General features: G+C 39.7%; 2 protein-coding genes across 2 annotated transcripts in view; both read left to right on the top strand.

The window, feature by feature from the left end:
• arl4d (ADP-ribosylation factor-like 4D) overlaps positions 1 to 2108 on the top strand; it is a 2425-nt gene extending 317 nt beyond the window's left edge. The window contains exon 1 of the mRNA XM_084740512.1: positions 1 to 2108. This exon is cut by the window's left edge and continues 317 nt beyond it. Coding sequence (XP_084596638.1) covers positions 859 to 1467 — 609 coding nt within the window. The 5' untranslated portion in view covers positions 1 to 858 and the 3' untranslated portion in view covers positions 1468 to 2108.
• A 36670-nt stretch (positions 2109 to 38778) lies between these two features.
• Positions 38779 to 58391, top strand: dusp3a (dual specificity phosphatase 3a). Its single transcript, XM_084740332.1, has 3 exons — positions 38779 to 39185; positions 49322 to 49554; positions 55526 to 58391. Exons 1-3 carry the CDS (start codon positions 38989 to 38991, stop codon positions 55753 to 55755), a joined length of 660 nt encoding a protein of 219 aa, XP_084596458.1. The 5' UTR covers positions 38779 to 38988; the 3' UTR covers positions 55756 to 58391.
• The last annotated feature ends 13698 nt before the right edge of the window (positions 58392 to 72089 follow it).

The raw sequence follows: 72089 nt of genomic DNA, 5'->3' as shown, positions 1-72089 counted from the left end.
ATAAAAACACAAACAAACTAACAGATTGAGGCACTGATACACCAGCAGCTCTGTGTGTTCTGTGAGGAAAAATTAGTGATTTTGCCAGTGGAGTTTGGTTGAGCCAGAACAAGCAATATTTGACTTATACATCTTAGGATTTAGGAAACAATCATCAACATTTTTCAGTATTTTCTGACAGTTTATAGGAAAACAGCTATTGATCGAGAAAATAATCAACTATGAAAACAGTCTTTATTGCAGCCCACTATAGAGGAGCAAAGAAACCAGAAAATATTCACATTTAGGAAGCTGAAATCAGTAAAATAGTAGGTGATTCATTTAATAATCGATTGTTGCAGCTCTACTGTAACGGTTAATTTTTGGGACAAACAGGACAAAATTCTGCTTGAAATGCGGGACTGTCCTGAATTTTTCAGGACATCTGGTCACCCTAAATCATGTTTATAAGTACAATCTGAAAATAATAAGTAGAAATTTTAAATTGACAGAGTACTAAAACGTATATATTTATGTTAAGTTAAAGTGAAAAGATTAGGTGACACCACTAAAAGTTGTCTTACAGTAAACTGAGGTGTGAACTCAGGAGGCTCCATGTTGATTAAATTCAAGCACTTCCACTGATAATCATCACTATCTGTTCCTCTGTTTTCTTGTGAAATAGTCCTTTAAACACACACACACTCCTTTGGCAGCCATTGTTCTCTCGGTAACGTTCTCTCTGTGTGTGTTTTGATAAGGTCTGCAGCTCCATCTGATCCCATCTGCCTCTGAGGACAAATGCCAATCAGCTGAGAGAGGATTAGATCAGGAATCTGTCACCTCGTCTGAAGTAGGTGTGAATCTGTGGCTGCAGTCATGGGGAACCAGCTGACCGACATGGCGCCCAACACGCCGTCCTTCCTGCCAAACTTCCAGTCGCTGCATGTGGTCGTCATCGGGCTGGACTCGGCCGGGAAGACGTCTCTGCTGTACCGCCTCAAGCTGAAGGAGTTTGTGAAGACGATCCCCACCAAGGGCTTCAACACGGAGAAGATCAAGGTTCCCGTGGGCGCGTCGCGGACCATCAGCTTCCAGGTGTGGGACGTGGGCGGGCAGGAGAAGCTGCGCCCGCTGTGGAAGTCGTACACGCGGCGTACGGACGGGATGGTGTTCGTGGTGGACTCCACCGAACTGGAGCGGATGGAGGAGGCCAAAGTGGAGCTGCACAAGATCACCCGCACGTCGGAGAACCAGGGCGTCCCCGTGCTCGTCCTCGCCAACAAGCAGGACCTGGACTCGGCGCTGTCCGTCACCGAGGTGGAGAAGCTGCTCGCCGTGCATGAACTGAGCACGTACACGCTGCATCACGTGCAGAGCTGCAGCGCCGTGGACGGTCAGGGCCTCCAGCCGGGTCTGGAGAAACTGTACGAGATGATCCTGAAGAGGAAGAAGATGGTGAAGCACAACAGGAACAGGAAGAGATGAAGGCAGAGAACAACAGGAAGAGTAAAAGATGAAGGCAGAGAACAACAGGAACAGGAAGAGATGAAGGCGGAGAACATTTATCCTCTGCAGCTGTTGAGACACTTAACGTTCCTGTTAATGGGAGAACAGTTTGTGCCAACAGAACTTGAGTTCCACGTGGCCTCAGGGTCAGAACAAATGGATTTACTCATAACAACTGAACCTGTATTGGCACGTTCTCTGTTCTGCTGCCCTCTGACAGATTATTATAGATTTAAAGGGAACCGTTCTAGCAGTTAGTCCTCACTAAGTGCTTTTCTACACTTCAAGTTTCAAAGAAGAGTTCTAACAAAACTGTAGAACTAACATAAGAACACATTTAGATCCATGTGGCAAATACACTCTTAGAAATCAAGGTTCTAAACATTCCACTTGGAACCCTATCCCAGAGTTCTACTTGGAACCTATTATAAAGCATTAAAGGTAGAACCATCTGTGAAAGGTTTCACCCAGAATCCTCTATGATAAGTTCTGATGAGAACCCTTCTATCTCTCTTCTATCTAGAACCTTTTCAGCCTTGTAGGGTACTAACAAGAACCCACCCAGGTGGTTCCAACAAGAACCCTTATTATATTACAGTGGTTTTATTTAGAACTCACTCGGGGGATTCTACAGAGAACTGCTGTATATCTTAAGAGTTTTATCTGGAACCCACTTGGAGGGTTCTACCGAGAACTGTTTTAAAATTTAAAACATTTGGCTAGAACCCATTTGGTAGGTTCTTCCAATAACCCCTTTTTCATCTAGAACCCACCAAAAGGGTTCTACCTATAACCACTGTTTACTTTAAGAGATTCATCTAGAACCCACTCAGGAGGTTCTATCAAGAACCCCTTTATATTCCAAGGGTTTTATCTGGATCCCATCCACAGGGTTCTTTCAGTAACCCTTTCATATTTTAAGAGTTTAACCTAGAACACACACGTTAAAAAGATCTAAAATGTTCTTAAAATCCTTCACAAGCTCTGATCCACTAAATGTTTCTGTTCTTCCACTGATGCTTCCTCCAAAATATTTATTCCACGTTTTTGTGTCTGTGTTGGACAGAAGGACAATTTTTTGTACGTTATTTTATTTTTTTTGTGGTGACGGAAAACACCAAAACGATGATGAAGTTTTATTGCCATGAAACCAGTAAATCCTAAGTGCATTCCCTTCATGGCCATAGAGGTTAAGTTTCAGTTTCTATAACAATAGTTGTTTATACAAATTGTACATTTTTGTAACACTGAAGACTTAATAAATCTAAGCACTGTACAGAACACGCATTGCTTTCTTTGGAGTTAATGGAAGTGACTGAAGGAACATGTTCATTTTGCCAAGTTTAATTTTGGCGTGATTGTTCAAAAGTTTCATAATATCCAGTAGAGTTTAGAATTTGGATTATTTGAAGTTTGAGTGTATGAGGTAATACTTAGAATCAAAGATGAGTACCAGCATGGAAGCTAAGTAACGTACTGCAGTGGGCGGAGTCAGCAGCAAAGTGTCTTTAATCCACCTAAAAAAAAAAAAAAAATCAGTATCAGTTTGCATGTGCGCTACATTTAGAATATTTTCATTGCTTTATCTTGGTGTCAGACAACCTTTTCCAGCAGGAAACCACCGTTATGTAAGCCAAATCTGGCTCTCTACAAACCAACCAAACTCCATAGGAAAAATCAGTAATTTTACCTCACAGACTACGAGTGTTGTTGGTCTACCGCTGCTCGATTGGTTAGTTTGTTTGTGTTATTGTGTGACTTTGGTGTTTCAAACGGTTACTTTGGATTCACCAAAATCACACAACAACACAAACAAACTTACTGACTGGGACAGCGGTAAATCAGTGACTCCTGTTTTCTATGAGGTAAAATGACTGATTTTACCAATGGAGTTTGGTTCAGCCTACCAGGTGACAATATATTAGTTGTTTTTTTTTTAAGCTTGTTTCCACTGCTCCCAAGTGGCCTAAATATCAATAAATGAATAAATAAAGTTATTGCATTTTTAAATTTCCACATGATCTAAAACAGACAGTTATTGGATTATAGTCTTCCATCCAAAATTTGAAGTCCTGAGCTGTGACCCTCCTCCCTGTTAATGGCTGAATCAGCAAATGAGGCAGTCAGAGGGGGGTGGGGAGGGGTCCTCTCCTCCTCCTCCTTCTCCTCCTCCCCCACTAAAGATTCCCACCTTCCAGTCTGCAGCTGCTGACGCTGTAATTGCATCAATTAGTGATGAGGTGGTTCAGAGGTGAGGCGGTTTAGTCCTTTTGTGTGATCATGTGGGACTGATGGGAGACCATTAGCAGAGAGAAGAGAGAGAAAAGCAGGTTTGGACTGAGACAACTTTATTTAAGTCAGTAGTTTCTACATATGTTTAATGACTCAAAATCACCAGGTCAAGGCTGTTTTCTAAATAATTAATATCACTGTGTGTCTGGTGTTTTAAATGCAAACACATATAACACAATCTGCACTGATGTGTCATATTTTCACCACCTTACCTTGCTGTCAGGAAGCCTTTTCTCACAGGGAACCACCATTAACATAAGCCAAATAATGCTCACCCCAAACCAACCAAACTCCATAGGAAAAATCAGTAATTTTACAACACAGACTACGACAGCTGCTGGTCCACTGCTGTCTCAACCAGTTTCTTTGTTTGTGTTTTCATGTGACTTTGGTGTTTTAAAAGATTAGTTTGGATTCTCCAAAGTCACACAATAACAAAAACAAACTAATAGGTCGAGGTAACGGTAGACCAACGACTCTGTGTTCTGTGAAGTAAAATTACTGATTTTTCAAGTGGAATTTGGTAGAGCAAATATTGGCTCATATGAAGGCAGTTTCCCATCAGAAAAAGCTGTCTGATGGCAAGGAAAAGTGGTAAAAATATATATAACATACACTGAAACTAATATTAAGTTTATGTAGATGGCTAAAATACAGTTTGCTGCAGACCAAGGTTATTATAGTTAACTAAAACTAAACTGAAAACTAAAATTTGGTGTGAAAAAACTTAAAAGAAAACTATTGTGTGCTTATGAAAAGAACAAAAATAAGATAAAGAAATATACAGGAAATATCTTAAGTTTTAGTCGCTGTCAATACCCCTCCTAAAAAAATAAAAATAAAAACTAAACTAATAAAAACTAAACTAAAACTAAACTTTTTTGAAAAATTAAAACTAAACGGAGTTAGAACTGAACTGAAAACGAAAATTATAAAAGAAAAAAGTGGGGGGGGGGGAGTACAAAACCATAATAACTCTGCTGCTGACCTCTTGCTTAGCTTCTGTCCTGGTTCTTTGGCTGTTCTCCAAAGTAAAGACGTGTCAGCTGGCATCTACCGTAGGTAATACAACCCCACCAAACCCCCCTTTAAATAATCCGAACTATCCCTTTAAGGTTATCAGGGCTTCCAATTTTTTGATGCATGATATAACAAATCATTATTGCTGCATCATTTCATGACCTGTACAAACCAATAATTAAACCTATTCCTGGTAATCCTGCTCTCAGTGAAGGGTTTAATCCACTCGCTTTTCCACAAATCCCTTAAGTTGCCACTCAAATGTGATATTATGCAACAAATATAAGATCCAGTCTAGAGGTCACACACTGCTGACCTGCATGCCGTCAGTGTGTGTTTGCTCCTGCTGCATATTTGTCTCACTCAACACGATGAGATAATGACTTGTTACCAACCTGACGCCTCCTGCTGAGTGTTCTGAAACGCTAAATGTCAAAACAGACATGAATGCATGTGCATATGATAAGAAAACACACACGCACACACTCACACCTCGACTCGTGTGACCTCGCCGTCCCCTTTATCAACAACGGTGGGCTCATTAAAAGTTTCAAGGATGTCTTGTGCAGAATCATCTCGACACAGCAGCTGGTCCCTGAATAAATTAGCATTGTGATGTGGCGTTTTCAGCAGCTGAGTCGCACTGTGGGCATGTGGAGGCATCGATCAGCCGCAGAAAAACATCCTGCGACCGAGCGAAGAGGTGTGAAAGACACTGCGCTGTGGCCGAGGAAAAGGTTGACGTTATGCTGCAAACATGTGATTGACTTGCTGATTTGGAGTCGTGATCCATCCAGCGGGGGGAAAAACCTGAGGGAGCTGCATGTGCATTGTCTTTTCTCTGTTTTTCTTTTGCTTGTTTCTGTCACAGAGTCTCAGTGTTACTCTGTTTCTCTGTCTTGACTCTTCTGTTTTAGATCTAATGGCGGCTGACAGGAAACACACAAAACAGGAAGCCTTGGGGATTGTGTGTCAGGGATCTCACATAGCTCAGGTGAGTCCCTGGAATCATGTGACATAAATCAAAGACAGATTTACCATTGAGCTTTTTTTTAATCAGTCAACCCATGGACATAAACAGCCTGAATGTTTCTTCATGTTTTTTGGTTAAAAAAAAACATGCTGCCACGACTGCACCGGCTGAAAAAAGTTATAAACTAGACCAGGATTCTGTGACCTGCAGCTCCGGAGCCATGTGCAGCTCTGTAGTCCCTGTCCAGTGGGTCCCTCTGACTTTGGCATAAGAAAATTATATGGAAATTAATTCTTAATTCTCGTTTTATCACTGTTGTTGGTCTATGAAAAAGTTGAGACAACTTTTTTGTTTCAACTCAAACTCTTAAGTTTCGAAAAAGTTTTATCTTTTGTTAAGATTATTTACTTTTCTTCTTTAGATAAACTTAAAAAATGAGGTTTAGAAAACAACAAACTTGACAAATTAAACATGTTGACGGTTTCAATCCCACAACAGTTTAGTTTTTGTCTTGTCATGTCCTTTTTGTCTTTTAATGTCTTTTTTGTTTTTTTTACGTCATTTTTATTTTGCCAAGTCTTTTTGTCTCATGTTTCTTCGTCTTACTACATCTTTTTTGTCATTTTTTTTGTTAAAATGTCTTTTTTTCTCGCTATGTTTTCGTGTCGCTACGTGTTTTTCGTCATGTCTTTTTTGTTTTGCTAAGTCTTTTTGTGCCTCGTTAAGTCTTTTTGTCTTGTGATGTCTTCTACATCTGTCTCATCTTGTTACGTCTGTTGTGTGATATCCATGAAATCGGCCCACAGCGGTGCAAAATAAAAATAATCAATAATCAATAATTCCCATCAGATAGATCAAAACTAAATGAACACGCCTGTTTAGAAAATGTCAGGAGCAGGAAGTAGAATATAAAGTTTTCATGAAAATCCATCCAGTAGTTATTGAAACAAAGCAGTGGACTGACTGACGAATCCTCCAGACTTGTGTTTTTAGAGTCTGGCAGGCAGTGTAGCTAAAAACAGGAACACAAAATCATAAATTTCAACCAGTCGGCTGAACAGCCGTTTCTTTCTCCTCTCAAAAACACAAAACAGTGAGTGCGAAGAGGACAGAAAAAAAAAAAAAAAAAGGAAATACATACAAAAACATCCAGATAAATAACAACAGAGCAGTAATGTGTGCTGCAGTCTCTTTATAGCCCCTTTGATGAAAACCAACAGGACGCTGGGCACAAATCCAAGCCGCTTACAACACGTCCGACCGCGGCCTAGACATAATTTTCCGTCACCATGGCAACCTGAAGTCAGCAGTCACTAAAGGGTGACCTGTGAGGGCGGCGGTGGGGGTCAAATTGCTTTTTGTGGCTGGGTGTCCAATCCAGCTGAGGTTACCGAGCGGGCAGGGAGATTAGAAGAAGAAGCTCCGATCAATACTGGAATCCTGAGATCACCACCTCTCACTGTCCGTCCCTCTGTCTTTTTTTTTTTTTTTTCACTTCTTTATCTCCTTCTGTCCGTCTGTGTTTAATCTTCTTTGGTTTTAAAGTTGTTGACAACTTCTGTTTTGTTTCCTTTGTCGCTCTCTTTGTGCTGCATTTGTTGCTGTTGATGTCAATCTGTCTGGAAATATCTCAAATTTCACACCAACTGGGTCTTTCTAGGAAATCGACCCTGTTGACACTGCTGTGGATGGACCGGGGGGGGGTTGGTCCTGCAGGAGGAGAGTTGGTTGTTAGCTGCAGAGTGAAGGTCTTTCTGACGGTTCAGAGGGGACAATGTTTGTGGGAGGGCTGGATTAGTTGCTTCGGCTTTTATTCCCGAAAGGTCATAAAGCTGCCACTTGGCCTTCGGTTAGAGGCGAGCCCGTGGGATTGAACGGATGGGAAGGGATTGAGAGAGGAAAAAAACAAAAAAACAAAAACCGAAGCTTGACTTCACCACATAGTGCAGTCTTTCACCCTCGGGGCTGTAAGTCAAGAAAGAACAAACAGCGAGGCTGTATTTCTCAGTCATAGAAAAAGACAATGTCTCAGTGGGCGGGGCTCCTGTTGTTGACTGTTTGTATCAAATCGTCTTTACCTCGGATGTGACCCTGCAACAAAACATACGGATATAATCCTCTGTTTTATTCATCCTCCATCCGCCTGCAGCTAAAACACACACAGTCATCATTTTGATTTTATTTGTGAATAAAGAGGATCACATCAGGGCAGACGTGGTACAAATACACATATTCTGTACTCAAGAAGTATTACAGATTCTTGTTTTTAAAAAGTAGAAGTACTGATTCAACTTCTTTACTGCAGTAAAAGTGAAAAAGTTCAGGCTCTGAAAGGTTCTCAAGGTATAAAAGTAAAAAGTCGTCCTCTGAAGGACATTTCTACTGACTGCTTCTTGTTATGTCTTTTAATGTCTTTTTTGTCTCATTCTGTCCTCTCTGTTTTTTTTGTCTTGTTTCGTGTTTTTCATCTCATTGTCTTTTTTTTATCTTGTTGTGCATTTTATGTTGTTTTCATGTTGTTATATCTTTTTTGTCTTGTAATGTCTTTTTGTCTGTTTATGTCTTCTATGTTGTCTTTGTCTTTGTTTCGTATTTTTCGTCTTGTTTTGTCTTTTTTATCATTTTAAGTCTTCTGTTCTGTATGTGTTATTGTTATGTCTTCTTTTGTCTTACATCTTTTTCATCTTGTTACGTTTGTTTTATCCATCACTTTTCTCTTGTTACGTGTTTTTCGTCTTATGTCTTTCTGTCTTGTTCCATCTTACACATCTGTTTCGTTTTGTCCGTCTTTTATGTTGTTTTCATCTTGTTATGTCTGTCCATGCACGTGTGATATGCATGAAATTAAAATGCATTAAATCTAAAGACACAAGCCTGTTTTGAAAATATAGAACGTAGAAAAATATAAATATAATATTCAAATATAGACACCTGAAAAATTAAAGTATTTGTACTTCATTACATCTCATCTCAGCATCAGGGTCAGGGAGCATTTATTATTTTTCATAAATACACTTTTTTTCCCAGCAGACTCAGAGTCGAGGATGATTCATCGCTTTCAGGAGCACTGAGGAAATTATGGGCCACATATTTACTGTGATTTAAATTTTATGGCTAAACTTTTCCATGACTTGCTCAGCTGCAGGGGGGATATAAGAGTGACTTCATGGATGATTTCATGCTTCCATGTAGAGCCTCAAAGGGTCGAGATGAAATCACTTTTCACGAAGAACCTCATCTCGTGCTCTGATAATGCACAGTTCTCAGGAAGTGATGCATAGTGGTGTCATTTTAAAACATCTGGCAAGTTCTCTCATCTGCTCTGTTTTGGATTATTATACAGAAACAGCTATTACACACAAGTTTGGAATCTGTGCAAGGTTTTATGATGTATTACTTTTGTCTAACAGCACAACTTTGTTCTTTTAAAAAAACTGGACTCTTTTTCCCATGTTTTGTATCTAAGGTGACTGATGGGGACAACAATTTCTGAAACTGGTTCAACATTAAGTGAGACTGCTGCACCAGTCAGCTGGAAAAACAGGTTACACTGTATAATCCTTATGGGCAATTGTGAACTCTCAAAGTTTGTCCACTAAAAGTTTTTGTTTTTGCTCCTGACGGGCTCAGATTGTTTTTCTAAGTGGCTGACAACTCCCTACAGAGACAGACCTTTTTATAAAGAGTGAGATCCTTTTTGCTTAACCACAAACAGCTGATTTATTGCTCTCGTTAAAGCCACCAAACTCCATTCACAGAAACCGTAATTTTATTATTGGAACAAACTCTTAATTCAAACAGAAACAAAATAAAACTCAACAAAAACATCTTGGTTTGTCTTTCCAGTGTTCCAGCTCTGGCTGTCTGGTTCAAATAAACCTTTCATTCACAGTGTTAGATGTGAAAATATTCTGGCTTTGGAGTCTGGGTGAGTTTTCCGTCAAGTTTAAATGAAGAGTTTATTATGGCAGTTAAAGTCTGATGTTGTGTTCACACCAAAAGTGAAGCGGATATTACTGTAAACAGCTGAGTGAGGTCGGCTTCTCCATGGGTCACTGCTGCAGACACATTGAGAAGTGAGAGTGAGGATAAATATGCTTTTTCAACCCAAAAGTTTGAACCGTAAACTCTGTGTGACTGCGGTGTTTCTTCCTTCAGAAGCTCCAGTTTGTCCCCGGCTCTCTCCCCCAGAGCTCCCCGGCTTTCACCAGTCATCTGTCGGCTCTGTGCCTCAGCTCTGCCCCGGTCTTCTCCATGAACACTCGGCAAAAGTCCCATGATAGATGCAAAAGGTAAAAAAATTTTAACTCATGCGAATGACGCAAATTCCACATGTTGGTGTTGCATCATCTGCCAGGACAAACAACACAAATTTCACGTTTATTAGCATCTTTACATTATCTTTATCTATTATGTAATCTACTCTATACTCACTGCCTATTTGAACATTAGTTTGGCAAAAGAGAGAAACCTGAATTCAGAAGGTGATTGGTTGTGTATGTTTGTGGTTGTTATTTTGTTTATTTTGCCGCTGCTTGCACACATCTCCCAGCTTTCGTCTTATCACATTTAACCACAGCTGCCTTCATTTTCTTCACTCCCAGTGGCTCCTGGTATGTGACAAAGCTGAAATTTTGAGACATTTACTACTTTGATTCTGGCACCAACAGCATAGCAAGATGACATTTTAGCTTGATTATGTGGTCTGCTCTGTGTTTGGCTCCAGTTTTTCCTTTGTTTTGCCTGCAGCTAACACCCGGAGTTATGACAAAACAGTCTATGAATCATCTATTTCTGGTTATATGAAAAGGGATCTTACTCTTTAAGAAAAAAGTTTAGCTTTGTATAATTTAATGTTGAGATTTTGACAAAAAATGTTGATACAAAACATTAGAAAATAGGATCCAGGTTGAAAAATGCTGCAATTACCCTTTAATTTTGCAGCTTAATCCGGTGTGGATTCTGTCCTCCGACACCGCCACCCCGGGTCTTCCCCTGATCCCACACTGGGATTACCCACAAACCCATCTGGCTCATGACAGCAGCGTGTACACGATCAGTGCCCAGTGGAAACTAAACGCCGTTAATCCGACTGTTACTGCTGTTAAAGAGCAGACAGGCCTCTGAGCTGCTGCGAGGTGCTACATCAAGATCAGAGCTGTTTATTTGCGTCGCCCCGGCTGTGGGTGGATCAGGGAATGTGCTGACTTGGGAATTGCGTGGCGTGATTAAATGTAACATGCTGATTTATTGTGATGGAGTGAGACATAAATAATCAGCACTGTTAAAGATGAACTCAGAGGCAACAGCAGACACTGAGCAGTCACGACTGTTCACAACAACACATTTAGTCCATGAAAATATAATATATTCATTTAAAGTGGCCATAATCCAATATTTTTATAATAATAACATGTCAAATTATGTAAAAAGGAGTTGTTGTAGTAAAGAATGAACAAAGAATTTTCACAGAAATCTACTTTATGGAGCTGCACAGTGAGTTTTAGCTCATTTTTCAGCTGAAGCTTCACTGTCTCGGTTCACTCTCGCTGCTCTCATAGCGTTGATTTCAGCCACAGCAGTCAGAGAAACAGCTCTTAACCTGTGGAGCATTCAGCAGCTTTTCCTTCCTTCCTTTTATATCTGTTACTTTAATTTTGAGTTAAACAACTGATTATTTCGTTCACTGCCTCTTTTTAACAAACATGATTCAACTTTTGCACAGTAATCTAACATCTTAGGCCACACAACATGCTGCACGGGCATGTGAAAAGAAAAAAAAAAACATCAAGGAGTGTCTATTTATACCCGGGAACAAGTAGGTGCACAGCAACTATTCAGTTTAGATATAAAGAGCAGCATATTCACTGGTGATAAGACGCTGCAGTGGATGATGGGATACGTGCCAGGTTCTCCTGCAGGAGAGCAGAGTTTGAGTCCTCGCCTGGGAGATTTAACAAAAGAATTTATTATTATTTTCAGTTGCAGTGTGGCTAGCTTAAGGCAACTAAATTACATTGTTAGGTTTAGTTGTTGTGGAAAATAACCACATGTCTATCTGCAACCTGGGTGCAAATAGCTCTGTTGGCTGGGTGCTTGTCTCTGCCATGCTAAGCTACACCCGGGTGTGTAAGTAGCTACACTGGGAATTGCAACCTGGGTGCAAATAAAGTCTGCCGAAAATCACTCTTTGTTTCCTGCTGCACCACAGTATATTTACTCCTCTGCATTTTATTTGAGTGTCTAAAAATGTAAAATACATGCACCCACAATGAGATGCTTCACTCCTGCTGTTTATTTCAGTGAACCTTGGCTGCACCTCCAAGACTCCTACATCTCAATTTACTCACCACAGAGTTTCACATCTTTTACTTAAGTAAAACCAGAAATAGTACAATGGAAAAATACTCTATTACAAAACGTCCTGCATTCAAAATCTTGCAGAAGTATTATCAGAGTCCAAAAGTACAGAAGAGTGTTATATTACTTTATTATATTATTTGATTATTAATACAGATCCATTCAAATGTAAGCATCTCTTTTGTTGTTGTTGTCGGACAAACTAATGCAGATTTTTTTAGTACAGTGTACAATATTTCCATCTTGAGCGCAGCAGAAAATGCAAATACTGCAAGTACCTACAAACTGTACTTGAAGAAAGTACTTGAGTAAATGTATAAGTTACCTTCCACCACAGAGTAAACCTCTGAATGTTTATGATAGTGAATGAGGGAGTGATTTCAGACGTCTCAACTCACTCTTGAGGACAACTTGTACCTTGTAAAGTGCACTGAACTCCAGCTGTGTGTGAAGAAAAGATGACTCACTTTAACAACAAACACTCGCCCTGTCTTTGAGGTCGGACCATCTCTCCCCACGTGTCTTTTGTTGACGCTGCGTCCTGCCCGGCAGATCAAGATCACAGCTCCGTTAAGCGTCGGACCCCCGTGCTGCGCTGCAGCTGGAAAGGGCCGGCGTCTGAGTTTCGCTCACCCTCGTACAGATAGGAGGAACACGTGGGAGTGAGGCTGCACGTGAGCTGTGGAGCTCATGGCAAAACAATCACCCGCAATCCCAGTCTGACCGAGCGGTCCTGTTGGGAAGGTTTTTCTCTCTGGGCTGCAGTGACCACTGTCAAAGAGTCCTTCTGTCTGAGTTTTCTTTTCTAAATGATTTTCCTACTTTTTCATGGAACAACTCTGCCCTTCAGAGACGAAATGCAGTCGGCCTGACTAGACATTTCATCAAAATTTAGTTAAAACCAGCAGACTTGTTGACATTTTGTTGTGATGTATAAATTCTCTAAAGCACATACCTGTGAATTTAAAAGAAAACAGATAAAGAACAGTTAAACTAATGTTAGTTAGCTTAGCATACTAGCAGAAACTGCCATCTCAGCTTGTGATTGTAGAGGAAGTTGATGCAGTTAAGCTACTTTTAAGTCACATATTTTATTGATTTTTCAAGATAATTATTAACAAATTGCAGAGGGAAAGCTGAAATAACATATATTATTTCCTGGTACTGTTTTAAGCATTTCTCAAAAGGCAGAGTGCAGTTTTTAGGGTGTAAAATAGTTGGTATAATAAGACATAAAATGAAGGTATTACATCGATCCATCTGTTACAGTGGGGGAAATCAGGGGCCGTTTTAACAAACAAAACAGACTTCTGCCTTCAATGCATAAAGTGTCTGACATCTTAGAGAATATACAAAAAAATCTTATTAACATTATTAGAAAGACTTTGAGCTTTTATTTGAGATACAGTTGGTTAATATGATTTATTTTTTCAGCATTACAATTGCCCCAGACCACTGTTACAACTGCCTCCACCAAGGGGGCATTTTTAACATTCTGACTTCTTGCATTAAATTTAATCAAACATCAGTTGTATAATTAATTGGAGCTCATGTATATGTTTCTTATATCAAAGCATGACTTTTCAAGTAGTCTGTGAGTTATGAAGGAAAGTGTGAAAACTGTTACACTTGCCCCTGGTCTCCCCTACTCTGTATCTGAAAATGTCACCTTTTCTGGTGTTACTGCTCTCTTTCTTTGTAGCCAGACTTGTTTAAAATTTAAGACCGCAAATAATCTCCCAGCAAAATAAGAGAATGAAACTATAAAAACAAACAGTTGAGGGGGAGTTTTCAATAAAATTTATATTTTTCAATCAGGAAATACCAAGTAAATTGCATTAAAGTTTCTAGAACCATGACGCTAAAGTGCCACAAAGGCTAAATAATGCTTATTATTAAATATTTGTTTCTGGTAAAACGACCAAAACCCACTCAGTTGAAGAATATCTCAGTTATGAACGCTCGTAACTCTCATTATGTTTGCACAATGGAGTGAAACCCGTGTTGTGGAGAAGAACCCAGGAATCTTGACCAAGGTTGTGAAGGGGAACCCATGCGGATCAGATCTGGTATTTGGGGCTTGATCTCTCAAATGAGGCACCCATAGTGGTCTTTTTGTTTACCCCAGCCCGTGCTCTGGTCTTTCACAAGCCATCTCAGCATTCCTTTTGTTGATTTTTTTTTTTCATGTTATTCCATCAAAGATTTCACTGTTTGAGGGTCTGTAGTTGGCAGAGTGTCGGGTCAGCGCTTCAAACACGGTACTGCAGACCAGGCATCATGACTGCATGTGTTACAGAGCTTTTTTTTTTTTTTTTTTTTTAATTGAGGATCAGCCGTAAAATCCTCCTTTCACTATGACAACACATGACAACACAACCAAAAGTGCTGATTTAACAGCAGTGAGTTCATTCCCACAAGGAGATGTGGTCATTCGCTCACATCAACCTGGATTCAAATGAGTTTCTAATGCACAGAGAGCAGCAGCTGGCTGTAAAACCATTCGGCACAGTTTCCATTTGCTCATATTTTGGCGTGTTGTGCACTTTGTCAGCTCGTTTCAGAAGCTGGTGCCCCAGTTTGAAGAACTCTTTATTCCTGAAGTACATGGTTAACTAAAGAGGACCGAGTCAATGCTACAAGGACAAAAGTCTCTACTAATACAGAACGCTGTAAAAGATCTAAAGGGAAACGTAGAGGGATAGTTCACTCAGAAATGAAAATTCTGTCATTATTCACTTAATTTCAGGCTGATTGTGGATCAGGTTTATTTTGTTAGTCTGCAAAACGCTGCTGGAGTTTTGCAGGAAAACAGTGTTGCAGAATCTCACAAACAAAAGTGAATGGTGACCAGTTTTCAAATGTAAAAAATAACTGTAAGAAAAAACATAAAATGCCTCCATACTGCTTGTCTGGTGTAATCCAAGCCTCCTAAAGCCCCGATGCCGTTTGCACACTGTCACACCACACACACCCAGTTCAGACAGTGTGCACGTGAACGTGGCTCCAAGCTAAGCTAAGCTAACCGTCTCTTGTCTCTAGCTTCATATTTACCTTACAGACACGAACCCATTTGCGTTGGACTAGTTTTACAAGGGGACCTCATGAAATTTAGAAAAGCAAAGATTTACCCAAACATCAAACTTTTCCTTTAATTTCTGTCTCAGCTTGTTTTTTTTTATTGTGTATCAGAATATCAGTTATCCACAAAATAAGAGTGAAAAGGAAACACAGCCTCTCCTGTGTGTTGAGAATAGAATTTAAAATGAATTAAAGAAACCAATAATAGAGACCTAATTGGAGCCTCCTACCTCAGCCCATATCAAGCACCAAGGACAGTGTAGCTGTTTAACCACATGTCCACTGACCCCCTGTGTGTATAGGTGACACACACGCCGAGTCCTCCAGCGCCGCTTTAATCCTGTTAGACAGACCTAAAGCTGGGCCTGTTGCCAGGAATCAGCAGTGGAATGAGACCAGCAGGTCACAAATAACCTTAAGTCCCGTCTAGACAGGAGAGCTAATGGATGCTAACACCCTGCATGTGCTGACACATGGCCTGCCTGATGATTAAGAAATTATGTGTCAAAAAGTCAAACCAGAGAAACACATTCATGCAATAAGAACATTTCATGCTCTTTTAGTCTAAGGTAGGTAAAGGTGACATTTCAACATTTTCAGTGGCTGTGCACATGTGAAAACATATGAATATTTTTAATCGCTTAGTAAAAATGGGGATTGAAATGGAGATGAAATGGGGATCATTCACAAGATTACAATTTGAAAATACATTTTAAAATAAAGAACAATATGGGTTACTACCATGTGCAGAGTCTCACATCACTCTGGTCTTCAATGAAACCAGCAGTTTCCAAAAATGGACCAACTATTAATGTTAGCTGCACAGACCTACTGCTAAGATTAGCAGCACAGACCAACAGTTAAGATTAGCTATGCATGCCGCTCAAATTTTTTGAAATCCTTCCTGTTTTACAGGGTCGCAACTACCGATTATTTTCATTATCAATTAATCTGCTGATTATTTTCTCATTAATCAGTTAGCTGGTTGGTCTATAAAATGTAAAAAAAAAAAAGTTTCCCAAAGCACAAGATGTCGTCCTCTAATGTCTTCTTTTGTCTACATTCAAAGAAAAATTGAGAATTTTAACTTTTTTTTCTTAAAACATGTCGCAAAACAATTTTAAAAATAGTTGCCGATTAATTTATTGGTAGATTAATAGTTGTTGCAGCTCTACTATTTTTGAGGTTTCAGTGTTGGAAAATCTGACTGCAGGATCCTCGGTAAACTCCACCAACCTTACTTTACATGACTCTTAGTGGTGAACATCTGCACTGTGAACTCCATCATATAAATAATTTAAATTTCACCTTTTTACATCTTAGCCTACTTTTTTCTTCCTTTTACAGTGTTTTGCTTCTATTTGACAGCAGAAAATATGGAGAGCAAAGAGGATGACATGCAACAGAGGCCTCTCTCTGCTGAAAGTGAACCAGGACGCCCCATCTTAGTCGACATAACGACTACATTTTTCTCCTTGCTCCTTTCCTTATGAGTTTCAGCTGTACAGTGTTGAAGAAAGAACAGAAAACACTCCCGATGTCCTTCATATCCCTCGTTATTTTCTCACATGGCGCAATGTGGTGAAATGTTGGCACCAGTAGTATTTGTCTTACTCGATTGAGCGTGCAGCTTTATTTATTTATTTTACAATGACACCCGGGTGCACACTTGAAACCATCCTGCCAGGAGGGGGGGGGGCACCACTATTGTGCTTTCCTTTGTCTGCTGCTTGAGACACCCCCGCTGCCATTACTATAATAGCAGCGGAGAAGGAGGAAAGTAAATGGAAAGCCATTGTGTGAATGCTTTTTGGAATACGTCCCGTGGCACACATTTAAATCACCCTAAATGGAGCATCCAATGATCTGTAACTGTGCAGAGGAGATTGACTCAAACTGCTTCCGCCTGCCCTCTTTCATTAGGAACTTATTAAACCTGAATGGAAACTCGGAGAGTGCGACAGTAAGAAAAAAAAAAACGCCTCAGGCGTCAGTTGAATGCGACTAAATAGCCTGTCATTCTGTCAAGGGTGCACAGCAATTTTAGGGAGATGCAGAGGATTTGAGAGTACAGCGTGAGACACTGGCTTTTTACTTGGATATAGTTTTTATTAAGGCGGTGAAAGCCACGGTTTGCCATTCCATTCATTATTCACCAGCTGTGTTAAAGCACACATACTGGGATTTAAGAACAGCTGGGTGGAAAACAGCAGGAGGTTAGCAGGGAAATACACTGAAGATCTAAATATTTGTGAAGAAGAAGGAGGATAAACGTGATTTTTCCTCTCAGATCTATTCTTTTTACTGCTTATTTAAACAAGGACTGTCACATGAACATTTTCAGCAGCACTTTATTTTTCAGTACACTACTAAGACGTAACAAGCTGTAGTTGTATGAAATTAGAAGAAATAAAAAATTAATATGATATTAGACTGTATATTGGACCCTTATTAGACTTTTTAGAGGGTAATTAGAGACACTTTACCACAAAACTGTACTGTAAACTAAAATACATTATTTCCTACTATTAAACTTTACTAGAGTGTAATTACAGATGCATCACAAAAGAGGATAAAGGGACGTAGCATCACTGTTCCTCCACACCCCACTTCCTCGGTCAAATTCAAAGCACTCTTCATATGAAACAGAGCAGCAGATCATGTTACTGCAAGAGTGCTTTTTAAAACAGGGCTGAGTTCATACCAAACTGTCAGCTATTTAAACAGTTCTAAGATGTATAATGTCGATCATGTATCGAGACACGTATTGAATTGCTAACATTAGCTGCACAGATCAACTGCTGACATTAGCTGCACAGACTAATGGCTAACAATAGTTGTGCATACCACTCAAATTTTTGTTTAAATCCTCCCTATTTTTTAGGGTTGCAACTAATGATTATTTTCATTATAGATTAATTGTTAGCTAATTAAAAATTTCTCAGATGTATCGTATCGTTGAACATGTATCAAGATCGGTCGAATCGGTCTCAGTCATTGAGATACACACACCTAAAAACTACCCATTCCACAATCCACTTCTTCTTAAATGTAACTTTTGTCATTATTACAGTGTATAGTGACATTATTAGTATAATTCACATTAGCTACCTAACTAGCCAGAACTTGCTGTTACACTAGTATTGTGGGTAGTGTAGTACATCTCCATTACGTTGTCAGTAAAACTTATTTTTATTAAAGTAAGGTTGATCATACCGACTTGTGTCGTCTACAGGAACATAAACCAACATTTGACACACAGCTCACATATTCAGTCCACATTGGATGGTTATGACATTAATAATCTAAATCCTCTCTGCAGAACATGAACAGGATTTTCACTTCCAGACTCTGAGTTTGTAAGAGGAAGAAAGTCTTTGTCTTCTTTCAAAAGCTCAGTTATGATGTGTCCCTAATTACCACCTAATAAAGTCTGATAAGGGTCTAATAAAGAACATATTATTTCTAGTTTTTGTCTAATTCAATACAAACTACAGCTGGTTACATCTTATTAGTGTCCAGTAAAATAAAGTGTTGCAACATTTTTTATTCCGAGCAGCAGAACAGGGCACTTTCTCCTCACTGTCAGCTGCGGTGTGAAGCTCACAGCTCAGCGTGTGTCACGGGACAACAGCTCAGAAGGTGAAGCAGGAGGACAGAGGAAGTGTGTATCGTGTTACTCGCTGTGTTGCCTGGTGGTCTGTACACACATGAAAACACACGCACACACACAGGGGGGCAGGGATGACAGGCAGAGGCCAGCGATGACACTCGGTGCATATGCTCTCATGACAGCTTCAGACACTGCAGTGCAGAAACAGAGAAGAAGAGGAGGAGGAGGAGGAGGAGGAGGAGGAGGAGGAGGACACAATTACAGGTGCACACTGACACCAATAGCTCTCATTCTGTGGTATAAAATGACTATTATTAGACAATCTCACACTGACATGATTGAATGGATATTAAGAATGCATGAATAGAAAGCAGGTAATTTTCCTGTGCAGGGAGCAGAGATGTTCTTGTTCAGCTGATGACAAGTAGATATACAGTATGATGAGTAACACAGAGAGGTCTGAATATTACAATAACTGCCTTTAGTTTATTCAAGGTTACTTGTAAAGGGTCATTTTGATATTTCTCAACCTGGAAAAAACTGGTCCAGTATTAAGCCAGATTGCTTCAGCCGGAGAAAAAGACTGCAATGTAATCCTTATGGAAAATTGTGCACCATCAAATTATACACACTAAAAGTTCTTATTCTTGCCACTGAGAGGTTCAGGTTGTTATTCTAAGTGTATGATAACATTATGGAAATAAATAAAATTAGAATATATTAAATAGAAATTATACAAACGTAATTAACCCTCAGAGTGCTAACATATATTAGGATATCTGTGCCTGCTGCATTTGTGTCTGTTTCCTTCAAAATGACTGACAGAAGGGCCTCTACCCCGCTGATACCGTGTGATACTTTAAATTAGGACCCATGGCAACAGTGAACTTAATCAATAGTTCCGTCAATTAAAACTGCAGAGGGCTGCATTGGTTGTATTTGTCTGGGGTCCCCCAGGACCACAATACATTAGTATTTTTGAAAAGCTCTAATTTCAAACCTCAGATCCAAAATAAAGTTGGGTCACTCATTCTGAATTCGATCCCTGCAACATGTTGCAGGACAGGATCAGGTTTTTCAAGTTTTGAAAGTGAAATTCTTTCTCATTCTTGCTTGATATTATATTATATTTTGTGGTTCATAATGCACCACACATTTTCAGTGGGAGACAGATCTGGACTGCAGGCGGGTCAGTCTAGTGCCTGAACTCTTTTACTACGAGGCCACGCTGCAGGAACACGTCCACAATGTGTCTTGGCATCGTCTCGCTGAAATAAGCAGGGACGTTGTCTTGATGGCAGGATATGTCGCTCTTTAGCCCGGAGGACACAACGTCCATGATTTGTGAAAACGATCTGAAATGTGGACTCGTCAGACCACAGCACACTTTTCCTCTTTGCGTCAGTCCATCTCAGATGAGCTTGGGTCCAGAGAAGTCTGCAGTGTTTCTGGATGTTGTTGATATATGTCTTTCTCTTTGCATGGTGGAGTCTTAACTTGCATTTGTAGATGCAGAGACGAGCTGTGTTTACTGACAACGGTTTTCCAAAGTGTTCCTGAACCCATGTAGTTTAAACTCAAGCTCAAATTACAGTCAATAGCAGAGGACGATATAGTCAGTGTTAACAGTGTAGACCAGAATATAATGACATTATTATGTAATATTATGTAAAAGAATCATAGGCCTGAATGAGCAGCTTGTTATATATTGTAAAACTATTTTTTGTTCATCTTCTGTACCTGGGCTTGAAAGAAACTTCATGCCAAAAAAACAGGCTGTTTTTGGTCTGTTACATGCAAGAACTTTCAGACTCACAGAGATCTGAAGTTATAGTTTAATACTCGTATTCCTGTGATCTCTTCAGAGTCTGATGTTTGGCTGCCCTCACTTTAGCCTCAGTATGGCAGCATTTAACATGATTAACACTGATTAACCAAGCTGATTGACCAAACTATTCTGGGATTGTTTGATGAGGAAAATTAGGTTGTATTGTTGTAATTAATCCCCTACAAAGAGCTGCTTTTGTTTTCGCCACATTCACTGTAAAATCAGAGGTGTTTTGTCTTGGAAAATAGTCAAAACAATGTGCACTAATGTTAGAACATTAACAATTTCTGCACCAACGTGTGAATGTGCTAATTAAAAGCTGAAACAGGAATGCATTTCACACCAGCACTTACAATAGTCCTTGTGCATAATATGCAATATTTATGCACAAATGATAACGGGTGTAAGCACAGTTTGGTTTGCAGCAGATCCATTTATTAATAGTGAGTGTACCGCTGACTGAATTTAATACATTTTCAGCCAATAGGAATGGAGGTGTGTATCCTGTGAGGCCCATGGCTCATAACTTGCCTTGAGGCAGGAATCAGGGCCGCTCAGGGAGCACGAGTCAGTCTTTCACTCTGCACCAAGAAACAAACATCGGGCTCGTGTTTTTATCCCAGAAGTAGGTTGCTTCCTCTAATCTGCCCAGTAACAGTTCTGCAGTGTGCATATGTATGTTATAGTAGTGTGTGTGTGTGTATATGTGTGTGTGTGTGTGTGTGTGTGGGGTTCGGTTGTGTGAAAGCATGCATGAGTGTGCGGCACGTTTGCATGTGCAGCCAACAGTGAGTGGGCTGAGGGGAGAGGAGGAGGAGGAAGAGGAGGAAGAGTGGGAAGAGTAGGAGGAGGCCAGTGGTAAAAGCTTCAACTAAAGCTAAAGATAGCTCAACGCTCGCAGGCACTCAGTGAAGCTTAGCTTTCCCTGTCAAGGTTACACACACACACACACACACACACTCACAGAGGCTGTGGCCCTGAGAGTGCATGAGAATCCCTTTTTCAACAGAAAAACAGCTTCACACTGAGTGTTTATGGGATAATTTACAATATTTTCCTTGATTTATGACAGTAATGTTCAGATCAGTGCTGGTCTGATGGAAAATGTGCAAAACGAATATTGAGACGTAGTTTAATATTCTGCAGTGTGCAAAATCGATTCACACTTTTGAATGTAGTGCAGTAACACACTGTAACTCATTGTAAAGATCCTATAAAACAGCTACTGCAGTGCTTATTGGTCACATGCTTCCTGTAAAACAGACAGAGAGGGGAGGACTTGTGGGAAACATTGATCTGCAGCTATGGGTAGGAGGGAGAACAGTCCTGGGTGACTCTTCCTGGGCTGAGGTTTAAGGGACCTTCACATGATAACAAACTTGTCCCGGACTCATGTGCATATGTAAGCACAGCCCTATAACCACTACATCCTGTCTGACTGGTATACAGATGGCTAAGCTAACTTTAGCAACTTTAGCATTTCGCTATGCATCACATTTACTAGCGTGATCGCAGTCTGTTTTCAGTGTAGTGTTCTAGAGTTCTAAGAACACCACCTTAGTACAACCTCAGCACTGGGAGGCTGTAGAGCCTGTTACCTGCTAATGACAGCTAATAGCTAACATTTACAGTTAGCTACTTTAGCAACAAGTAAGCTAAAGCTATCTGTCCATCAGGGAACTCTGTGATTAAATAACCAGGAGCTGAAGTTGCACAGCTGGAGACATCAGAGGGGAAATCAGAAAATGTTTTCTCCGTAAAATATGATCCAGTTTCACCCAAATTAATGAAGAAACCTATAAAAATGTGCCTTTGCACAGTGAGACCTGATTATTCTCCTTCCACGCTCCGCTGCATCAAAAGCCAGAAAGCGTTTCATTGCAAATTTAGTGCCACCCCCAAGTGCAGGATGAGTCATCAACAGTTTTTAAATCATTTTCCAGGAAAATAAAAACTTAAAAAAAAAAAACCATTGAAATACTTTTATCTTTCTATTTTAATCTAGTTTTAGTCTTTTGACTAAAATGGCATTTAGTTTTATTCTGACTTGTTTTAGTTTTAGTCTAGTTTCAGTCAACTAAATATCATAGAATTTTAGTAATATTTTAGTTGATGCAATCCACACCAGATTTATAACAATTGTTGTAAATACAGCAGATGTATATATTCATGCCCTGTATGGAAGCATCTGAATTTGTTCTATTCTCCTCTAATTTAACCAGGTTTTCCTTCAATTTGTCACCTCTCTATACTAAGATTTACATAAACTTGAAAAAGTGTTTGTGTAAAACTATTTTCCTGTGTAAAAGCGGGTAACATATGTTTGGCAGCGTTTATCCATCACACCATCCCTGTAGATCATCTGATTTATGATGCTGCAGAGTACAACAATATGGCAGACCTGTAGAAGCAATAAATTGAATAAAGTCCACACTAATCTTGACACAAGATCTTCAGTCAACCATGTTTGTAATCTGACATTTCTGAGGATTTGGAGCTCCTCGGTGGCTGCAGGTCACCAATCGACCGCTCCGGTGGCCTGAGGGTGAAGATCTGTGAACAGCGATCAGCGCTAAAGTTCCCGTGAGCAGAGAGTCTGTGAGTAGATGCTAATTGATCACATTTGGCTCGCCAAACCTGCTAAACATGAACATTAAGTGCTAATTAAGCAGAAATTACATCAGCAGCAGCAGTGACACGTTGATCTACTTCCCTTCAGCCACATGTCAATACGTCTCGCCAACTCCATCCAGCTCGCTAATCGCTGGAGTCTAAAGATAGAACTGAGCTAATGGACATTGTCCAAAAAGCTGCATGAGCTCAGTCACACAGGCCAGTTAGTTAAATCCTCTGAGGAACCCAACTTCGCAGATTTTCTGTGATCCTGGCGGCCAAAACAACCAGAAATCAGATAAAATCCTCCTGGACGTGTGGATGAAGCTGATCAACTCTGACACACTTGTGACTCAGTTCTGTCACAGTTATAACAAACTGATTGTGATGATTTGGACTGACTGAAATCATTTTGTATAATCATTAGATTACAGCTCATGTCATGATAGCTTTATGTCACACTTGCTCATAACACCCAATATCATGTCTGCCCCATGTCATGAACACCCTATGTCATGTCTGCTCTATGTCTTTAACACCCTTTTTCATGTCTGACTTACTTCTGAATGTCCATGTCATGTCTGCCCTGTCTTGAATGTCCTGTGTCATGTCCAGTGTTGTGCTAGTTACTGAAAACCAGTAACTAGTTACCATTACTAGTTACTTTATTTCAAAAGTAACTCAGTTATTTTACTGATTACTTACACCAAAAGGTAACGCAGTACTGTGAAAAGTAACTTTTTAGTTACAATGGAAAAAAAAGGTCTCCCATTAAGTTTTGAGTTAAGTTTTCTTTAGCTCAGTTTCCATTTTTGCATATTCACTCTCCAGGTACTTAGAAAAAGTGTTTCGTCCCATTTGCCGTGTGACACCTGGTATCATGCTAACTAGCTTCCTGAAAGCGAGCGACTCCACAGTAGAAATTGGCTGCATGTCTTTAACAACATACCTTGCAATGACTTTATCAACTTTTTCCTGGTTAGCAGGAGCAGTCAGTCCCTCGGTTCAAATCCAGCCGCTGTTGCTGAGGTGGTGGAGGTGAAGCGGCATCAGAGTCTGTGTCTGTACTCTTAGCTACTAGCTTCGTCGCAGCATGTTGTTTCTGTAGGTGTTTCAACAGGTTTGAATTGCTATTTTGGGCAGTAGATAAGATCTTTGATCCACGACACAACTTACATTTAACTAAAACGTTCTTGTCTTTGTGATCGACAAAGGTCAAGTAGTGAGAACATCTCCATGTAAAGAAACTTGACTTGGGCTCCGCCGCCGACGCCATGATGATACCAGTCTTGTAAACAGACACGCCCACACAGCGTGTCTTCTCCCGTCTCCCCGCTGACACACACACACACACACACACACACAGAGGAAGATTCAGGACTACACGGCTCTGGCTGCAGCTCAGTCTCTAGCCGAGACTATACAAAAAATTACGTAAAATAACGGAGTAACGCATCATGTAGTAACGTTAACTGCATAACTGAATTTAAAAAATAATGCGTTAGATTACTAGTTACTGCAAAAAATAACGGCGTTACAGTAACACGTTACAAAGTAACCTGTAACGCCTGTGTCATGTCTGCCCAATGTCCCGAATGCCCTATTGCATGTCTGTACTTTGTCATGAATGCCCTATTTCATGTCTGCCCTATGCATGTGTGTATCATTCATACCCAATGTCTTGAAAGCCCTATGTCATGTCTTTTCTATGTCATTTATACCCTATGTCATGAACACCTTACATCATGTCTGCCCAATGTCATGAATGCCTTAGACCTATGTCTTGAACACGCTGTGTCATGACTGTTATATATCATAAACGCACTATTTAATGTCTGCCCTATGTTATACACACCCTATATCTCGAATGCTCAGAGTCATTTATGCCCTATGTCATGAACGCCCCATGTTTTGAACACCCTATATCATGTCTCCCTAATCATTTAGTCAATCGATGTCGAACATTTTTCACAGAGTTTATGAATATTCAAGCTCTGTGGTTTTTTTTAAAAGCAGGTCATATAATTGTGGACTTGCATGTTCAGATGTAACCAGATTATCAGAGGAGCGGCTGTGGCAACAATTCAGTCATTGTGCTATAACATAATCTGGCAGGTTTACATAAGAGCTACTCAAGGGATCATAATTTTTGTTCAGCAAGTCACTGACATAACAAAATCAGATGGGAACACATTATATATGAGAGTTATATTGGGGTCAGGAGTTGTGGATTCACACGACTCTGCTCGGTTTTCCTCCGTCCAGTGATTCCTGACAGCTCAGACGAACAGCTCTTCTTGTCTTTACACCCTCACACTCTTTTCCTTCGGGTCATTATTCGATCCCGTCCAAACATCGATTACCTAACACAACACGGAGCGGCCGTGGTTATCACATCATCACTCTGTTGTTGAACTAATGTTGAGCCTAATCACGGTTTGACAAAGAGGCCATTGTGAGTCAAACACGCCAGCCGTAAATCGTATTTCAATCCTTCCTTCAAACATGCCACTCTGCTCATAAGACTGAGGTTTATTTGTGGTGCAAAGTGTTTGTTGTAGAAGGTGAATGTTATCGTTTTTTCCCACATGTTAATGGGTCAGAGAGGTGAAATCACTTTAAGCTGTACGGGTCAGTGTTTAATCGCTATTTTAGTGAGTTATGGAGCAAAGTAGGTTATGAAACTGTAAGTTAGAGGGAGGAGAATCCAGTTAGGGTTAGATCTACTCTGTTTTATAGAGTATCTGCATAATATGAAGGGCTCTTACTAAATAATGCATCCATGTGCCTTAATTTATAATGTTAATAATTCAGATGATTGGAGGGGAATGAGGCAAGAGGGGTGATGTGGTTGCTCAGTCATCTTAGCAATGAGTAAAAATAGAGAATCATAGATGAAAAGAGAATGAGAGATATCTTTCACACAGACAAACAGTGCTTCTTTTAAAATCTAAAATCTTTAATTTGAAGGGCCATTAGATAGAAAGTACAGCACAGTTAGTTAAATGTAACTTCCAGTGTCTTGAGGGTCTCAGTAAAAGACATGACTGCATATTATATGGGGAATTAAAGCAGGGACAGGCTGCTCATTTTTGGTATAATTGGACAAAAGTTCTATAATAACCTTTCAGTATATTGTAATTTAAGTGGTCTGAGACAAAACTAGGCTTCTGTTCCTTCTCTTGGCTCACGCTTTTGAAAATCAAGTGAGATTTTGGCCCAAAAATACAACCTGGGACTCAACAATCAGCTATCTTTCACCATGAATAATTTAGTGCACCTTTAAATGGCTGCTTTAAATCTTATTTACAAGACAGGGATTACTTTATGTCAATTATGAATCTGTGTGAACAAAAATCATATGTGGAGTTCCTCAAAGCTCTGTTTTCGGGCCCCTTTTCTTCAGCATTTACAGGCTCCCCCTTCCTCAGATTATAGAATATCATTAACATCTCTTACCATACTTATACAGATGATACACAACTCTGCATACCAGTGTCACCACATGACTTCAGTCCACGACATCTGCTAAATAGAACAAGGGTTAAAAGTCAGTGCGCATCTTGAATCCATGACACTAAAACCTACAAATCAAGCCAGAAATGTTGGTGTAGTTCTACTAGTACTACCACCTTTAAACATAACAAGAATTAATGGATTTCTGCCTAAACAAGATACAGAAAAACTTATTACAGCAGTGTTTGAATCACTGCTTCCTGTGTGTCAAATGATAGATTTAAACAAATTGAAGACGTCCGTTTGGGGTTTAAGAAATCATCATAATTTGGACATTTGATATAGTAAATGATTAATCAAGAAAAATGTAATGAATAATAATAATATCTTTTGACTCTTTAGAGGAAAGAAAAAGTTCAAAATAAGATCTTTGTTTAGCCTTTTCTCCCAGACTCAATTTAAGACCAATACGATACCATTTTCTCATGCTTCTTAAATTTGGCTTCTGAGAAACAGCCTTTGTCTCGTCTCAGCCTGAGACTAATTTGAGCCCAACTGAAGATCTTAAAATGTTCTTTCTTTGTTTCACTGATTGATTTCAAATTTGCCTTAAATAATCAGCTCTTCAGACGACAGCGAGATCTAAAAGAAAATTCGGCTGTCTAAATGGAATCTTAAATTTGTCTCAGTGGTCAAATTGCAGTCTTGTTAACGGTCATAAGGACAAACGCCTGAGACGCCTATGAGCTCGTTAAGGTTGCTCCTTTTTTCTCTAAGGGGGTGTTTAGGAGAAACAGAGGAGACTTCAGAAAGCTCAAAATAAGAATCTTATTTATTTTTAATAAGACAAAGAAACGACGATTGTGAGAAAGAAAATTTTCTCTGTGCATCATCCTATAGCAACTCTACATGTAGTCTAAATATGCGTATGAACAGCATCCCAGATCTTTATTTTTCCTCTTTTTGTTTATTTGCCAGGCTTTTGACTCTTGCTTTCATTTTAAACCAACTATATTTATTCTGTCAGTGAACTGCAAGCCTTGATTTTAATTAACCACTGAGGAAATACACAGACACACAGACGGTTACTCGCCCTGAATTTACAAGTCACATCAGAACCGAGCAGGCTGCCCAGACCGAGAACGACCTCCCCTCAAAGAAAAACACTCGAGGTCAGGACCTCGTCTCTCAACTGTGAGATTAATGTGGGCACAGAGTGACCACCCAGAAGAGGCGTGGAGCGGTCAGCGAGGCTGCTTCAACGCCAGACACACACGTTAGAAATGCTGATTAAATACACAAACAAATACCTGCAGGTCAACACAGACAATAGACAAACAACACCGAAGCTTTCACACTGTGGTTTTATCGTCCTCACACACTCTTACTTCACATTCTTTTGTCTTCTTTTCACTACACTCTTAGAATTAAAGGTGCTAACTAGAACCATAAAGGGTTCTTTGGCTCATCCCCATGAGAGAAACTCTTTTAGGTCCTGGTAGAACCTATAAAGGTTCCATTTGGCACCCTTCCAGAGAGTTCTACCAAGAACCCAACATAAATGGTGTTAAAGGTTTCAACAAGAACTTCCCGTGAGATTTTCTACAGAGAACCCTTCTACAGTGCAATGATCCCATTCTGGGGGTTCTATCCACAACCATTCACCCTCTAAGGGTGCAAACAAGAACCCACTCAGGGGATTCCACCGATAACCTTTTTTAAATTATCTAGAACACACTTAGGGGGGTCTACCAGTACATTCTTAGAAATACAGGTGCTAACAAGACCCATAAAGGGTTCTTTGGCTTGTCCCCATTGGAGAACGTTTTTTGGGTCCTGGTGGAACCTTTTCAGAGAGTTTTACCTGGAACCCAACATGAAGGGTTAAGACCCATCTGCCAAAGGTGTCACCCAGAACATGTTATGAGATGGAGAACTCTATGTGGAATAGTTCTGCTCAGAACCCTCTATGGGGGTTCTGTCCAGAATCTCTTCACCTTCTAAGGGTGCAAACAAGAACCTACCCAGAACTTTTTTATATTTCATGGGTTTTGTCTAGAACCCATCCATGACATTCTACCAAAAACTTTTTTATATCCTAAGGGTTTTATGTAGAACACACCCAAGGGGTTCTACTGAGAACCCTTTTATATTTTAAGGGTCTTTTTCTGGAACACACCCAAAGGGTTTTATGAAGATATCTTTTTATTATTTTTCATCTAGAGGGTTCTACCGAGAACTCTATTATATTATGGTACAAAGAACCCTTGATGAAGCTCTCTCTTCTAAAAAGTGCTTTTTGAATAAAGGGTTCTTAAGGAAACTTTTAGTCTTACAAAGAACCCCTTCTTCAACAGAGGGTTCTTCAGAGGCAAGGGGTTATGGGTAGAACCTCAGCTCTGCAGGAGGAACCCTTTAAGAACCCTTATTTCTAAGAGTGTATGCTGAGACATCAGCATTCATTGGACTCATCTCCTCCTGAAGTTTTGATCAAGGTGTCCGGTGACTCAGGCAGATGGTTGTATCAATCACACGTCACTATTGTTGTATCGCCGCTCTTATAGAAACTTCTATTGTTATAACCCCACTGACATAAGACAAATAACCTTCCTCTGACTGCCTACAAAAGCTGCTGGCTAAAGCTGGACCGAGCAAGTGGTCACTGTGAATAAAAGGAACTCAGATTGATTGAGACGCACTGATTCTGCTGTGAAAAGAGCTGCAGGGCTAAAAGGCACCACGTGCAGATATGCATTACAATAGAGAGAGCGTGCAGAGAGGCAGCTTTAAATGATAGAGTACAGCACACGCAGAGACCATCTGGATAATTCAGCAAAAGGCTGCTGCTGGGAAGAAATCCTGCAAAAAGAATCAAGAAAAAGGACTGTTTTGTATATTTTAATGACTATTCTTTCTTGAAGTGGATCTGAGTCTATAAAAGGTTGAATATTTTCATGACCCAGGGGTTATAAAAATTCTTGGAAAACCTGACAATCACCAGAAAACTGGAGTTGCCATGTTTTAGTCACTGACCTGAGGCAAATGTAGACCTCTGCTGGTGTTTCTTAGAAAGTGATGACTGTAATTTTAAAGGACAGAATACTGTCTTGATCATAGTATTTTGAGAAAAGATAAACCATTGAAGGGATCATATGAGGTACTCATCCATAGTCTGTGTATTACCTACAGTAGATGGCTGTCTGCACAACATGAGTTTGTAGAAGCTAAGTAATGTATTTTAAATACCTAAAAGAAGGCCGACATGAAAAAAATCAACATCAGTTTGCTATATTTAGAATATTTTCACTGTTTTACTTTACAGACAGCCTTTTCTGATGGGAAACCACTAAGTCAAATATCATTCTCTCCAAATCAACCAAACTCCATGAGCAAAATCAGTCATTTTATCTTGCAGGACACAAGAGTTTCTCATCTTTTGCTACCTTGACCGGTTAGTTTGTTCGTGTTATTGTGTGACTTTTGTAAATCTGAACTAAAACCTTAACACACCAAAGTCATACAATAACACAAACAAACTAAACAACTGAGGCAGCAGTAGACCAGCATCTCCCATACTGTGCAGTGTAAAATGACTCATTTCGCCAATGGAGTTTGGTAGCTTTGGAGAGAGTAATATTTGGCTTATTTGGTGACAGTTTCACTAAAGAAAAGGCTGTTCAACAGCAAGATAAAGCACTGAAAATATTCTAAATATAGCATACACTTAGACTGATATTAATTGTTTTAAGTGGACCTTTTAAAAGGACGAGTGTGTAGGATTTAGTGACATCTGGTGGTGAATTTGTAGATCACAAATGACATAATACCACTCATCTAATATATTACTGCTGCCATGTCAAAATAAAGTTCACGATCAGACACAGTATTTCTTACACAGTAAGAAAAATGTCCTGTTGTAAATGATAAATGTTATTTCAGTGTTGTGAAGATGAATGTTAGACAGTGGATTATTACAGCAACACTGTTTCTGATAAAATGTCAGTGAAGTTTATCAAACAATTGACAATTTACCACTTAATTTTTTTAATTCACATACATTTTCATCACTTCTTTTGCTTCCCCCACCCTTGAGGCCACTTTCCTTAAATGATAAATGTCAATTTTGTCTTATAAATGGTGAAACATGGTCCAGTTTTTATCATATCAATGGTTTTAATCAAATCAGGTTTGATATCCTGCCAATAAATCCTTATAAATCATACACACTGTACATCGCTTTGCTTCCTTCACCAGTACTCCTGCTGCTTCTCAAACTGGGGGCACGTCGACTGTCTATTACCCCACTTCAAATAATCTGAACTATCCCTTTAATGCATGTTTCACCCACGCAAGTTTTGAAATAGATTGCAATCTGGATTGAAAATGACATGAAATGCAAATGTATCTGCCTACTGGATGTGCACGAGGAGAGAAATATCCCACATTAAAATTTATACGCATACTATTAAAAAAATCTCTTCACATGTTGATAGTTGGCCCAGATTCAATCTGCCTGCTAGTGTGTGAGGCTGACGGAGATGCAAACAAAACAGAGCTGCTCTGAACCCCTGGGGGGAAATCTGACAATGATTACCAGGCAATAGATTTCTGCATAGATTTTTTGGGAGTAATAAATGTAGAGAAGGAAAACCAAATTAAGCCCAAACACTTTCCCTCTACAGATATGGAAAAACGTCAATCAGGACCCTCAAATTCAAATTCTAAATGCGCATGAACAAACATTACCAAGGGTTTAATGTGTCTCATGTTCTGTAAGCTGTTGTTTAAAAATAAGAATACTGAGGATTTACAGGTGGACTCAGATGCTGCTACTCTAATCAGCCGCTCACAGACTCCGTGCAGGTTTTTATTTGAAGATAAGAAAGCTAATATCAGATATTACTCGGAACAGGGTCACTTCTAATCAGATCTGAGCGAATGGTTTGACTGTCACTGAGAGCTGATTTGCAGAAGGACTCAGGTGGTGGTCGTCCAATTAGCTCGTCGTGCAGCATCATGATGCAGAATGAGGAAGGAGAACCTGTCAATAAAAATGCTACTAAATCAATGTTTAGTCTTGACTTCTCTCGGCCAGATGGGGCCCGTGGCGGCTCCTGTCGCAGAACCCCCCACCCCAATTTATCTATTCTGCATTTTTATGTTACATTATCTCTGCAGTCCTCCTGCAGTCCTTTCTTCTCTTTGAATAGGCTATAAAAAAGACTCATTTGGTGGATTGTAAAGCAATATGTCACAGTTAGTAAAAATAAAATCGAATGGCAAATTTACAAAAACTGCAAGACATGGTAATACATATATACATACTGGCTATGCTCAGGGATGGGTCAGATTACTTTCAAAGGCAGTCAGATACTGATTACACATTAAATGGCAGTTTCTGGAATTAGTAAGTTAGTAAGTTATAAGTAAGTTTAGCCTAAACTCTGATAGCATCCAGGACTGGCTTTGATGCGGCAGGAAGATGCTAAATAACCTGCAATGATAATGAAATAACTTAATAGTGACTTAAACTCTGCGTTAATTAGCGAGCTAGTTAGCTGGACATGCTAACGATAGCAGCTTTTGAGAATGTTGCAAATTGCAAATTATCACATACTTACCATGAAATATGGAGGTAATTTCTAAGATATTTAAAATATGTTACTTGTTAATTACCACAGATGTACCATGAAATTATGGGACGTGGAAAATGAAGCGTCACCAAATTCTACTAAATATAAGTCCAATTTTTGTGATCTGTGTAGATTTTACTTCCCCCCTCCCTTGTCTCTGAGTTGGTATACCACCTTCAGCACTACTTTCACCCACACACATATTCAAACACACACTCCTCACACATGTATCTTCATCTCTACCCTCATCCGCTGCCCTCCGCCTCCTCATCAGCCCATCACTTCTTTCTATGAGACAGTACCATCCAGAAACAGTCTGTTTATGAGACCATAAGTTACGTGATGAAAATAAAAAACAACAAACATTCACAACAAACAAAAAATAAGTGGGCTAACATACAGAACAAAGACAATATAGAAACCGTAACATGTCTATCTGCATGCCTCCTGCATCACTTCTGATCAAGGTGACCTTCGGCCTGTGAATTGTGCATTTTGCAGTTTCAGCATTTAAGTGATTTTTTCCACGATGTAAATTCCTTTAACCTTTAACAGCAAGTCATATACATATACATGACATTGTCATATACATTGCAGGCTCTTTTAAAAGCCTTTTTAAAGCTTGTTATTGCTTTCCAGGCTGCTGCAAGAAATAAATGCAGTAAGTATCTCTGTTTCCTGCCCATCATTGCTTCTGGGATGGTCCCAAGAATGGCCACCAATCGGTTCCTGGGTGGCTGCACATCTTTTATTTTATCTGCATGCAGAAGAGAAATTCAACAAATGCTCAACTGATGTATTAAAATATAAATATAAGTCTGAAATATGAGCTTCAGGTTCTCTTTTCCCTCTAATGGACATGCAGCTCTTTACAGGAGCTCATTACATGACATTGAAACATGTTTTGTGCAGAACTGAATCAGTGTCATGTTCCAGTCATTTACCATCAGAAGTGTTGAGTGCAGGCCTGTATCTCTCTCTCTCACACACACACACACACACACACACACACACACGCACACGCACGCACACACAAATACACAGGTGTGTGCACAACAGGGAGCTCAAATTTCGTTCCACAAGATCTGTTGTTGCCATGGTATTGCACTGCATCTCCTTACATCGCCATGGAAACACAAAAATGATGACTGGCATGGGGCTTTAAGTGAAGTGGGTCAAGAGCATCTGAGTCAAGTCAAGTCAGACCAGATTTATTAGTACAACCATAAAATCTCTCAGTGGGCTTTGAAGACCGACACCAGCAAACAGTTCAACCGACCCGGACCAGGAGCTGCAAGAAGAGACTGAAAAACTCCTCAAAAATACACCAGCACACAAAACAACATGATCAGACTGCACATATTCTATAACATGTCTTCTGTTTGTCTAGTTTATACACTTTAAAACACCACATTCACTTGAAATGCAGCTGTGTAAAGTGAAGACACAACATTTGAAAAAAGTTAACACTTATTCTCCAAAATAGCTGAAATGAAACTGAGTTTGTGGAGAAATATATGAACCTAACAGTGAGATGAGATGTTTGTCTTTTTTTTATGGCAGGTAGGGGACAGGAGATCTTTAGCGGGAGACAGTCATACCTGGCAAATCTGAGACCTCAAAAATAGGATTTAATAGACCAATAGAGTTTTATAGACTTCCAGAATTTTGGTGACTTTTTAAAGAAACAACAAACTTTTCAAACAGCTGCCTTCAGATGCAGAAATGATCATTATCAGCTAGAAAACAAAAAAGAATTTGATTAATTTGATAACAATAACACAGAACAGAAGATAGTTTCCAAGTGGTTTTTCAAAGGTTATATTATTTTGGCTGCTCTTAGAAAAATTACGTACGTTTCCTTTAGAACTTTACGTTCAAGAAAAGTGTTCCTGTGTTTACATTTTTATGTAAAGGATAAACACAACAGGGTGGCATCAGAAAAATACGATGCTTCTGTACTTAACAAAAAGAATATTAAAGTAAATAAACCTTGTACAAAACTAAAAAAACAAAAGTAGAAATCATGTTTAATATTACTCATCAAACAGTTGATTCAAACTAAGGTCCCATCTCTGATTGGATAAGTAACCAATCATATTCGAGGATAATGGGGTGGCCGATCAAATGTCAGGGGTGGTCAGTGCCCCCTCATGCCCTCTCCGTAGAGACGCCCCTGTTTTTGACCACTCAGGAATCCATACAGATGGTCAGAAAAGGTCAGAAAAGCTTTTGATATTTTGGAAAGTTCTGCAAGAACTGCATTTTTCAGTGACTGGACGGCGAGCACTTCTGCTGCTCCATGTGCTCCACGTCTGTAGTTTGTGGTCGTGAAGTTTCTTGAGGTCTGTGATTATCCTCGAGGTCACTCTCGCTAAAATGAAACGTCTTCTATGTGGACAAACATCATCACACAACTTGTCTCACTGAATCCACAAGAGTCTCAAGTTTCCAGCTAGACAAATTCATGCAGCTCCAGTATTGTTTAAAGACCCTGGTATGCAGGAATATTTAAACAGAATAGGTGCAAATAACACATTTATACTGCATGCAAAAAACTACATGTGTTTTTTCTTGGGATTAATCAGCAGCAGTCAGCAAACCTTCACTCTCAAATAATTTTTAATGCATGAGATCTTTTTTTTTTTTCAGGCCACTGGCTGAACATGACTGGATGCACCTGAATTGTTATGACTCATTAACCTACTTTATAAAGCTCTCATATTGGGGTGACAGAGCAGAACAGCTTTCACTCCCTGTGTGTGGATTTAAGCCCTCGACATACTGTGTAGTTAAATATAACTCAGTGTGACTGTTATTCATTTAACAGACTGCTTATTTTTCAGTGTGCATTATTGTTTTGTTAAATTGTGCCTCCTAAAATGACAGTTTCATGTGTTTAATTGTGGCAGCAGTGTGTTTATTTTTGATAGAAATGTGGCTCCACCTTGTGGTTGTGAGTGTTACAGCACGTGTGTGCAGGATGGTTGACACTGTCAGACTGTTTCAGTTCACAGAAACACAAATTCACTGCAGTGAGAGCACAAACAAAACTGCTCGACTGTTTTTTTTTTTTTTTTTCCTGCAGGAAACAACAGAGGATTTGCAGATCATGATGCAAAATTTACTATGAATCACCAAACCATGAATGTCAGAAGTCAGTTTGATCAGAAATCCAGGTTCTGAAACCATTTCAGCTGTTTGCATTAATGTGACAAGACACATACATTAACAAGAGCTAAAAATAGCATCTCCATCCCAGAGTACAGTAACATCAGCACCATGAGAAGAAATACATCACACACTGAAGACTCCTGCTGACATCTAGTGGCAGACAGAGTCAATGCATCGATCAAGACGTGTGAAAATAAAAAGAAAAATATATTAAAAAATAATCCTGCACGTAAGACAAACAAAGAAGAAAACTGCAGGTATACTATGCCTTTATCTGGTCATCATCATCATCATCATCATCATCATCATCATCATCATCATCATCATCATCATCATCACCATCATTATTATTATTGTTATTGTTATTATTCTCATGTGCAGGGGTGGCAGTAACTAATTACAAATTCCCAGGTTGCTGTAATTTGGTATTTTGGGGAGGTGCTTGTACTTTTATGAGTAGATTTTCAAGTCTGCAATTTTGCTTCCACTGAAGTATTCATTACACCATGTAATCTACTTAGTTACTTTCAAAATCATACTTGAGTACTGAGTACAAGTTGAATTAATATCCAAACCTTTCAGCTGCATTTTTGTATCCAAACAGGTGATCTGATCACAAAAACAGAACATCTGGACAAAAAAACTAAACACTTGGAGTGCAGATTTTAATGATTAATCGATAAATTGATTAATCTGCACTGAGAATTTAACAGATTAATACTGTGTCCACCTATATTCTACAAATGGCAGTATTCGAAACTTAAAATGGGGAAACGACCAAAAGAAAAAAACAGAAAATAAGATAAAAGATTAAAGAAAACATGTTTTGTGTTTTAAACATTATTAATGATTAATCAATTGATTTGGAGAAACAGAAACATCTGTGATTGAATGTCTGCATTAAAAAGGAAACTAATACTCTGAGTAGTTTTTGAGACTGTTTACCTTGTACTTTCACTTCAGTATATTTCTTATTTACTTGTAATTGAGTAATATTTTAGTCATGTAACAGTACTTGTACTTGAGTACGTATTGTCAGTACTCGCTCCACCACTGCTCATGTGTCACAGAACATTTTGTCTCCCTCACCTGATCATTAATCGATACACATTCATCAGCAGCTTCCTCTAATAAAACAGGCACCAGTGTTTCTACTGTGTCACTCCTGGTGACCTCACTTCCTGACGTCTGACTCTCCATTGTTATGAACATCATATGATCTCTTCTGTTACCTGTATGATTCCCTGGTACAGTGGTTCCTTTTATTATCAGTTGCTTCCCCAGTTATTGTTCACGATTAATAATAATTATGAGGCGGAGGACATGAAGTTAAAGTTAAAAAAGGTCACACAGCTCAGCTCTCACATTGTCGCTGTCATACGCTGCATGAATCAGTGCACTTTTTTTCACTCTTTGACGTCTACAAACACATTTCAGATATAAAGTGAGTGTTTCAAACTCACTTTTTCATCACTTTCCCAAAAACTTTTGAATGAATCGGCCTCATGACCTTGACCTTCTCAAATTCTTGTTCTACCTTTTATGTTACACTTTTCTTCTGCCTAAAATATCCAAAATAACCAAAATATCTCTGGTCACAAGTCACCATCCCAGTTCTGTGAGCAGTATGGACTAACTTAAAGGGATGGTTCACCCAAAAATGAAAATTCAGTCATTAACTACTCACCCTCATGTCGGTTGAAGATCTGGTTTATTTGTTAGTTCACAGAACGCTGCTGGAGTTTCACAGGAGAACAGGGTTGCAGAATCACTCAAAAAAAGGAAGTGAATGGTGACCAGTTTTCAAACTTAAAAAACAAGTGGGGAAAAAAACATAAAATGCCTCAATATTCTCATTCATTGTGCAGCTCTTCTTTACATGAATAAAACTGATTAATAAATAATATAAATAAATAGATTTTCATGGTAATTAGGGGCAAAATCTGAGTGTTTAAAGTGCAGGCATGACTTCTGCTCCAGAAGGAGAAAAAAATATATATACAACTTGTTATACGCCTCAGCACAGACAAACTATTAGCTGGATTCCAACCTGTGGTTCTCTACTTTATCTTCACACAAACAGCTGATCTGTAAAGCACAGGCTTATGGGAAAACCTCTGTTGTTAAGAAACTGAGCCAAAATGCTCGCTGTGAGTATAATTGTAGGATGTTACGAGCAGCACTTGAAGGCAGCACTCTTCCCTTTCCTGTCGGTGTGTCACTACTGTCCTCCTCCTCCTCTTCCTCCTCCTCCTCCTCCTCCTCCTCCGGTCCAGCTCCGTCTCCTGAGTGTCTGACTGCCGGTGGGGTGTGTCTGCTGGAGATAGTGGAGGCGACAGGCATCTGCGTCAAGTCACACACAAACACACAGGATCACACAGGAAGTTGAATGATTTAGTCCTAAAAATAAAAGCCATGCATTGTTTGCTATTGTTAATCATCTTTCAAATGGGAAATAAAGGAGACCTGACGGTAAAATGATAATAACGAAAAAAAAAAAAAAAAAAAAAAAAAAAAAAATCAGGAAATTCCAATGTGTCCGGAAAATTTGTTTACAACACAAGATCATCACATTTTTTTCCCTTAAAAACTGGACATGCTAAGAAGGCGATATCTGAATAATTTATCACAATAAAATGTTTAACTTCAGTCAGTATTGGTAATTATTGACCTATGTTGAATAAAAATCAGGTGGAAAATGTTTGAATTTCCAAAAAGATTAAGTACTTTATTTTGGATTTAACCATTTTAAACCCCCTTACTTGTACTTCAATCACTTAAACCACAACACAACTTTTTACACCAATAATAAAAAAATAATTTTGTCATTTAATGCTTTTCAGTGAAACTATTAATCATTCTATTGAACTATTTGAACTGAGCAATATAGCTGATAATCATTACTGATAAAAAAATATTTATCAGTTTATCTATTTATTTATCAAGGCATAGAGGTAAGAATGTGAATGTTAACACAACAATGGAAAAACATACATTTACGCACACACAAAATAATAAATAATGGCATTTAATAATTTTATGTGAATCTCTTGAACCAATTTTATTGTTATATTTAGCAAATTATTTATTGATTGACTTATTTATCAAGTCACATAAGTAAGAAGTTTAATGTTAAGACAACTATGACAAAAACAAAATACACTCTTATGAAGCTAACAAGCTTTTATTTTGAAAGTCCGTACCGGAACTACACTGTAAAACTACCCTGTACTTGACGTTGACGGTGAAAACTGTAGCTCTCGCGCCTCCTCATAATCAGACACCTTGTAGACAAGAAGACGGCGCGCGCACGACTCACGTGCGGAGGTAAGATGCAGCTGAATAATCGGACGAGGCCCACGAGTCTGGAGCTGCCTGTCATCTAACATTTAATTCAAGAAAAGAAGAAGAAGAAGAAGAAGAAAAAGAAGAAGAAGAAGAAGAAGAAGAAGAAGCCATGAAGAAACACCTGAGTCCGACCAAACAGCAGCAGCAGCAGCAGACACCGGCGGACGTCCCGGCGGCTCCGGGCGGCTCCAGCGGAGAGGTGACCGTCCAACAGCTCAACGAGCTCCTGTCCAACGGCAGCGGCTTCTACAGCCTCCCGACACAACACTTCAACGAGGTCTACCCCAGGATATACATCGGCAACGCGTGAGTCATCTATCATGTCCTCAAATTATCTGTTGACACTGACAGGTAGGACACGAGACGCTCCCTCCTCTTCTTCTTCATCATCCACCCACCAGACGCGACAGCGACAGCAGTCAGTGTCGCATGCCGGGCAGCACGCACGCAGGGCGGGCTTGTTATTCCGTAGCCTCCGCTGTCATCATGGAGAAAGCGACCGCCTGTTGTTGTCAACAAATTGTGTTGTCGTCCTCGAAATATCAGCCACACAGGTGGATGTTGTGTAACAGCGGAGCGTGATAACACTGAAACAGTATTTTTAGGGGCGTTATCGATTATTGGTTCTATTTATAAATCCATAATAAACACGGCCGGGTTGAAGGACGCACACAAAGAGCTGTTTTTACTCAATGAACCCCTCCATCATTTAGTATCACTGCTGCTGCCATGAAATCACGTCTTCATCGAGCCGCTCCCATCCCCTTCAGCTGGGCTGCAGGCACACAACAACCGTCACAATTAAAATTTAACAGCTTTATTTTCATTCATAAAATAGATTCTTTTAAAAAACAAATAAACAACAAAAGGAACAACACGTGAATTTTGGAGTCGTGAGTGGGAGGAAGCTCTTGTGAGGTGAACCTAAACTCAAGTCATGTTTAGGAATTTTACACCTTTTTGAGACAAATTTACTGCACAGGCCAAATAGTAACGAGGAGAGCCCGACTGATACTCGATTATTGTGGCCAATATCAATACTGATATTAGTAATAAGATTTTAAAAAAGAAAAAGTTAATTAAAAAAATCATGATACCGACATGCTGGACAAGTTACATTTTTTGCAATGAACCCTCAAATGTAAAATAACACTTACATAGAGTTGACCGACATATCAGCCGACCAATATTGTTGCCCAAATATTGGCTTATCTCAGCTACATCAGCTTTATCGGTCTATATCGTTATCATCATATCGGCCTGTCACAGCTATATTGATCTAAATTGGCGTATGTGTTGTCCCATATGTGCTGACATAATACAGATTATTTTTATTTTTCAGCTTTATAGGCAGCATTTTATATATATATATGATATATATATATATATATATATGTGTGTGTGTGTGTGTATAATAAAAATTTTCAGGTGAAATTTGACTGTTGTATGAATTTTGTAGTCATGAGTGGAAAGGAGCTCTTTTTTTAATTTTACAATTTAATGATAAACCTTGTCCAAAATTACATCAGTGTATAGATACAGTAAACTTAAAGTAACTAACTATATATATATTTTAAAAAAAACACAAATAGAGCAAGTTATATACTGTGCTGTACTGTACTAAATATCAAATCTACCAGAAAAGTTAAAATATGATTTTTGTAGATGATATTAGGAGTAAAAAGTATTCTATACTCTGTATGTTAAATTCTACTTTAACAATATCAGCCAATATATCGATATCGGAATTTTTTACTCCCTAATACCAGTATCGGCATCAACCCCCGAAATACTAGTATCTATTGACAATAAACTTTATTGTCAATCAATCAATCGATCACTGAAACATTAAACTTCGCTGGGAATTTAGTGATTCTGAATAACTATAAAATAACTCAAAACCATACAAACAAATCTATATTTACAGTATATTACAACATCAGTCAAATCGTTCAGCCTTATTACCGGCTGCACAATTTCAAAGACTGAAAACAAAAAGTAGTTCAAATAAACAAGATAAACAAAAGAGTTTTCTTTGTGTATAATCACATTATGGGACAAACAAACAAACAGCTGCTGTGTAATTTAATTCCAGCTCTTTGACCTGCATCAATCAGTGAAAGCACACAAACACATACAGAATATATATTATATATTATATATTCTGTATATGTATATTAGACTTGGCAGAGGTTGAACATAAATCTGTGGTTGTTGGTCGACTGGATGTTATTGGTTTTGTCATGAACATGCCGACTGTTTAGGAATTTACAGCTCGCTGTTCCAGTGAAACCAGTTCCTGGTACTTCCTGCACATGTGTGCACAGATTGTGTTGTATTATTGTGCGCCTGCTGGACAAAGAGATAAACAAATACACAACATTCTTCAGAGATTCCTCACTGTCAGTGTGCCTGCAGTTATCAGAAGCTCATATTCAGAGCAGTTTTATGTTGTTCACAGCGGGGCTTATTTTCACTGTTGATTAATCTGTTGGATACTGTCTCAATTAATTCATTAGTTGTTTTGGCCACATTTGATGAGTTTCCCAGAGTCCAAGATGACATCTTCAAATGTCTTGTTTTGTTCACAGCCTACATAAGTTAGCATGCTAACCAGCTAGCTTTGGCCCTTCCTGTCCTGTAAGACCACTTTGTACCTCAAGAGGCAATTTATCTCTTGGTACCCCAGCGCTGACCCCGCTGTCAGCCCCACTGGGGGTGCTGACTGATGCCCGACCTTCCTCTGGCTCCACTCCTGCTTTACGACTCTCCTGTCCCCACTTGCCACGTCTTCGCAGTCCCTAGAGTCAGAGTCCTGGTCGGAGCTGCTGTATAAATCACCTCAGTACTGTATTCCCTGTTGCCAAGGTGGCCTCTGTTGGTCCCTGCGAGCAACCTAAAGCTCCTGTGCTAGCTGCATGGCTAACTGAGCTAACTAGCAGCGACAGTTAGCGGTTAGTCTGCTGATGTTCTGCACCCTATTTGTTTGGAGATGAATTCAACAGGTGGACAGTTCTTACAGTACAGGGTTCAACATTAACCATGGTCCAATGACCAAAAGTTACTCTCACCAAATATTCCATGTCGGTGTTTTGTTCATAAAATATCAGAAAATGCAGCTTATCACAGCTATAGATGTAGCTGTAATAGCAAGTCCAGTCAAGTCAGATTTTATTTATATAGCACAGTATCACTATCTGTTACCTATTTTTTTCTGATCAAAATCAAGGAAACTGTCGCTTTAGACTGCATGTTATGTAGGCAGTTTGTTTGTGTTTGTAGTTGATGCATTTTACAGTTTACAACGATATGACAGTATGATGAAATACAGTGGGTGGTTTTAGGCAACATTTGGCCAAAGACACCCCAAAATAAAGTAGATGAGCCCTTTATAAGAACAATTATACAGAGCGAATTTAAATTTGTCACCCAGCTTAGTGATCGGAAATCTGAGATATCCTAAATTGCACAAATATCAGAATTTGTCGGAACACCCAGAGAAGGAAGAAACAGTTTTGGGAAATACAATTTTGAAGTATATTTTTCCATGCTGTAATCTAATATAAGCTTTCACAGTGCAGCTCTTAATCTCAGTTTTATGGATTCATGGCGGAGAAGCGATTCAGGGATGCCCCAGAGAACCGTGGTGTCTCTGTGCAGTCCATCATTTGGCTCCAGCCACTGCCAGGAGAGCGGTGGAGGAGGAAGAGGAGGAGGAGGAGGAGGGTGAGCAGGACGGGATACAAGCACATTACTGTACCTCAGTGCTACAACAGAATCAATCTGAATATGCCAATCTGTCAGACCGGCCAAGTCTCCAAACAAAGTGCTGGCACTCTGCACTGAGCTGAAGCTGATCAGACAACACTGTCGGCTTTATGAAGTCTTATGAAGGAATTATGTCTGACCGTGAAAATCAGAGTCTGCTGGGGTAATTAATACAATATTTTACAATTAAATTACATCATAGAGTGTCCAAACAAGTTGAAAGAGCTGTGGGACTTAATGTGATATTACAAATGACTCAGGAGGCAGGGCGAGGTGGTATTGATTATTGATCAAAGTCTGCACCTTGTTCGCTGTTTCCACCACCAGGACTCACTAAGCTTTTCTGCTGATGTATCCTGTTAGTTGCACCTTGTGAAAACTCAAATTGAGTGTAGTTTAATGCAGCACACTGTGAATAGTTCACACACACTCACATTCGATCACATTTCATGTGAAGGAGACAGTTTTGTCCTTGAGAATATTCATTAACGTCTCCTAGCATGGGATCCCAAATGGAATTGGGCTTGTGTCCCATTTTAGGTCCAGATTTATAGTTTAAAAAACTTTTTTTTTTCTTTTCAGGACACAATTAAATGAAGGACTGTTCAAGGACCAATCAGAATATTTTCATAACCCATGATGCTTGCTGACATTTCAGCTGGTGGTGTTGATGTCTGACGTAGTAAGACTTTAAGTCTATGAAGCTATAAGCTTCAAATCTCAAGTATTTGTTGATAATTTAGCAGCAAAATTAAAGAAGGAAAACCATTATTCAGTACAGCCTTGTCAGAAATCACAGTTCTTTCTTTCAATTGTTTCTAAACTGGTGTGTGGAAGCTGGTACTGAGCAGCAGGTGTCACTCTGCAGCAAAATCAAATGACAAATATCGCCCTAAAAATCATCCCCAATAAACGGCGATGGATTAAGCCCATCGTCAAGAGATGATATATTCATCCAGTCGAAGTATACAGTATCATGATTTTCCTCTGCTTGGTCCGATATCGATTCACAAAATCACAAAATCGATCTTTTAATGTTTGGCTTTTCTCTTGTGGATGTGTGGTCTCTGAATTAAAACATCTGAAAATGAAGAATTCACAACATAAAATTGCTTTTTTCATGGGAGGTGGGTGGTTTCGTGGGCGTAGAGGAAACACTGTAATTGTAACTGGTTTGGGATCAATTATTAATGTAAACATTAATAATTTTAATAATGCACCAGGTTAGAGTGTTCCTTGTACAGTTCACAGCATCGGTTTTCTGAGAATCTCTTTCATATCCAAGCAAAATTGGCATCGTAACTGAAATATCCCTAACAGAATCAATGTCAGTATCAAATACAATCAAATCAAACTGGTCTCTTGTGAGTCCAGTCAAACTGATACCCAGCTCTGGTGTAAAACGACTCGACTCCACTGTACTGTTGTAGTCTCTTAGTGTAGGCGGAGCTGATCGTCATAGCAACACTATTCCCAGGGTTGGTAAACAACACACACACACACACGCACAGGAGCTCTTCCTCAGTCTTGAGAAGTTAGTCCTCTAACTTTATCCCCCGGCTCACCTGCACTGTCTTGTCCACCAGTGGAGAGACTGACCCCTGGTGGTGTGTGCTGCACACTACAATACCTCACCTCAATGCATCATCTTTGTATCAGATTAATAGAAACAGGAGCGTCTGTGTTTTTGATGTTATTGAAAAACATACTATAGGGATTTCTTCATTACCTGGTATATTGTAATACCTTTATGAAACTCAAGCCTTGTGGGGAGGACGCCACAGCAGGGCTGATGTATGGGAGACGCTGTATGTATATTGAAACAACCAAGACTAAGCAATAAATGAATAAATAGATGAATAGAAAACAGACATCTGGGAATGGGAAAAGACAGCACCACTCAAATAACAACAGAGTTTTAAAATGGTTATCTGTGGGCTTTGTCAATAGCCTCCGGCACTTTGATGATCAGTCAGTAAAATGTTTCCATCCTCTAAACGCATTATGACTTTATTTTCCAAACTCAAACTCTTACGCAGTTTTCAGATGAGTCGTAGTCAGCAGTATGAAAGCACCGCGTGCAGCTCAGGGACACACTTAAGGTGTGGTTGTTTGCTTTGAGGAACACTTTGGCTCTTTGTGAAGCTGGTCTTAAATAATGGATGTTGTGGGACTGCAGATCCCAGGGTGAGGAGGCTGGGACAGGACAGGTAAAGAGGGGGAGAGCCATCGGCTGTGAACTCGGTTGAACCTCCTGTGCCTCTGCATTGTGTTGTGTTGTGGAAGTACAGTAAAAGTGAACAAGGCTGCCCAGATACGTCAGTACAGTCACTTCTGCTCCTGCACACACAGGTGCACACGCTGCATGTTGCATTAAAGTGCTCACACCGTAACTGTAAGCGTGTACTGTAAGAAATTAATCAATAATTTATGAGCACAAGTTCACGTCTGAATGTGCACAGACACATTCTGAGTATACAGAAGAACAATATGAATGTCCTTGGTAGAGAGTCCTGACATGTGAAGGAGTCTGTGCCCTGCAGCAGCTGACACGCAGCAGATGGCCCACTTCATCCCTCCTCCTATGGCCGTAAAGCAAAATGGTGGCAGGGAGGATTTTTTATTAGTTCTAGCAGCCACTACCTCCAGGGAGCTGTCCAGGGTCACCTAGCCTCGCCTCGCCTGCCTCATATTGACTGTAAGCACACAGCGCTGTCAGGTCAGGGGGAGCGTTTTACATGAAGATTTATGATTCCTGCATCTGAATAAAAGTATAGCAAAAATAGGCCTAATCCACAAGTACAAAGGTATGTTTAAAAACCAAAATGATGATGTGTTTTAGTGCTGTTTGAAATAATCTCTGTCCATATTAACATGCCTGAAAAGGCACAACATGACGATGATAATGATGTAACTGTAATGATCAGGACTGACCTGGACCTGGTTTTATCACTGTTATTCCATTGTACAAAAGAACACTCTGACATTATTTCAGCCACCTAAAATGCTGTTTGTGTGTGGTTGATGTACCAGAATGCAGAAAGAAAAGGCGCAGGCTGCAGTTAATCTGCAGGGTGGGCAGGCTGTGTCATAAAAATTGACATTCTGATTAACAGCGGATGGGTTGTGGGTGGAAAATGGCATCTCCCCACATAGAGGGAGGATGTGTGCGCCTTCATGCACAAGGCACAGCAGCTTAAATTTGGTGTCTTGAGTTTCCTCTGTCCTGTTAAGTTTATAACTACAGTTTCTAGTTTTGCTGCTTGAATAATAACATTATTTGCTGCAATGGCATTATTGTACTCACTGAAACGAAACTGAAAGCTGCTTCTCTAATCATTAAAGTGAATCGTTAAAACACTGATGGAACAATACAACACACAGTAAAAACATCTCATGGAAAGCTTGCACTTCACAACATGATTTAAAAGGTGATATCGTCTACAGGGACCGGTCGAGGTGCAGGTGAGAAAGAGGCTGCCTCTGCCCAGTAAAAGAGATGCTGTGTGCACATTACACACAAACCACAGCAGCGCAATCATTTAATTCTGTATCCTTTGCAGAGGTTCCTCTGCCGTGAAAAGTTTATAACTACAGTTTTAATTTTGCTGCTTAAATCTTAGCGATACTTGCTGCAGTGACATTACTGCATACACCGAAATGAAACTGAAAGTAGCGTCTCTGAGCGATTAAAGATTGCTAAAAAAACATGATAAAGAAATCACCTGGAAATCTTGCACTGCTCGACATTATTTAAAAGGTGATACAGTCTACGGGGGCTGGTAGAGGTTCAGGTCTCTAAACTGGAGAAAATAATACTATGTTTGGGCAGGTAACAGGCCGATTATTTCTGCAGACAGTTCTGCAAACAATTTTTTAGCTTATACCGTAACTTTGACATTATACTGGTCATCACAGTTTTAAAGTATAATTCCATTTTTATGCATATTTTATGAAAGAATAGAAATCATCTCTTGTAGTTTTCAATGCAGTTCATACTGAAAAAGGTAAATTGAAACCAGAAGAATAGGTTGACAAATGCTACAAGCACCTATACTTGAGTTTTTTCTGATCTGAAGTCACGGTTTGTCTTCCTCTATTAGCTGCAGAGCAACAGTGTGGTTCAGTTTTTGTTGTTTTAAAACATAAATTCTGTACAGCTAATTAGTGACACTAACTGTTCCATAAAACTTTAATAAAACATACACAAAAGAGGCGTTTTATCTAGAATCAATGCCCAGTGCCTTTGGCCAGGTTGGATCGTAACAGTGGACACAGGCATCGAGCCAGGCAGGCCGCAGCAGCCAAAACCCTCCTGTATCCCTTTGTTACGGTTTGTTCGTTTGTTCTGCATACAGCTAATATGCAGTGTTGTGGTTCTTACAAACAAAGTAGAGTAGAGCTGCAGATTTACTGTTTGTTGGAGGTTGAGTAGATGAAGATGGAGGTGAAGCTGCTGGAGCAGAGCTGCTGAGAATAAAGAGATGAAGATGAAGCTCTTCACTTATTTCTTTCTGTCTTAAGTCCTTGAAAAAAAAATCATGAGATTTGCATGTGATTTTCATTGTTTGTAATCTTTCACTTTGACTTTGACACCTCTGATGATTGTTGAAAGTCTCATTTCAAACCCATGGGCATTAATCTGCAGCCATAACAGCCTTATAGGATAAAGGAACTTGGCTGCAGGGATTTGCTCCCATCCAGCTACAAGAGCATTAGTGAGGTCCAACACTGATATTAGGTGATAAGGTCTGGCTCGCAGTTGGCATTCATCCCAAATGTGTTGGATGGGTTTGAGGTCAGAGCTCTCTGCAGGCCAGTCGAGTCCCTCCACATCAAACTGGGAAAAAAACATTTATGCACCTGGCATTGTCAGTTTGAAACAGGAACGGACCAAACACAAACTGATCGAAGCACACAGTAATCTAAAATATAATTGCATGCTTTGGCCTGTATTATATTTGTGAAAAACAGCCTCAGATTGAATGTACACAGCGTATTAGTGATAGATCTATCAGTTGGTTGGCTGATTAATTGGGTTGATTATCTGGCATTTTAAGATTGGTTGTTAGCGCTCCCTCCTGTGAGTTTTCAGAAATGTTGTGAAAAAGTTAGTTAGGACCCTCGTTCTGTACCTCACAGGTTCCCAACATTTTTTCCTTAGAACCCCCCCTTACTTGTATTTAAGAAAAGATTAGCCCCTCCAGCCGGCACACATCCACACACACCAAAAGAACAATGATTTACTCCAAAGCATCAGTTATGATTGTAGCTTTGGTAAATGTGTCTTTTCTGGTATAAACTTACATTTTTTTTACATACATCTTTGCCCAAAGAATAAAAATTATGATTATGATTCATTATCACAGAGGTGTGGCATACTTGGTAGCTTACTACAGTATTACTGAGGACAAAAACATCCTTTTAATTAATGCTGTATGCAGACTTTTGTATAAATTGTGATTTTAGTTAACGTGCAAATCAGACAAAGCCCTGTGATGTTTGCGGCGCCTCTTAGGAGGGCCCGGACCCCAGGTTGGGAACCAATGCTATCACTCTCCGTCTTTTCAAAACATCAACTTCACTTCAAGGTAGATGTATGAACAAATGTATTTAACTGGAATCAACCTCCTAATCAAATGAAATGCCCCCCCCCCCAAAAAAAGAAAAAAAATCTGCATGAGCAGACTTGGATACTATTGATGAAATGATTGATAACAGACAAGTTTTAATGTCATTTATCAAAGAAAACTGCCAAACATTCTGTAGTTTGAGCTTCTCAAATGTGAGGATTTGCAGTTTCAATTGGGTTTTAAACTTGTCTGTCAAACACATGAACCACCTGCGCAGAGGTTATTTTGCCTGACTGGATCTCTTCTGAGGACTGTGGACAAGTTTGTGCTTGATTTACATCTCAATCACTCTTAGTTTTCTTACAGATGTTCAGGCAGGACAACAAACACCTCTTTCACTTTCATAGGCCTTTTTAATGAGGATCATTTCAACATGTCACAGAGGGAGAAGAACAGATGTACACCGTAAGATTAATTAGCTCAGCTTCACCCTGACCAGAGCATTAATCAAGCAGAATAAGTGAAAACGCCTGTGTGGGCCTTTAAGATTTAGCTCTGATAAGTCACAATGCACATTTTTTGCACATTTTCAAGATCAAATTATTAATAAAAGCAGTTATTAATAAATTAGTTGTTACTTGCAGACTTTAAGTTGGAGAAGAAAAGACACATTTGAGTGTCGTTTTGAAGCAACAACGTGCAGAACTGTTTTCACACCTCCCAGCAGATTTACAGCACTTGGCTGTTCATCAAGAGATGCAGTGATATTGCCATCTCAGTGTTCCCTAAAACACATGCAGAGTTGTCCTGAAAGATGCAACCTACATTGTCAAAATATCATTTTAAAATAAATAGTGCTGACACGCTGCTCTGCTGTATCTGTCAGGTGTTATTATTAGTGCTGTGATTTGTCTCAGATGTCTTGTTCTGCTGCTGTTTACTCATCATTTTGTGTCGAGAGAGAGAGCAAAAAGTTTTATTTCACCATCAACAAAGGCACTCTATAGGTTTTTACTGGAGTGCAAACTTTGTCACAGACATCAGCAACTTGCTAAAGTGATTAAATTAATGTTTTTCTCCACTTTTCTTCTGTCTTCCCAGGTTCGTGGCCCAGAATGCAATGCGTCTGCAGAAACTTGGAGTGACGCACGTCCTCAACGTGGCGGAGGGCACCTCCTTCATGCACGTCAACACCAGTGTGGATTTCTACGCCGGCACGGGCATCACGTACCACGGCATCCAGGCCAATGACACGGAGCAGTTCGACCTCAGTGCCTTCTTCGAGGAGGGGGCTGATTTTATCGACAAGGCCCTCGCACACAATAACGGCAAAGGTGAGTTCATTTTGAGCTGCGACGTGTGACATCTGGAGATTTTTAACTGCTTCTGATGGAAAGCTCAGCTCCAGTGACATTAGCCGAGTTTCCAATCCAAGTGTATCGCAAATTTTAACCAAATTTTGAGTAAATCGGCAAAAGAAAATTCAGTCACCCTCATGCTGATTGAAGGTCAGGTTTATGTTTTTTTAGTCACTGCTGGAGTTTCACAGGAAAACAGCATTACAGAATCTCACAAACAATTTAAGTTGATGCAAGTTTTCACATGGGGAAAAAACAACTTCTTAAATGTAAATATTTTCTGGCAAACTGCATGTCTTTGGATTGTGAGTAAAACAAGACATTTGAGGACGTCATCTTAAACCTTGGGAAACTCTGATTGACATTTTTCAGAATTTCTGACATTATAAAACAAACAACTATTAATCGATTACTCAAGAAAATAATCAAACGATTAATCGGCTATGAAAATAATTTTTGCAGCCCTACTAAATTGTCTGGGAGATTCTGCAACTCTGTTTTCCCGTCAAAGTCCAGCAGTGTTTTGTGGATTAAAAAACTAAACCTGATCTTTAGTCGGTGTTAGGGTGAGTAGATAATGACCAAATTTTCATTTTTGGGTGAACTATCCCTTTAAACTGCAGAAGAAGCATAAAGGAAATGTTCTGATAAAGCTGCATCAGTCTTTCAGTGTGACTGGTGAAGTCCACTCTTGTAGTTAGTAATAATCACCAACTATTTCGATAATGGATTAATCATTTGGAGTTTTTCAATAAAAAAATGTCCAAATTCTCTCATTTAACCGTGTTAATTATTAATATTTTCTGGTTTCTTCCTCTTTCTTGAGGACTTCACCTTGTGATTTGGGGAAATATCTACATTTTTCACTATTTCCTGACATTTTATCGACCAAACAACTAACTGATTAATCAAGAAAATGATCGACATATTAACTGATAATGAAAATAAACATTTGTTGCAGCCCTGTTGTAAATGCTACTCAGAAATATCAGTATCAGTGCATCCAAAATGGCAAAAAATTACAGGCTATCAGAAATTGATGGTAAATTTAATATCACTTGTTAACAGTACATTCAAATGCACCTGAAACCCGGAGAGAATTAAGAGTTCACGTCTTGGCAAAACCGCTGAAAGGTAAAAGAGATCAAAGACGAACACAGCGTCTTCCTCACTTCAGTAACTCCCACTTGAAAGCAATTTGTCTCCTCGAGTCGAGACATGAAAACAAGCTCCTCGCGTTGCTTGTCTCACAAAGGCTACAAGATTTAAGACGTCTCTTAATGATTCAGTCTCAACACGCTTCGCTGCTGCGGATCTTAGAGCGAAGACGGGAGATAATCATCATGACGGCCCCGAGCATCTCCGGCTAAATCTGACACACTCCTGAGCCCTGCTCCATATTCCATTATCAGATCAGATCAGGTCCCTGGACGTCAGCATTGTCAAAATGTTCCATCCATAACACACCTGTGGAACCAGAGATCCAAATCACCGCATGTGTTAAACAGGTGGAAGGACAGTTTTGGACTGGGTGACAGAATAGGTCATGCTTTATTTGAAGGGGTGTTCATAAGACTGACATTTAACTGTCATAACCATGTTATGACACCTGTCATGAACATGATGGAGTCTTTATGAATGTTTATGACTGTTGTCAGTGCCATTCGGTCAATTATGCCATTCTCAATTCAAAGTTAACATTGTTTGAGATGCCTTTGTTACGACAACTTGACATAACCAAGACATAAAATGTCTCCGTTATGACAACTTGACATTAATCGAGTCAACATAACCTGTCAGTTCTTTGTCATGACAACATGACATTATCAAACTTAAAGAAAGAGTTAGCTTAGTGTTTTAACATGACATTAAACTGTCATATGTGGTTTGTTTTGACACTGGCTGTCATGAGACCATTATGAGTGTGTCATAAATCATTTCGTTGACCTCTAGTGAAGTGGTACCATTTGGACTTGTCATAAAGATGTCATTAAATGTTATAAGACCAGTCTGACAAACTAAGCTAAATCACCTTGGTTTTTTATCCTGCTGTCAAACTGGCCTTATAACATTTTATGGCATTACTTGAGGTCGAGGAAAACATTCATGACACTCCTATAATGCTCTCATGACGGCCAGTGTCAAAACCAAAAGCATAAATCTAAACAGTTTGTCAAGTTGTCATAAAAAAGTTGTCTCAAATGACATAATTGACCACCTAATGACAACAGTCATAAAAGTCATAGTGACTCCTTCATGTTCATAATAGGTGTCATGACATGGTTATGGCAGGTTAATGACAGTCTTATGCACACCCCTTCAAATAAAGTGTTACCACTGAATAAAACAATTTGTTCTCTGAAATGTGACGTGACAAACACCATAATTCAGATATCACCCAGGAACCCATCTTAAAGGGTTAGTTAGTGAGTTTACTATATTTAGAATATTTTCAGAATATTTTCACTGCTTTACTTTGCTATCAGACGAGTAAGAAACTGCCATTATAGAAGCCAAATATTGCTCTCTCCAAATCATTGGAGTTATTGTGTGTCTTCTGTGTCTTAAAAGTTTAGTTTTGATTCACCAAAGTCACACAATAACACAAAGCTACTAACAGATCGAGGCAGCGGTAGATCAGAAACTCCCATGTTCTGAGAGGTAAAATTACTGATTTTGCCAACGGAGTTTGGTTAGTTTATATAATGGCAGTTTCCTATTGGAAAAGGCTATCTGATGGGAAGCTAAAGTGGTGAAAATATTCTAAATATAGCGTACACTTGCACAGATATTGAATTTTTTGAGGTGTCTAAAATGTGTTTTGCTGCAGCATACATGGACTATGGATGAGTGCCTCATACACCTTAAATAGTCTAAACTATCCCTTTAAGTCTTAAATTAGCCATTTGATATACGTTCTAGGTCAGCTGTACCGTTTGTAACGTGTTAGAAAGCTGAACATTGAAGAAACAATAAATCCCAGGAGGCCTCGGTCCTCCCCCAGCAAGAAAAAAAAAAAATCTCTCCTCAGCTCTCCCAAAGCTGCAACTAAATTTAGTTAATTTGTCTCCTCACATGAGGGATGTGTTTAATTAGTGTGTTGAACCCTGTATTTTATGGCATGGATTTATTGTCAGCTTTGACACAGAAAAGCATCTTAATTCCCAGGCAGTTTGGCAAAGGTGCACCAACGCCGCGGTAAATCAGGAGTGAAGAGCTGCTCTAACAGGGACAGAGGAGAGGAGAGGAGAGGAGAGGAGAGGAGAGGAGAGGAGAAATAGGAGAAAGTGTCTCACCTCTGCTTGATTGTTATCGCTGTAGTTTGACATTGTGCTCTGTGCGATGTTTTGTGACCCCGAGCTGTAAGCCCTGCAAAGGTCAGAGGTCCGGGATTTTAATGATGAACTGCATCGATGCACTGTTCCTATGAGGGACATCAGGTTACTGTTTGTCCCGTAAGTGGACATTTTTACGAGCTCACACTTTCATCTGAGTATTACAAGTAGAAACTATCAACAAAATGACCAGCAGTCTGCACTAATCAATATTTTTAACATTAACCGTGGATCAATGTGTGTATGGTGAAAGGTTTCGGTTTTGAGCCCTCGGAGATTTATCACCTTACTCTGCAGTTTTCCTCAGCTCTCCAGAGGAGGGACGCTGGCCTGGGAATTCTGGGAAATGACTAGTTTTTAAGGTATAATTTCAGCTACAGTACAGTGAAATGTGTTAGTCATGTTTCAAGTAACATGCAGCTAAATGCAACAAGGAGAAATATGCATAAAGCTGACTGCTTTTATTTGGTGGTGTTAAAGTTTTTACATAGAGCTGTCGCCATCGTTTACTCAGCTGTAAATGCTAAATATATAAATTCCACACGCTGCTTCTGTGTCAGCTTTTCTTGCTAATGTTCTCCTTTGTTTTTATTTATCAGCTCAGTTTACTGACAGATCAATAAGACATACGATACTTGATGGATTTTAATGGTGGCGTTCTCTGCTGGACCACGGGCCAAACTACAGTAGACCGTAAATGTTGAATTTGATCAGGTCACCACAGGTTGAATATTGAATTTTTCTCCATGTTTGTACAAAAATTCAAATGACAGCCCTGCTATCCGGTGAGTGACGGAGCGAGCCAGAGATCCTGCGTGTCTAACAAGAGGATACAGAGGAATCGGCATTGATCTGTGGCACGCAGGGTGATTAGGTATTGAAGAGGTCGTTTCATTGGCAGCTTCTGGGTGGAGTAAAGAGGAGGAGAGGATGGAGGCAGATTATACAACAGAGGAGAGGAGGAGGGGAGATGTTAGGGATAATACTGGGAGAGGGACACAGAGAGGTGTTGGGTTTCAAATAAAGTGCAGAATCTGCAGATCTGACCTGAGCCCGGCACATCAGCTGCTCTGTGAACGCTGCCAACTGAGATTCCTCACGGGGTGTTTTGGCTTGTCAGTAATGAAAGCGTAAGTTAGATAAAGACGCATCCCAGGAAGCAAATACAGGTACACAGGCGTGAAAAATACCAACGCAGCTCAGAGAACATTCATGTGTTCTGCGCGCAAACCACACACATTGTTTGCAGGATGTTGCTTCTCTGTGGGACGCGGCTGCAGTGAAGATGATTGACTTTGCCGAGTCTGCAGCAGAGGTCAGGTCTTGCATTTGCATCTAGCTGGCAAGGAAGATGCTTCGCTCTGCAAGTTTGGTCGCGGCATACGTTCCCAAACCACTCTTACTCCTCTTTGTTTTCTTTGTTCATTTGTTTCTTCTTTCTGACCTCATTTTTCTTCCTCTGCACCGCTTTTTTTTTTTTTGTTCCTCAGCCACAGTCATATAGCGGAAATCCTGTATGGCTTTACCCTAAACTTTTTTGCGTGGTACTTTGAAGACGCCATGTAATAAATGTCTCTTATCTCTCTTATCTGCTTTCTTTTCCTGTGCTGTTAAAATATTGACTCATTTTGAATTAGGGAGTGTATACATGCATTTTTCCATATAGAACGATGCTAAACTGTTAGCTTGAATGTCGTAGAGGCTTGCAGCGCAGTATTAGGGATCAGAAGTGTGTGCTGAAGTTGTGAATGGATGCCAAAAGTCATGCAGCTCTGTATCTCTACGCTGTATATTAAGAAAAATATAAGGAGTCACAGGCCAAATAATAGAATATGTGTAGTTTTCCAGTTGACCTGCAAGAAAATCAGCATTTCCAGACTAGAAAGACTGGAGTTTTGTATCAAAATAACTACGCAACACTACTAAAGTCTGACATTAGCTCAGAATCAGAAACGGTTTTAAGGCCAAGTAGGTTTTCCCTTTTGTGCAGTTTTATGCAGGAGTGCAAAAGGTTTAACAAGGAATGTGCAAATTCACAGTCTAGGAGCATAAACTACAAGTAGTTTATTGGTGTGGCCACATATTACAAAAAGAATTTCAGTATTTGTTGCTCTTAAAAATTAATCCAGCGAGGAATAATGTACAGTGAGCAGGTCATTATTGTTAAGACCTTAGAATGCTTTAATTGACCAATCAGACTGTAGTATTTAACAAAGTCGTGGTGGAAATGCTTTTAAACTCAAACAGCACAATAGAAATAATTTTAAAAACTATATTTTTAGGGCTTTTATTGATGGGACAAGACAGGGGGACAGAATGGGGGTAAGACACACAGTGAAGAGGACTCACAGCCTCCATACCCACTTAAATCTTTATTCCATTATTTATTTTTCAAAAACCACCGTTCAGATTCTGTCTCATTTCCTGTAGTCTTGTACTTACATTGAATATAGATGCAGTAGAACCGTTCCAGCCTGATGGTACGACTCAGTATTTCTCTGGGGTGTGTGTGTGTGTGTGTGTGTGTGTGTGTTTTATGATTGTGTGAAGCCAGCGTCACACCACACACAGCTCTCCTCTTATTGTTCTCTTCCCGTCTTTGCGTCCTCCAGGGAAGGTGTACGTTCACTGCAGAGAAGGCTACAGCCGCTCCCCCACCATGGTCGTCGCTTACCTCATGCTGCGCCACAAAATGGACGCCCGGATGGCGGTGGCCACCGTGAGGCACAAGAGAGAGATCGGCCCCAACGACGGCTTCCTTCGCCAACTGTGCCAACTGAACGAGAAGCTGGCGAAGGAGGGCAGGCTGAACGGGGAGGCGGGCAAACTAAAGACCAAATAAAAAAAAAAAAATGGCCCCCCCGTCTCCTCCCATCATGCCTTTCACAGGCTGCTCAGCTGCTCTCGGAGACTGACCCCACCCTGACCAAACCAGCACCCATCTGACACACCCGGGGTATTCTCAAACACACACACACACACACACACACACACACACACACGCTGTTTTTCTTTCTGGTTCACGTCTGTTGCTGCTGCTCCTCTGTCTGCTCTGCACTCTGAGAAATATAGGCTCTAACTAGAACCATAAAGGGTTCCTCTCCACAGGAGAACCCTATATGCTTCCTGGTAGACCCTTTTATAAAGGTTCCACTCTGCACCCCTCCCAGAGAGTTCTACCTAGAACTCAACATAAATGGTGTTAAAGGTTTCAACAAGAACCCCCTGTGAGAGGCTCTAGAGAGAACCTTTCTATCATGTAATGGTTCCTCCAAGAACCCTTTCTGGGGGTTCTATCCTTAACGTTTTTACCCTCTAAGGGTGCTAACAAGAACCTACTCTGGGCTCCACCAATAACCTTTTTAATTATCTAGAACACACTCGGGGGGTTCTATAGAGAAACTTTTTATATTCTAAGGGGTTCATCTAGAACTCAACCAGGAGGTTCCTCTGAGAACCCTTTTATATTCCTAAGCTCTTATCTATAACCCCAGGGGTTCTATTGAGAACTCAACATAAATGTTTATACTTAGAACTATCTGTGAAAGGTTTCACCCAGAACCCACAATGAAAAGTTCTACAGAGAACCTGTCTGTGGTGGAGTGATTCCATACAGAACCCTCTCTAGGAGTTCTATCCAGCGCCTTTCCACCCTCTAAGGGTGCTAACAAGAACCCACCCAGGGGTTCCACCAAAAACCCTTTTATATTCCAAAAGTTTTATCTAGAACCCACCCAGGTGGTTCTACTGAGAATCACTTTATATTCTAGGGGTTTTATGTAGAACTCTCCCAGGTAGTTCTACTGAGAACCCTTTTGTTCCTAAGGTTTTATCTTAAATCCAACAAAGAGGCTCTATTGAGAACCCTTTTATGTTCCAAAGGTTTTACCTAGAATCCCCCCCAGGAAGTTCTACCTAGAACCTTTTTATATTTCAGGGGTTTTATCTGGAACCCACCCAGGCGATTCTACAGAGAACCCTTTTATATTTGAGGGATTTTATCTAGAACCTACACAGGGGGTACTACTGAGAACCCTTTTATATTATGATACAAAGGAACCTTGACAAAAGAGTTCTTCAAGGGTCTCAACAATCTTTGAAGAACTCTTTTGGGGTTTCTTTGGAGGAAAATGGTTCTCAATGGAACCCTTAGTTCTTACAAAGAACCCTTGATTAAACTCTTTCTTTGAGAAAAGGTTCTTCACAAGCAAACGGTTATGAGTAGAACCCTTTTGGAACCCTTATTTCTTGGAGTGTACAGAGTGTGATCTCAAACAGTCCTCTCATCCTCCTTTTTTATCTCCACACCACACACACACACACATACACACACACACGTGTGCAGACGTCTCGCTGCTAGAACCCGACGGCTCTTGACGTTCTAGTGTTTTTTCGAGCTGAGCTACTTAAATCATTCCTTCAGTCCCCACAAGTTGAGACGGTGGAAACGTCGCCCTGATGTTTAAAGATTTCCTTAAATAGTTGAACAAGATTATAGCACAATCATTCCATAGTTCTCCACTGCCGGGAACGTCAGTGATGTCTCCGCCAGCAGGAGGCGACGGCCACACGCGAAAAAGACGAAACACAGGAAGTGAGATGTGAATCCCAAACATTCCATGAAAACAGAAGAAGCAGCCCCTCAGAGTTTTGTTTTTTGCCCACCTGACCCTGAAAAATCGACCTGTATTTAATGCACAAACACAGATTTATTCTCACTCCTCTGAATGCAAGCTGTAGCTCTACGTAGCATCTCAGTCGGCATCCTTCACTCCCCCCGGCCTCTAGTTTGACAGCGGTGGCGCTAAATTTGCCCGAATCATCCCTGAAGCCAACGACGGCGAAGGTCATGCAAATTAAAAATAACGAGCTGCGTGGGTGGATCGTGCAGCAGCTGATATGACGAAGGTTCATCAGAGATAAATATGACGTCGGTTCAGTTTGTCATTGAGCTCTAACAGCCTGCACACAAGATGAGTCACATTTAAATAAGATGGTACAAAATCTGGACTAATAATCTCTTCAAAGCACCTAATTTAAAGTGTTTCATTTCTAAAGTGGTTTATTTACAGGTTCAGTTTCCTCCTGTGTTAGAAAATGACATTTATTTGAAGTTTTCTTTTAAAGCAGCAGAACAGGACTGTGTGTTGTTTTATTCACCATCAGTCAGCTGACTTTAATTATCTGGATAACATCCATCCAGATTTACTTTTGGCCCAAATTATTTAATCTAAACACAATCTGCTGGTTCAGTTTGTGTGTTAGAGGCTTTTATTCTTGGTGGGAATCACTTCTAATAAGAAATATAACATTATTCTATAACAAAACTGGTAATTCTGCATGGTTTGTAAATTTAATCCCTGTAAGAATGTAGAAAGTATCTGGTCGGGTGAGCAGACTTGTTGACAGAACTGATACAAATCTATTTTAATCAGTCCAGCTGTCAGCACGTTGCAATTAGTTGCTGTTTAATTTTCCAACTTAGAGGACATCCACACTAAAAAAAATGCTGTTTACAAGAGAAAACAGTGTGCATCCACAGCCAGAACGTAAAAAAACAGCAGAATAAAAACACAAAATGGCTCCATGCTGCTCGTCTGGTGTAATCCAAGTCTTCCACCATGTTTTTAGTCTGAATCTTCACTGTAGATCTTTAGCTTGGAGCTTTTAGTTGGTTTTCATGCTTTTATGCTAGATAATGGCTGAATTTTCAATTTTGGGTGAACTATCCCTTTAAGTATCTTCTTTTTCTTTTTTTTTTTGTCAGACCAAAGATATTCGGTTCAATATGATAATAAACAGAGAAAAGCAGAAATCTTCATATCTGAGAGGCTGAAAACTGCATTTTCTGCAAGTTTGCACGAAAAATCACTTTTAACAATTAATCGATTATCGAAATAGTATAGTTCTTTGTAGCACTTGCACCACTTGTTGAGCCCTGCAATGGAAGTAAAAATATTCATTTGTTGTCGTAGACAGTTATTATAAGTGTTGACAACACGGCCACATTAACACGCTGACATTAGGGTGTTAAAAGCTGATTTGTCCACTTTACCACGTTTCAAACTAGAGGCCTTTTAGTTTAGAACTGTCAGATGCATCTAGAGGGAAAGATGCCACCCACCTCCAACAGAAAGTTCCAGTCACCACGCCAGAGAGTCGTCCACTGCCAATTCCCTGACACAGCCGTTTCGGCCAGTATCCAGTTCCACTGTTTCATCAACACAGTTTGTCAGAGGTCCATACACAACATGTCTCACTCGTCTCACTCCTCAGTGTGTGTGTCATACAGCGATTTATCACGCACACACCGGGTCAAATCACAAAGCCTTTCTTCTTTTTTCTTTTTTTTGGTTGTAGCATTGCAATATATGTCAATACCCCATCAGATATATAGAATGTAACCACATCTAAATATTCAGGCTGTAGTTGACGCATATAGACATCAGTAGTTCAACGAGACATTCTGACAGACACTGTATTTATTACTGGGCATAATACTGTAAACTTTAGACCCTAGTGCCAGCAGGGACGATAGTGATGGAGTGTTTTTAAAACCTGCACCAGGTCACTCCTTGAGAGAGACGTTTCTGAGACGCGGAAGAGCGTGAGAACGAGGCGGGAGGTCAGACGCTGGACGACCACCAGCATCACATCAGATTAGCATGAATCCTTTACGGAAGGGGGGGGCGGTAGGGGGGTAGGGAGGACGTCGTCTCACCAGAGAGGAACAATGAAACTAGGTTGTCTCACCTCATTAATGGCACTATTTATTCCTCCTTTGATATATCTGTATACATATGAATATATACATGTATACTGTATATACATATTTAAGTGTTGACATATATGAATGTATGAGCAATGTGTCTATAACGTGTAGGTATCGTCAGTAAGTCCTTATATATCATGTTATATTTGTATATGCTCCTCCATTCTTTCTGTTGATTACATGTACATTTATATTCAGATATAACGTACATGTAACACGTTAACGTGTGTGATTGTGATATTTCTTATCACAATTGTGCAGAAGTTGCTCCTGATAGCAGCAGGGTTTGTTTTTTTTTTCAAGCTCAGCCGGGACACTGAGGCATGTAACCATCGTGTTTACTAGTGTACAGTTTTCAGTTTCCATGGTAATGCTGATTTGTTCATATACAGTGAGATGCAGGTGGCAGCAGAACACGGATACGGATTATCCTGCATACGACCTTCTCTGTGTCCAACTCATCCATCACGCGTTCATTCTGGTGCTTCAGAACATCCACAGCTCTTTTCTTTCTTGAGGTTTTCCGTTAAGATCAATATCTGGGTTTCTTTGGATGAGAATGAGGTGATTTTTACAGCTGCACTTTCCATTTCAATGCAGTGTTTTTAGCTGCAGAACGCTCGGTAGTAACTCACAAACATTCACATTTAGCAGGCTGCAGACTCTCCACTAGGGGGAGCTGTTCAGTCATTGTTTGACCAGGGGTCTGAAGTTTTTATGTTGCTTTTAGACTAGTGTAATGCAAGTTAGACAGTTCCAGAAAAACAAAAAATTACTTTTTGTATAGCCTTTTTAAGCCTAAAAAGACCAGTGTTTCCATGGTAACAACCAAAGATCACCTGCTGTCGAGTGCTGCAGATAAAAAAGATGAAAACAAGGCCAATTATGTGTTCTAACAGTGTTTTGAAGTGATACAACAAGTCAAGTTGGTTTCATCTGACCGAGGAAACTATCCTGAACCCGACGGACGAGTTGACAAAACTTACATTACTCAGTCTTGTACAGGTCCAGTTTTGCAAACCCACTCCCATCCAAACTCAGTACCCGAACCAACCTGTTACTGTTGGCAACGGATCACAAAACTCATGGTTCGGCTTGTATGACAGTTTTGAGTTACGGAGTGGATCATTTTTCAGATCAACAAATTAAAAAGGGGGAAATGCTCTGCTGTGTCCTCTTCTCTCCGTCTGTAGTTGTAGTAAATACTCTCTAATGATAATACTGAGTGACAGCTGTGTGTCAGAGGGAAACCAGAGAGTTTCCTCTCTGCAACTTTTATACAAACGGCGAATGAAGGCTAATTATTTTTGGCGCTTCTTACAAGCAGCAAAGCCAAAGCAAAGCAGCGTTGCTCTCACTGTTTCTGATCGCAGCAAATTTCTCCAAATATTGTCAGCTGATTTAGATGTTAAAAATACTGCACAATCTCTTTCATTTCTGATTTCTCCACAAAGAAATGCTCTCAGCCCCTGCACACCCACATTTAGTTTATTTTTACCTGTGAATTAAAAAATATTTTTCTATTATATATTCACATAACTTTTTTGCAGGTTACCTGATAAAGGACTGTGGATTCAAGTAATTTTTGTTGGCTCCACCTTCTCCTGTGTGCAGGTTTGCTGCTTTAAATTGAATATCTTTATTTTTTGGACTGTTTGAAGACATCACCTTCTGCTCTGGAAATCATAATAGACCAAACAGCTATTAGATTAGTCAACAAAACAGCTATCAGATCAATCAGTAATGAAAATTAGTATTAATAGTTGCTTCCCATGTCCAGAGTTGTATTATTTCAGTTTTACATAACTTGGAGGCAGTCCAGCCAAATGCGTGCGTAACCAAAGTGAAGATTTAGACTATCAGTGGGAAAAACTTCTGCAGACTAAAATTTAAATAAATACATCCAGAAAAGGCACTTTTAGGTCATGTGTTTATACAGCGATCTGCTCTCATAAAGCCCAATCTTTAAATAAAATCTCAAAACATGCATTGAAATGTCAAGTGCCGCTGTAGCCTCTGACTCATGATTGGCCAGGAGGACCAGTCAGAGACGGGACTATTATCACAGGGAGTTAGAAACCAGGGCAAACTGTCTCAAACTCTGCCGAGCGAGGACATGATCGCGGTTTGTGATGTCTCTCACGGGGGACATCACAAGGTTGCGCTGATTCTGGCTCCCAGCGATCCCCACAGCCTCAGCGCTGGTTCACACACGGGTTGTTCCTGTTCCACTCCCGGCCCTGTCAACCGCTCGTCTCATACACTTGAAAATGTTTCAGATCTGTTGAGAAACACTTGACTTCACACATCCTGTACGCGCTGCATCCTGTTGGGGGATTCCTGAAGTGTCTGACAAGATAAATGATAAGGGTGGGAGAAAAAAATGTTCTCAGATGCATCATGACTCTCTCTTGGACGATGTCTTGATGCAGAAAAGTCAATAATCAGGAATTTTAAACCCAATTCTGGACATTGAGATCATTTTGGCTTCCATGAATTTGATGAAACTGACCCATCCTAAGTCCCGCCCCTTTATCTGGAATCTTTGTTAGATTTCCTGTTTCCTGTACTTACGGCATCTTCCATTTACCTCAGAAGTTGCTTGATAACGTGTCATGGATGCAGCTGCATACAAACACCACAGCAGCTTTCACTACAGTTGATGCGCGTAGCAGCCATCTTAGATTTTGACGTTAAGGTTCCTTCAACTTTCTGAGTCAAAAATCCAACTGGAGTTGAAATTTCCAACTGGGAACTCAGAAATTCCGACTTCCCTGTGCCTGGCTTGTCTATGTTGGAAAGAAAACCACATTTTGAAGATGGTTCAAAGATGCACAGCTTGAGTTAGCTAATGTTAGCAACACACTAGCTAATCTATGTCTAGTTACATCTGTTAGCTAATGTTTGCAATGATGCTACCTAACTAGCTAGCTAATCAACATCAATTGTTAGCCAGCTAGTTACATCCCGCCCATGAGTTCCTGCTCAGCCTATAATTGATCTTGTTTGCAATTTGAAGTATCCAGTAAACTTTTGCGGACGTGTCTTTTGTAATGATGAGCTATGGTGGGAACTTTCTTTCAGCAAAACACTAGCCAATCTAAATCAATCATTAGCTAGCTATTTAGCTAGCATTTTGCTAATATAAGCTAACTAAAGACGTGACTGTCGCTTTACAGGAACTTCTTTAATTGCTTTAAAATCTGGTTTTCTTTTCACCATAGACAAACCCAGCACATAGCATATCTAAGTCCAGGAAACAGGAAAGGAGAAAATTGACCGATGTTTCACTGGTTACCCAGAATGCTCCACTGTTACAGAGCAAAATGGGCACAACTTGGGTCAAATTGATTAATAAATGAGTTAATTAGGTAAATTAATCTTTCATGTTAATTATAGACCATTACAAATTTGCTAAAAGTAGCAAGAAGTCACACAATAAGCATCAAGATGAATTGATAGTTTTTTATAATTGTTTTTATAATAACACAATCAAATTCCCACCCCTAATAAACCAGGTGCAGTCTTTCAAATTTGAAACCATTCTCAAGTCTAATTTAGCACGTGTCACACTTCATTTTCCCACCTTCATCATTATCATCATCATCATGAACCCCAAACCACACAACAATACGGTTTGTTGTGTGGAGAGAGTAAACTTTAGTCTACAGACAGAGAGAACCGCTTACCTCTGTGCCCAAACACACAACACATCACAACACCAAGACTGTCTGTGCCAAGTGACCTACAATACTGTATTCTACAAAAGCCATTTCTAATTCTGTGTAATACGATTGGCTTTTTTTCTTCCCGTCATTCAAATGGACTGGGGTTTCACTCATACAAATGTTCACATCTGCTCTTCAATACTGCCCTCCTTCTGACAGCAACAACTGAGTTTTACATCCTTAAATTTGGGAATTATTGGGGTGAAATTCTTGAAATCGGTCCAGGATGAGGGTACGTACTTTATAGCATCAACTGCCTACACCAACCTGCTTATTTATTCAAGTCATTGACAGTTTTGGCTCCCAAGATAGGGACTGTTAAAACTCTTCCTCTGTGGTAGCAGAAGTAGCCATGGTAGAAGTTTGCTGTCACATTTTGTAGGCACTAAAAACATGACAAAATTGCTGCTTTCTTTTGGGCAAAGCAGAGATGCAACAAAGCATGCAAGAAAAAGAAACTTCTATGATGGCTACACTGCTGGCTTCACGCTCTTTTATGCATTGAGAAACAGATAAACACTGCCACCTGCTGTTCAATAAATCAAGTTCTTTTTTAAAAAGCTCATGGCATCATAACTAGTTAAAATCCAACCACCAAGCCACTTGTTTTCCTCCTCGATGTGAAACCCTGTGATGTTTTATTTTAACGAGGTACCAGCATCATTTTGTGGGTTATACTCCAGGTACAGATCATTATGTATTATCGAGAATGTCAAATGTGAAATGCCATTAATGTATATTGTTATATATCCTGAGTATGTAACACGCACTAAGGCAATTGTGAATTGCTGCATTTTACTGTCTTAACTGGCCTACTACAGTATATAGATAGGACATTATTTGATATTGGATTTGGTGAGTTGAAATTGCAGATGAAACATTGTTTCTGATTTATTTTCTCCTCAAAGTAAAGTTTAGTTAGATTTTTTAAACTTAGATTTGTCCTTTTACAAGGACGTAAGTTGATAATAGGTTAATTATTTTTGCTTTGCTAATAAAGAAGGCAGTTTTTGTACAGCAGGAAACTAAGAAGTTCTTGAAAGTCAGATTGTGACCTACTTCTCCAACTTAACCATTAAAGGGTGATTACGGTATTTTTCAAACCTGGATCCTATTTTCCTATGATTATTTTGTTCAAAATGTCAAATGGAGGCAACAGTTTTTGAAATTAGTCCAGTGCTGCAGCTACAAGAAGTGAAACAAAAGTTCCACTAGTAAAGTAAAGTAAAGTTTGCAGACCCCTGCCCGAGGCTAAAGTTGGGGTTAGTGCACTTTGAAGCGTGCCAGAAGTGTGACAGCTTTCGTAGCATGGTGCTAATGGTGCCTTCATGTGCTGACGGGATAATCAGAACAATTGTATCCTGACTGGGAAACTTCACATGAACTCCACCATGGAGAAAATGTTGTTGCTGAGTTGTTGTCTGTTGACATCATAAATGCAGAAATACAGGGGATGAGAGCAAATGTTTGGATGATAAATTTTATTAATTCACATATTGCATATAGTTGCTGTCTGGCGCAAACCTTGTATTTTGATAGTTTTACCTTTTGTCCTAAATCAATGCTATCCATCACCCTTTATGTCTGTCTGTGTGTTTTACAAACATTTAACTTTTAAAAAGTATTAAAAAGAGCTGCTAACTTCGACTAAGCAGCATTCAAGGTATTTTTTTTTCATTTCCTGAAAAATAACAGTTTGGGACATAGGAGGTCTCTGCCCAGCAGCAACGTCATCAGTTTTTTGGTCACATGTAACCTGTAATATAGTTTGAGGTTGTAACTGTTTATATACAAGTAGAGTGACCTGGGTTAATTAGAAACATAATTTATTAGCATCAACCTTGATAAAATGTCAGGTAGCCTTCAAACCAAATCAGCATACAACATACACCATTTGTCTGATGCGCACTGCTGGTATAAGTCTGCCACTGGTCGCTTGCTTCAAGTGACATCGCGGCAGCTGTTATCTGCATTTTCAAACAACCTCCCAGCTGCAACTTATATAAAGAAAATGGCACATTAGCGCCTGGAATGCTAATGGCATGAATCTAAGTTCCCCCTCGACACTATTTTGCTGCAGCACCGTGAGTGCATCCAGGGCTTAGCTCCGCCCAAGATGTTCGTGATTGATTTAAAGAAATGCAAACATGGCAGGGTGTTTTTTTTCCCCTATAGCAGAATGTGTATGTGTGGAGACAGGCCTGAGAAAGGTCTGGCTATGCAGACTATACCCTACTCTACTCTTAAAAGCATCCATGTTGTCTCCATTTCCAGCCTAAGAGTGGCGCCCTCTAGTGGATGTATTGGAAATATGGGGGGTATAAATGGCCTTCTATAACAACAATCTGAGCCTGTCAGTGGTAACAAAAGACAACAAACCAGCACTTTGAGTGGACACACTTTGACGGCACAGTTGCCCGGAGGAATTATGTTGCAGCTCAGTTTACCTCACGCTCAACACTGGAACAATTTCAAAAATTGTTGCCTCCATCAGCCACTTACACACAAAAACATGAGAAAAAAGGGGGTTCAGGTTGAAAAAAATTGCGCAGTTACCCTTTAAGCTAAATACAGTATGTCATTATCCATGTTGTTTTTGGATGTAATGGTAGTCAGACCTGGAACAGACGGCGATCGTAATTCATCCGCAGTGCTTGTTGAAAAGCGTACGAGTGACCAGAGCGGAGAGGAGGCTTGTTAAATCACTCACAGAGGTCCAGGTAGTGTTTTATCACAGAAAAGTACTTTTAAATTGACTTTGGTTCAAATTTGCTGTCCCATGTGGTGCATCTCAGACATCTGCGCTGAAGTAGGCAAAAACCTGAGACGTTTAAACCCTCTGTGACTGACAGCTGATATCTGACATCATGGAAACTCATCTGGATGAACTTATCTGTCCGTGATGCAATAAACTCCGTCCATCTGGTCCTCTGGAGAGCGCTCGAACAAACACCGGAAATTACCTACAAATACTGTTTGGCCCAGGTGAGGTGCCGACACCAGAGCTGTCATCTTCTTCTTCTTCTTCTTCTCGCTCTCATTTCTGATAAACGGCTTAAAGCAGGAGTTTTAGCACAAATGAGCCCACTGCCCGACTCCTCCTGGAGTCCATCACACCGTCGACGTCTTCTCTCGTCTCATAGTCACGTTTCTGTTCGTGTTCAGATGTCGCAGAGGACGTTGTTGTGATGTTTGGATCGGCTGTTTATCGGCTGGTTTGTATGCATTTATATATTTGTCACCGCCATCGACATCTCGACGAACGTGTCACGACCGTAACGACACAGCACCCCACCCAAAGCCTTACAGTAAAGATCGATTCTTTAGATTGTTTTTCAGTTTGTGTATCTCACTTCACGCAGTAGGAAGGGACGGCTTCCCTTACAGAATGAGACAATGTTGAAGTGCACTTGATTTTAAATTGCAATGTTATTTTTCTTACCTTGGAGAAGTCCCTTCTTCTTTCTTATGTTTAAGAAATAAATGGCTGAGGTATTAACATCTGATCATGGGTGGCGTCTTATTGTCAACACGTGTGTTTATTTCGGGGTCACTGCTGCAGAGCAGAGAGCCCGGCGCCGTACTGTAGTTTTTTTCATCAGGACGATCGGGGACACGGGATTGGACGACAGTGATCCAAATACAGCTGCTGGTTGCTGCTTACAGTAAAAAGTGAAGTGTCTACAGCACCTGCCAGCAAGAAATGATGCAAAACAGTGAGGTGGTATTTGGAGAGCTGATTATTTTACGAGGTGCTACACAGTGTGAAAAGTTTGACAAACACTGGTACAGAGCAGGTGTGGGGTTTTATGACAACCATACATTATTATTGCAACATACAACTAAACAAAAAACTTTATTAGATTTTTGCGTGCACTCCTTCCTAAAAGATCCTTTAAAAACTTTCTGTCAAAGTGAATTCCAGTTTCCAATCCAATTCCAGTCCAAGACCCTGATGGATTGATGCCTTATTGTTTTCTCACCCTCACTCCAGGAACTCTGCGTCTGATTGGCCAGTTGCCTCCATTTGTTAGGTTGGATACAGAGGATATTTTTCACATGTGAATTCAGGCGTGCCTTGAGATTTTGGCTTGCTCTGTGGTGACCCATGGGCAGAAGAAGGTGGAACCACTAGTACATAGCAGTGTTTCCCAAACTTTTCTCCATCTTTTTACTTCCTCTCATCTAAAAAAAATGTTGAGATAACTAAGATTCAAGTTCATCTAAAGAGGTAAAGTAAATTATTTAAACAAAAATTATTAGTTGGTAAAACTTTTTTAAGGGCTCAAAAGTCAAAAATCTATTGAAGCAAGTTGCCTTGAAATTTTTAATTTTCTCAACTTTTTCATTTTTGCATTATAGAACATTTTAGCTGACTTCATAAATAAGACTGAATAAGTGCAAACAATATACACATTTTAAGCGCTTTAATAAAGAACTGGTATAGAGCATAGCGTATTTGTTAGGAACTATTTTCAAAGGCGGATTAATACACATTTTGTGCTCATATGTTTTTAATACACAACCTAAATCTGCTAAATACCTGTCAATGCTGAAATACTCACTGACGATACTTACATACATGTATGTGCTTGAGTCAATGCAACTTTCCTCGCCTGCAAATTGCTCACATTCACAGTATATTTGTGTCTGGCTGCTGCACAACTTCACCACTAGATGGAGTCAAATCCCTGCTCAAACTCTGCATCTGAACCAGAACCGAGGACTGAAGACAAAAATAGAGCTGCGGCAGAGAGAAACGGAGAGAGAAAGCATGAAGGTCCGATGGGAAATGACATCAGGAGTGGGAATGAGATGACAGAGGGAGCGGGAGAAAGTCTTCCAAACCCGAGTCTCCAAGTGTTGATGCAAATACTATTTTATGTTTCACAAGACCGGACCGACACACCTGGGATGGACGGGTCACACAGCAGGGTTGCACTTCCTCTCCTCTCTTTACCTTCTGCACCGCTCCTTTTTCTCTCCACGGTCGCCTGCACAAGCAATTATTACAGACCAGCTGTGTGGTCCCTCATGGGCCCCAGTAAACCAGGGACCTCCTCCCTGCTCCGGCTGAATTCAAACTACAGCTACAAGTTGAGAATTTCAATCGATGTTGCAAGAAAGCAGCCGGTTCACTTCTACTGAACCCTAAAAAGGTGGCCAATTGATCGTTTGTTACTGAAATAAAAGAATCCTCATTAAAATTTTATTTGACAGTACACTAACAAGACCACAGTTTGTATTAAAAACAAGAAATAACATGTTCTTTATTAGACTTTCTTAGAGGGTAATTAGGGACACATTACAACAGAACTGTACTGTAAACTAAAGTGTATGGCACTTTAGAGAGCACTTTACCACATTTTGTCCACTTAAAGGGCACTTCACCACATTTTGTCCACTGGAAGGAAACTTCACCACATTTTGTCCACTTAAAGGGCACTTCACCACATTTTGTCCACTGGAAGGAAACTTCACCACATTTTGCCCACTAGACGGACACTTTAGAGGACAATTTACCATATTTGGTCCACTTAAAGGGCACTTTGCCACATTTTGTCCACAAGAAGGACACTTCAGAGGGCAATTTACCATATTTTGTCCTCTTAAAGGGTACTTCACCACATTTTGTCCACAAGAAGGACACATGTGAGGACACTTTACTACATTTTGTCATCTAGAGGGACACTTTAGAGTGACTTTGTCACATCTGATCTGCTTTTAGGGGCTTCCAGGAGGGCATCACCCTCCTTGCCCGGTGGTAATTGTAATTTGGGACACATTTTTCCAGAACTGTACTGTAAACTAAAGTGTATTGTTTCCCACCAGTGGACCCTTATTATATGTTATTAAAGGGTAATTTGGGAAACATTACAACAGAACTGTACTTTAAACTAAAGAGATCCTATCACTTATCTGCTGCATGTGAACCAGATCTACCAAGTAAAAGCCAAAATTAGAGAAGCAGAGGAATATTTTCTTCTGTGGGTGGCTGGCAAATAATGTGATTTAATCAAAGACATAGGCGTCGGTCTCAGCTATGCTGTCGATTGTAGAGGACCAGAAAAAGAAAGTGTGTCTCAAGTATCAGATATGTGATTTCACTTTTAGTACAGTTCTGCTGAAATGTGTCCCATATTACCCTCTGAGAAACGCTTTAATAGTGTCTAATAAAGAGCATATTATTTCTAGTTTTTCTTTAATTTAATACAAAGTACAGCCTTTTACGTCTTTTTAGTGTACTGTAAAATAAACCACAACCAAAAAAGAAAAGAGACCTGCGAGCGTTCGTCCATAAATCCAGGATGTCTGAGGGAGAAATATTCCAGGTACAGCATTCAGGGTCAGGAAGTAGCTCAAGTAAAACGGAGGGATTATGTGTTGCAGCAGGTTATAGGTCCCTCTCTGCTGCTTATTTGAAGGAATCCAGGATGCCTTTTTTTTCCCGAACTCTCATCAATAACAGCGCCGGGGTCTGTGTGATGAAGTGCCATTTATTTCAGCTATTCAGTTTGTGCAGCGTGGAAATGTTTATAGCCACAGCCGGAATCAAAGCAGACAAGTTCCTGTGTTCAGTAACGGTGCAGTCACACAGGCTGGTGACACTGTAATTAGTGACTCAGAGGAAGGATGTTTAAATTCAAGATGGATTCAGTTTCACGTTTGTTTTACATGTTATTACGTCTCAAATAAGAGTGAATTAAAATGTCATGTTGTAGATAAAGAGATGAAAGTGTGCACTGAATCATTGTCTCGCTCAGACACGAGCTCACATGACCTCAGAGTCACTCATCATGTTGGAATCATATGGCTGGAAGATTATGTTTGATATTTGTTTATGAGGGGAAATGATTCATTGGTGAGGAAGAGGATTTCTATGGAAGCACATTTCTGCCAGTAAAAGAAAATATATATGGCGAGTCACATGAGATGAAAGTCAAAATTATGAGATAAAAAATTTAAAATTTTATTTCTGTATTTTTAACTCATTATTATGACTTTATATCTCATAACTGTGACTTTATCTCATGAAGTCTCATAGACTTTGAACTCACAATAATGATTTTTTTTAATCTCATTATTTTGACTTTTTATCTCATAATTCCAACTTTTTAACTCGCAATTGTGGCTATATCTCATCAGCTCGACTTTTTAACTTCTAGTAATGACTTTTTATCTCATAATTTCAACTCTTTTTCTCATAAATTTAACTTTTTTACTCATAATTCTGATTTATTTATAATTTCAACTTTTAAACTCATAATTCAGACTTAATGACTCATAATTTTGACTTTTAACACATAATAATCACGTTTTATCTCATAATAATGAGTTTTTAACTCATAATTTCAGCTGACACTATTACTAGATTCACATCATAATCTAAATCCCATTTAATCTGGATTCAGACACAAATCTGTGACTTCTGGTTTGAAAGTCATCAGATATTCCTGTGTTGCCTTTTTTAATCGATCTTACCAAAGCGTGTGATCATCAGAGGAGATCATCACATGTTTATTAAAATCCTGGTGAAAACTGACACTGGTTGCAAAGTGGTCAGTTGGTTTTAAGGTTAATGAACTGAGCACTTGCACCTTGCAAGGTTTAGTCTGATGCGTTGTTTTCGACTGTTGCTGTTGTCCTGAAAATGCGAGAAGGGAGTTCCTCAGGGATCTATTTTGAGGTCTCTACTTTTTTTTTACTTAAATATTCAATGCTTGCTGTATTCTCCTGCTCCTTCCTCTGAGATTGTGGTTCCCAGTTTGCAGTCTGACTTGCAGCACGCCCTCATCGATTTGAAACTGCTTTTAAATGCAAACAAAACGCAGTTTATGCTATTTCCACCCTGTAATATTACGGTTCCCTCCCTCTCTATTAACAGTCTGACCCTGTACCTATAAATGTGTTTACACTCGGGGACAGACAGCAGTGTGCACAGATTCAAAATGTTAAATCTGAATTCATGCAGATTTAAAAAGGTTTCCCACTAGGTTTAATCCTGGGGCCTGTTCTGTTTACACTTCAAACATATTATATTATTTCAACTGTAACTAAATGTAATATTCATCTTTATGCCGACGACACATTTTTGTATCATCCTGCTGTTAAATCCCTCCAGCTCTGCTTTTCTGATCTACAAGTTGCACACGATAATCATAAACTAGTTCTTAATGCAGGATACTAAAATAAATACATGTTGTTCACCAGATCCAAAAATATTAACTATAATAACCTCATCATCTCTACCAACAACTGAGTGATGATCAGTATCCTGGTATTTGAAAAGATAAAGCATCACGTCAAGCTGCAGTGTTTTCCTCTGTGTTGTAGAAAGATGCTTATTGAGGCATCTTTTTTTGTGGAAATGTATTCATGCATGTCTGAGCATCGCTTCAGTGCTTTCTTTTAATGTGGGCTCTTATCAAACCGGATCAGGTGATCGGCTGTTTTTACTGAACTGAATTTCGAAAATCCTTTTTTTTTTTTTCATTGTGCACCTGCAACACAGAACATCACGCAGAACAATTCAGAGCTTTCCTCATTTTTATCTACGGGGCAATTTAAACTTTAACTCACATTTTACTTCCAGATGTTCTTGTTTTAGCCGATTCATACTAAATATTAACTGCTTTTATCTATTATTAAGGTTTTTATTTAAATCTTAAAGTTTTA

The sequence above is a fragment of the Lutjanus erythropterus genome, chromosome 17 (genome assembly GCF_056507025.1).
Source record: "Lutjanus erythropterus isolate fLutEry1 chromosome 17, fLutEry1.hap2, whole genome shotgun sequence".
Lineage (NCBI taxonomy): Eukaryota > Metazoa > Chordata > Actinopteri > Lutjaniformes > Lutjanidae > Lutjanus > Lutjanus erythropterus.
Note: the sequence above shows the minus strand (reverse complement) of the source record. Positions and strands in the feature narration are given on the sequence as shown.

Excerpts from the sequence above, each read along its gene's own strand:
- dusp3a (XM_084740332.1), top strand. The coding sequence starts at position 38,989 with ATGAAGAAACACCTGAGTCCGACCAAACAGCAGCAGCAGCAGCAGACA. Across the intron at positions 39,186-49,321 it reads AGGATATACATCGGCAACGC|GTTCGTGGCCCAGAATGCAA; the intron begins GTGAGTCATCTA and ends CTGTCTTCCCAG. Across the intron at positions 49,555-55,525 it reads CGCACACAATAACGGCAAAG|GGAAGGTGTACGTTCACTGC; the intron begins GTGAGTTCATTT and ends TGCGTCCTCCAG.